At 39.1% G+C, this 72089-nt stretch overlaps 3 protein-coding genes across 6 annotated transcripts; 1 reads left to right on the top strand and 2 right to left on the bottom strand.

The window, feature by feature from the left end:
* Positions 1-41663: 41663 nt before the first annotated feature.
* On the bottom strand, positions 41664-46042 carry LOC122025746 (serine/threonine-protein kinase SAPK10). The gene is made up of 9 exons (XM_042584615.1): positions 45517-46042; positions 43461-43535; positions 43273-43374; positions 43135-43188; positions 42967-43059; positions 42806-42898; positions 42557-42661; positions 42392-42490; positions 41664-42213 (listed from the first exon to the last, which is right to left on the bottom strand). Exons 1-9 carry the CDS (start codon positions 45691-45693, stop codon positions 41920-41922), a joined length of 1092 nt encoding a protein of 363 aa, XP_042440549.1. The 5' UTR covers positions 45694-46042; the 3' UTR covers positions 41664-41919.
* A 1028-nt stretch (positions 46043-47070) lies between these two features.
* LOC122025743 (two-component response regulator-like APRR2) lies at positions 47071-49935 on the top strand. Of its 4 annotated transcripts, none has more exons than XM_042584612.1 (10): positions 47076-47441; positions 47547-47626; positions 47704-47770; positions 47926-47972; positions 48042-48119; positions 48213-48755; positions 48820-49209; positions 49283-49351; positions 49433-49510; positions 49582-49935. In XM_042584612.1, the coding sequence occupies exons 1-10, from the start codon at positions 47312-47314 to the stop codon at positions 49738-49740; spliced, it is 1641 nt and encodes a 546-aa protein (XP_042440546.1). In that variant the 5' UTR covers positions 47076-47311; the 3' UTR covers positions 49741-49935. The 4 variants fall into 4 exon arrangements, with proteins under 4 accessions (XP_042440545.1, XP_042440546.1, XP_042440547.1 ...); XM_042584613.1 differs by having other exon boundaries at positions 47077-47441; positions 49585-49935; XM_042584611.1 differs by having other exon boundaries at positions 47071-47441; positions 49283-49510.
* A 519-nt stretch (positions 49936-50454) lies between these two features.
* On the bottom strand, positions 50455-52982 carry LOC122025742 (protein NRT1/ PTR FAMILY 7.3-like). The gene is made up of 5 exons (XM_042584610.1): positions 52643-52982; positions 52396-52522; positions 52090-52307; positions 50982-52007; positions 50455-50896 (listed from the first exon to the last, which is right to left on the bottom strand). The coding sequence occupies exons 1-5, from the start codon at positions 52679-52681 to the stop codon at positions 50528-50530; spliced, it is 1779 nt and encodes a 592-aa protein (XP_042440544.1). The 5' UTR covers positions 52682-52982; the 3' UTR covers positions 50455-50527.
* Between the last annotated feature and the right edge of the window lie 19107 nt (positions 52983-72089).

Raw genomic sequence — 72089 nt, 5'->3', positions numbered from 1 at the left:
CCACGTATGCAAATAAGAAAATTATCTAAAGATATATTGTAATTATATATATCAAATGGCTCAATTAAGTGATATGTAATTCTCATTTTAATTCTTCTGTCAATATCCCCTCTGTAGACATGATTTCCTAGACATCCGAATAATATTTTGAAGTAATTTGATTAAAAATAAATATACGATCATTTTTCTCCTTCCCTCTGTCAACTCGTGTATGCTTGGGTGTTGTTCGTAATTCTTCGATTGCAGCTCCAATTTTGTGGTGAAATTGTCCCAGTAGTGAAACCCTACGTATTGTCTTCGTGTCTCTCTCAAGCGACATCAAGCATATAGATCTAAAATTCCACAGCGTTCGTGAGGCTCCGATGAAAGATTTTAGGGTTTTTGTCAATAATCTCCTTTCATAATAACACAAAGTAGTGGATCGGGCGTATCATCCTCTCCACTTCAATTATCTGTAAAGATATCACCTTAGAAACTCTTTGATTTTAAAACTCTGTGATTTTGAAAAGGTCAACGAGTATGAATAAAAAATTTTAAATTTTCTAAATTGCAGGGTTCAATTGATGTTGGACATAAATTGCATCGGAACAATATTTTAGGTCACTTTAAAAGTTTTTTTCAAGCATCCACAAAGAAAGAAAGACATCATGGATCTGTTATTTTACATAACCGACACATAGCATTGATCAAACAGTCACCCTTTAGTATTTTTGGACATACAAGATATGTAACATATCCGTAGTATATTGGTCAATATATTTCCAAATTGGGATTCAAGTACTCAAACCTTTAGATTCTCAAGTACAATTTATAATTTTGTAATTTAATCACGAAGTAGTTGTATAATAAAATAAAATATTTTACAAAGGTGAATAATTTAGTCAGCTAATGACACTAATAGTAGGGTAGGCCTGATACGATATCATATCAGGTCTAACGTGGGTCTAATACGATATCATATCAGGCCCATGGTGTGCCCAATATTTATGTATATGTTTGTAGATGTCAACTAATCATTTAACTTGGTTAGGTGTTCCAGTTGCCTTCACAAGAAGAGATGTTTCATTGTTGCTTGGTATTGCAGACCGAGGAGCTTCGATTCCGATCAATTCAAATAAAGCATTCGGTGAACTCTTTCTAACATACTTCTCAAACAAAAAAGAAGCTACTAGATCAAGAATTGAGGAATTGTTTAAATTTTATGTCAATCGCGTTGAAGGAGAAGATGATGCTTTATTATTTTACAAATTCTATATTTTGTATATATTTGTTTGTGTCTTATTTTCTTCTGGTACATATAAGGTCTCATTATGTCTTATAGATATAGTAGATGATTTTGAGAATCTTGCTAGATTTAATTGAGTTGAAGCTATCCATGAATTTATGGCTCCACAATTACCTAAGATTGGAGACATATTTTCATCAAATCGGACATTACATTCTAACACCAACCACCCTTACCTAAAGGATTTTGCTAGTCTTTTGGCAGTAAGTTCATAAATGATATTAAATTTAACAATAATTTGCGGACATGTATGAATAGTTAACACTTGTGATGGTGAATCAGGCATGATTTTTGGAGCATGTTCCAATCCAAAAATCATACAAAATAGAAGGAGCAAAAATAAATAAGTGGAGGAATATTCATTCACATATTAATAAGGTGTGAGATTTGTTCGATCGAGTCTCATCTGAAGAGGTAAATTTTCATTACTGTGACTTTAGTTAGGTTAAAAATCCTTTTTTAACATGTGTTATAATAATTTGACAGGTTATGATTGACCTAATCCCTACCTAATATGAGAAATCATTGGTTGAGAACCTTGTTGGCGTTGATGACATTCCATGTGCAATGGAGACATCACAATTTGAAGTAAATGAAGAAGGAAGCCAAAGTAATAAGGAATGTTGTAATTGCATTATTCAAGCAAACAGAATTAAGGAGCTAACAATGGAGAACATGTATTTGAATGATAGGGTGAAAGAATTACTTAAAATATTAGAAAATAAAGGCATACAATCTCAATATAGCGAGTCTGTAGACGATCCTCAATGTGAACCAGTAGCTTTTGCAACAAGAAGGAGGAGAGGGCGTGATAGAAGTTGTTATGATTACAGGGATACTCCAATTGATATTCCATTGTGGCTCCAAATTTTACCTAAGAGGCAGCGGAGAAATATACAAATATGTGAGCCTGCGGAGAATATTTCAAGACAAGAAGAGGGGGAAAAAGTTTAAAAGAAACTGATGTTCTGGAGAAGGGGAAAGGAAAAATTAATGTGGATGATATGGAAAAAGAAATAGACATTATACAATTGAAGGAAGACAAATCTGAAGAAGAGGCAGAGAAGGATGTAGATAGGATTGCCAAACATAACAAAATGAGGAAACAAGCCATTGATGTGAGTAGATATTTGCAAATTTTATAGTAATATGTTTGATTGAATTCATTATTTAAATTCCTTTTATGTTGATGGGCATAGTTTGTGAAGAAGCAATTTAAGACTTTGAAGAAAAAAAACAAGATGAAGATGTGACATACTTGTTAAAAGTATTGGAGAAACTAAAGTATGTGAGTTACATAGGTGATTTAATTAATTTATAAGTCAAGACAATTATATGCTTTTTAATTTAGATAATTATATGATTCTCTAATTAACTTTTATGACTTATAATCATTGATTTACTTTGTAAGTTTACAAATGATTTAGTTTAGGAGGAACCACCCTTTGCTTTAAATGTGTATTTTCTCTTATCCGGTGTGAATGGAGAGATGATGACAAATGGGGAGGTGATTAACATGTATTGTAAAATTCTATCTATGAGAGCATCTTTGTCTAGTAGGACATACAACAAGTCTATTTATTGTTCAACCTTCTTCACAGTAAGGAATCAATTTGAGAATAGTAAAAATTTGAATACATTTTGTTATTTGGTTATGTATGACTTTGCATATTTGTAGTCATTAATAAAATTCTCAAGCAAGGTTGTCTTCCAACAACTGATAAAGGCATATACAGAAGATGGAGAGGTTAGGTATATTTTTATACCTTTGTGCAGTGATAATGTACACTTCCACTTGTTGATGGTGGACACCAAATCAATGACATTCAATCATTACAATTCTCTAGCAAGTGGAAGAAAATACAAATATGAATTTGGTGCAGCGGTGAACATCCAATATTCATGTATATGTTTGTATTGTTGTATAAATGCTACTTGATGTAAAATTTAAATTTGCTCTTCAATCTTACAGGCATCAGATTTAAAACTCTATAGTCGTAAGCACCTTGCTACTATTGATCCAAAATTTGAAAGGCATCACCCTTTCGATCAATGGATGTCTCGCACAATAGAATGCCCACAATAAGAAGCCAGGTAAGTCGAGCAAATAGTGTCAATAGAAAATATTGATATAAAATATTGAACATTAAATTGGTGATATTATTTACAACCTTGATTGTAACTTCTTTGTGATCCAATACATTCGATGTCTTCTATACAATATGAAGATGGACTTCAAACAAGGAGACATGAAAAAAATTAGAATTGATGTAATTGTATCAATTTTGAGGGATAAGTTCTGTAAAACATTGGATTAAATATCCATAGTGTTGTATGACAAAAAGTTGGTAGGGAATGTAAAGGTACAATTACGTAGTGTTTGTAGTTTTATATCTTTTATGTAGTCTATGTTGTTTAAAACATAGACTTAGGACTTTCTAATGGACTTAGATGTGATTCCTGGTTTGCCCAAAATCATCACAATTTATTGTGATAATAGCGGTGCAGTTGCAAACTCGAAGGAACCACGAGCCCATAAGGCAAGTAAACATATAGAGCGCAAGTACCACCTGATACGTGATATCGTGAAGCAAGGAGAAGTTGTCATCGTCAAGATTGCATCAGCAGATAACCTGGCAGATCCTTTCACTAAGGCCCTTCCGGCAAAAGCTTTCGATCGGCATGTGGAGGGAATGGGAACCAGATGTATGGCAGAAGATATGGCAGCTTAGTCATTAGTATAAGTGGGAGATTGTTAGAGTGTATACTGAAAGCCTAAGCTTTTGTAAACATTTATTTTGAATAAAGAATCACATTTGGTCAAATCATCTACATTTGTTGTAGTTGTTCAATTAATTTATATTGTAGATAACATAGTATGTGGTGTCACATACAGAAGATGATGTTATCAGTACCTTATAAATTATAAACAGTAGCTCACGACCAAAATGGAAAAGAAACAAGCCATTGGAAGGTCGTAGTGTAATTAGGTATTAGTTTATCTTAACTATATAATTACACTAGTACACTTAGAGTGTATTGAGTAGGACCATCAGAGGTCATTTTCTTTTATACTGACTTTATAAAGGAACAAAGACCTCAGTTATTATGAAAGTGTGTGCTCTTAATCCTAATATAATAACATGCACATATATTTGATATTTATTTCTTTAATTTATCAATGGGTGAGATTTAGTTCGATGAATCAATAAGCCCGATGAGTTGGGAAATGATATCACTTATAGTGTGTGTTGTTGATTATAGAAGGAAACTGTGTCCTAGTAATCTAGGTTGATAATGTCCCCAAGATGAGCTCATAAAGATTGTCATGTTAAACCCTGCAGGTGGACTTAGTCCGACATGACGATAAGGTTGAGTGGTACTATTCTTGGATTAAGATATTGATTAAATGAGTTGTCAGTAACTCACTTAATTAGTGGACATTTGACATCTTAAACACAGGGAGACTAACACACTCATAATAAGAAGGAGCCCAAAAATGTAATTTGGGATTGGTGCGGTAGTTCAATAATAGTTCTTTAGTGGAATGAATTATTATTGATAAAATTAAGTTGTGTGTTCGGGGCGAACACGGGATGCTTAATTTTATCGGGAGACCAAAACCAATTCCTCCTCTCCATCCCTATCGTAGCCTCTTATTTATAGAGTACTATACCCACCTATACCCACCTAAAGGGGGCCGGCCAAGCTAGCTTGGGAATCAAGCTAGGGCCGGCCTAAGCTTGGTTTATGGGTGGCCGGCCCTAGCTTGAACCCAAGCTAGAGGGGGCCGGCCATAATAAAATTTAAAAAAATTTTAATTTTAATTTTTATTATGTGGAAGATATAATTTATTAAAGAAAATTAAAATTAAAATATCTCTCTTAAAAAAATCTACAAAAGATTAAAGAAAGAGATTAGATCTCTTTCCTTATTTGTAGATGGGAAAGATATTTTATTTTCTCTTTGAAAATTATTCACATGTTGAAAAATTAAAATTATAGAAATTTCTTTTTATCAACCATGAAGGGATTTTTGAAGAGAAATTTTATTTTTTAAAATTTCCGGAAACAAATTAGGAAGTTTTAATTTGTTGATTGAAACTTGTCTAATTTGTCTCTCTATGATGTGGCCGGCCATTGTAAGTTTAATTGGGAAATTTTATTTTATTTTTCTCAATTAATTCATGTCAAGGAAAATTAAGGAAATTTTATTGTAATTAAATTTCCTAATTTACCAAGGCTAAGGAATATAAAAGAGGGGGTTGAGGTGCCTTCATGAGGTACAACCTTTATTATTTTTCTCCCTCTTTTATTCCTTGGGGTGGCCGGCCATCCTCTTCCTCTCTTCCTCTTTGTGGTGGCCGAAACCTCTCTCTTGGATTGGAGCTCTTGTGGTGGCCGGATACTACTTGGAGAAGAAGAAGAAGAAGGAGAGAAAGCTTGCATCCCTTGGAGCTTGGTTGGTGATTTTCTTCATCCTTGGTAAAGCTCTTGTTTTGGCCAAACCTAGCTAGGAGGAGAAGAAGGTGCTTTGGTGGTTTCTCATCTCAGAAGATCGTTGCCCACACAACGTCCGAGGTTAGAAGAGGAATACGGTAGAAGATCAAGAGGTTTTTCTAAAAGGTATAACTAGTAATTTTTCCTTTCCGCATCATACTAGTTATTTTTGGAAATAAATACCAAATACAAGAGGCTTACGATTCTAGTATTTCGAATATGTTTTTCGATGTTGTGTTCTTTTGTTTTTTCTTTTCCTTGTGATTTGATTGTTCTTTTCGGTTAACCTAAAGTTATTTTAGGAAATTAAATATTAGCTTTCCTTAAAAGGTTTTGTCTAGTCGGTGGTGGTTGCTCCCATATCCAAGAAGGTAATGTGCCTCGCCACGTCAGTACTGGGAACCAATTATGGAAATTAATATTTAATGGAATTAATAACTTAGGTGATTTGGATCGAACGTGTTAAGTTCCGCAGGAGATCCAAGTCTAAACCTAAAAGAACAAATAAATTAAGTTTTGGATCAAACGTGTTAAGTTCCGCAGGCGATCCAAAATTTAATTTAAAAGAACACATGGTAGCTAGGAAAAGGTTCAGACCTTTGTACAAAATTTTTGTACAGTGGAACCTCTAGGTTTTCCGAGTAACAACCAACAGCAAGGACTCCAACGATGTTATCCATTACTATTGTACAACTCTCTAGGGGTGGCAGCACACTTTGAAAAAAAATCAACCTCATACTAGGCCTGATATGGTACAATATCAGGCCCAATGTTGGCCTGATGTTAAAACTTAGACAAATTGATTGTTTTAAACTATAAATTGTAGGTGCAGCGGAGGCCGACATGAGGGGGTGAATTGCCTAAAAAAAAATAAAGTATACCCTCCTCGTCTTTCAACTCAAAAAGATAGCAATAATTAAAAATTAAACTTAATAGAAATAAAGAAAAAGAACTCAGCAATTTACTTAGTTACAACCAAGACGGTTGTTAATCCAAGGAAGAAGAAAAGCGCTCTGAAAAGATCTCCTTCTCTGAAGGCGGAGAAGCCTTTTACACAATGGAAAGCTCAAACAAGTTGCTAGGAATAACTACAAAGTTGAAAGAACAATTGATTAATAATTCCTAGCTCCAGGGGTCTTTTTATAGCCCCTGGAAAGTCTATCCCAAAGGTCCAAGGCACCTCTAATAGAGGTCCAAGGCGCCTCCAAGTGAGTGATCAGATAGAACTCTATCCGAATGCAAATGGTCAGTTTGATCTGGTTTAAGGCGCCTTCAACAAGGACTGAAGGCGCCTTCAAGCTGGAGGCGCCTCCAATGACTGATGGAGGCGCCTCCAAGCTAGCAGCTTTTCCAGCATGCTTCTTTGCTTCGACTTCCGAAGTTCCGTTCTTTTGGGTGATTCCGGCCAACTGAAATATGGCTCACTCGAACCCAATTTCCGGCCTTCTCCTTGAGCAGTCTTCTGTCCCGGCTTTACGTCCCTCGAACGCCGTACACGTTCTTCTCGCCCACCGGTGTACTCTTCCGCAGCTCTCTCGTCCTTCGGATGCACCGAGCCCGTCGGCTCCCTTCCCGTGCCGTTCTTCTCGCTAGCTGCGTCTTTCGCTCAACTTCCTGCGCTCCTAAGCTCCTGCACACTCAGACACAGGGATCAAACACAAAGCAGGACCTAAGCAACTTGGTTGATCACATCAAAACAACCATGGGGTCTAACATAAATGAGTTGAAACGTAGACAACATGATTGTTGTAATGTTTGAAAAATAAAATTGGATACCGGTTACCGTTCATTGAAAAAAACAGGTGCACTATTCCGTGGCAAATGACACGAAGCAAGAACTTCTTATCCAGGGTGTATAACTAAGGTTTGACACCATATATACCATCTCCCCTCTCAAAGCTTCATAGGAAACGTGATTTCAAATAAATACAAGTAGCATAGGGTCGTCAGTGAGTTTTGGTCAAAACCCACTGATGGACCTACACACCTCTGATTGAACTCATTTCAAGTCTAGTTAGATTTTAGTATTGCAAGAACTCCAACGGTGCTATTCATTACTATTGTATAGCTCTCTAGGGGTGGTAGCACGTTTTGGGAAAAAAAATTCAGCCTCATATCGGACCTGATATGGTACAATATCAGGCCTAACGTGGGCCTGATATGATACCATATCAGGCCCAATGTGGGCCTGATGTTAAAACTTAGACAAATTGATTGTTTTAAACTATAAATGAGTTGAAATGTAGACAAAATGATTGTTGTGATGCTTGAAAATTAAATTTGGACACCAGTTGTCGTTCATTGAAAAAAAATAGGTACACTGTTCTGTGCCAAATGGCACGGAGCAAGAACTTCTTATCCAGGGTGTATAACTAAGATTTGACACCATATATACCATCTCCCCTCTCAAACATTTATAGGGAACATGATTTCAAGTAAATCCAAGTAGCATAGGGTCAACAGTGGGTTTTGGTCAAAACCTACTGATGGACCTAGACACCTTTGATTGGACCCATTTCAAGTCTGGTTAGATTCTGTTATTGCAAGGATTCCAACGGTGCTATCAATTATTGTTGTACAGCTCTCTATGTGTAGCAGCATGTTTTGAAAAAAAAAATCAACCTCATATTGGGTCTGATATGGTACAATATTAGGCCAAACGTGGGCCTGATATGATACCATATCAAGCCCAACGTGGGACTGATAGGTTTCAAAAAAATTGATACTATATCTCCCTTCTATTAAACTAAAAATGTGTTACCATGGGATTTAAGTCTATATCATTAGGAGTGAAATATAGCTAATAATAGTGCAACATAGATTTAAACTCTACCTAATAATTGACTTAAAAATAAAAAGGTGGTTCTTGGTTCTCCTAACTTAAAAGGTGTTCACTAAAATCCTTAGCTCCTCTCCTTGCAAACCTTCCTATTGAATGAAAATTTGAAGAAAAACAAATACGCTTAAAAACTGAGGATTATATAGACTAAAATAAATCGATACACTATGGGCTAAAAAAATTACATTTTTGAATAACTAGAAAAAATCTAGATAATATATATATATATATATATATATATATATATATATATATATATATATATATATATATATATAAACTAATATTAAAGCTTCTCATCTCTCGGTTGTTGTCCATTGAAAAAAATAGGTGAACTGTTCCGTGCCAAATGGCATGGAGCAAGAACTTCTTATCCAGGGTGTATAACTAAGGTTTAACACCATATATACCATCTGCCCTCTCAACCCTTCATAGGGAACGTGATTTCAAGTAAATCCAAGTAGCGTAGGGCCATCAGTGGATTATGGTTAAAACCCACTGATGGACCTAGACACCTATGATTGGACCCATTTTAAGTCTGGTTAGATTCTGGTATTGCAAGGACTCCAACGGTGCTATCCATTACTATTGTACAGCTCTCTAGGGGTGGCAGCACGTTTTGGGAAAAAAATTCAGCCTCATATTGGGCCTAATATGGTAGAATATCAAGCCCAACGTGGGCCTGATATGATACCATATTAGGCCCAACGTGGGCCTGATATGATACCATATTAGGCCCAACGTGGGTCTGATGTTAAAACTTAGACAAATTGATTGTTTTAAACTATAAATGAGTTGAAACGTAGATAAAATGATTGTTGTGATGCTTGAAAAATAAAATTGGACACTGATTGTCGTTCATTGAAAAAAATAGGTGCACTATTCCATGCCAAATGACACGAAGCAAGAACTTCTTATCTAGGGTGTATAACTAAGCAAGAATAGTGCACCTATTTTTTTCAATGAACGACAACCAGCGTCCAATTTTTTTTTTCAAGCATCCCAACAATCATTTTGTCTAAGTTTTAACTTATTTATAGTTTAAAACAGATTGACATGACTTTGAAATTAACAACCCCTATCTGTTGAATTGAAATGCAGAGATGGACTAAACCTATTTTTTCCTGAGTATTCACAACTGCTAGCGCGTTTTTATTTTACAAAATGGATATATGGTGTGAAGTATTAGTTCTGCCTTGCTGGGATGGTTTACACTTCTCTTACCATAGATAACACTATATTATAAAATATATACTACAATCAAAGATATAACAGTAACATCACTTTGCACAACTGTTTTTCTTACAATTCTATGGATGTACTGCATACAAAATATACAAAATATATGGATCAACTCCTCCAATTTACAAGTAAGTCAAGACCCCAGGGCTGGCGGCATTCTACAGGTCCTCTAATTATGGCCCAGTTGTTTACATCAGCTGCATTTGATTTTTACCTTCCCGTTATGTTTCGACTCGATCTGTGCCTTCTTTCGCCTACCCGGCTACACAAGGCTACAGGGACATAGAACTATAATGTTGTTTACTCCCCTAGGACAAAATTCCTTACTTCGATAGGGGTAAATATGATCCATGTATGTTGCATTCCAATTCTGTGAATGAAAATAATGCTCACAATATGGGAGTGTATCCATGTTCTAGTGAATGATGACGGTAATTGCATGTGAGCAAGACAATCCTGAAATTTGAAACTCCCCATAGTTACAATATTTTCTCTCCAAATTAACAATGAATGAAGCACCTCATGTCTCTACTTCCATTTCAGATTGAGAGTAGGGGTGGACTTTATATCATCTAGCTTTCTCCCTCCTTGAATCCATTTCTTTGGTAGCATGAGGTGTCAAAGCAACATACCATTTCGAGACTTCCTCCCTACTGTTATAGAACCATTGAGCTACCTTTCTTCTGGTATTATCAATTAACCTGTTTATGGGAAGTTCACGTGTCTCCTTGAACAAACCATTTAAACTCTCTACACAATTGGTGGTTAGCATTGTGTACCTTCTGCCACTAAAGTGTGAATTAGCCTATCTTTTAGGGTCAATGTTTTGAAGCCACTTATGAGCATCTGGATGTTTTTCAAGCATGGACTGCATTATGATATCATATTGGAGTGTTGTGTTTGCTCGAGCTGCTGCCCAAAACAAGCCTAAACCTGACCTACTGCCAATATATATTACCATATTGCAAGACATGTGGTGGCAACAGAAAGCATGATGGGCGGTAGGGTAGACTTTCCTAACTGCTGATATAATGTCGCGATGTCTATCTGATACTATGCTCATTGACTCTACATCAACAGCAAAGAATCTCTTCGTATGATCCAAAAATCACTCTCATGCAGACCCACATTCAACTTCAGCGATTCCAAAGGCTACTGGGAGGACATTGTCATTAGCATCAATTGTTGTAGCCATCAACAACACACCCGGATATTTTCCTCTTAGATGTGTGGCATCAATTCCAATCAATTTACGTAGATAAGACCTGAATACTCTTCTACAAGCTCCAAAACTCTAAAAATAGCATTGGAACTGATTATCCCCATTCTTGTGTTGGTCCCCGTGGGTGTTTTGATGTGATCAACCAAGTTGGTTAGGTCCTGATTTGTGTTTGATCCCTGTGTCTGAGTGTGTAGGAGCTTAGGAGCGCAGGAAGTCAAGCGGAAGACGCAACTAGCGAGAAGGACGACACGGGAAGGGAGCCGACAGGCTCAGTGCGTCCGAAGGATGAGACAGCTGCGGAAGAGTACTCCGGTGGGCGAGAAGAACGTGTGCGACGTTCGAGAGACGAGAAGTGGGTTCGGGTGAGCCCTATTTCGGTTGGCCGAAATCACCCAAAAGAACGAGACTTCGAAAGACGAAGAAAAGAAGCAACCAAGCTGGAAAAGCTGCCAGCCAGCTTGGAGGCGCCTCCATCAAGCTTGGAGGCGCCTCCAGCTTGAGGGCGCCTTCAACCCCTGTGGAAGGCACCTCGGACTCGGCAGAAGTGAACGTTGAGCTGTTTGGATAAAGTTTTATCCCCTCTCTCGTTGGAGGTGCCTTGGACCTTGTTGGAGGCACCTTGGACCCTCGGGATAGACTTTCTAGGAGCTATATAATGGCCCCTGGAGCTAGGAAAGAAAAACAACTAAGGCAATCAATTCTGTAGTCTTTCTTAGCAACTTGTGAGCGTTTTAAGTGTGTAAAAGGCTTCTTCGCCTTCAGCAAAGGAGATCTTCTACTACACTTTTCTTACTGTCCTGAATTAACAACCCTCTTGGTTGTAACCAGGTTAAATTTTTGTCTCCTTTTATTTATGCTATTAATTTTATTATAGTTGCTTATCTTTGAGTTGAAAGATCCGAGGAGGGTATCGTTTTAAGTTTTCAGAAGCAATTCACCTCCCTCTTGTAGTCCTCCGCTGCACCAACAATTGGTATCAGAGCTAGACCGCCTCAGAAGGACTAACTGCTGACTAAAGCACAACGATCAAGATGATGGCCGGAGCAAATATTCCTCCCCCAAAGTTCGACGGAGACTTCGTGACGTGGAAACGCCGGATGGAGGTATTCTTTAAAACCGACTTCGATATTTTACTAACTATGAAATATGGTTTTGAAGTTCCGAAAGACAAAGAAGAGCATCAGTGGAGCAAGAAGGAGCAGGCCGAGTTTGTTGCCAAAGGAAAGGCAGAATTCCACCTGCTGAGTGTGCTGCCACCACAAGAGGTAAGTCGAGTCGGAAGCTACTCCTCCGCGAAAGACCTCTGGGAAAAATTCCTGGAGCTTCACGAAGGTACCTCGGAAGCCAAGCTAGCGAGGCGTGACATCCTCCGGACCCAATTGACGAACCTCCGGATGAACCAAGGCGAGAAGGTAGCGCAACTCCAAGCAAGGATCAAAGAGCTGATCACGCAACTAACCAATCTTGGAGAAGAAGTAACGAACCGGGATTCGATCCGATACGCGCTCAACGCCTTCCCGAGAACTCAAGAATGGGCGTCCTTAGTAGATGCGTACTACATCTCTAAGGACTTCGAGGTAAGTACTCTAGAAAATCTATTTTCAACTTTTGAACTTCACGAATCTCGAATTGCAGAGCCCATTGGAGTAGAAAAGACAAGTCAGAACATTGCTTTGAAGGCAAGAGCAAATGGTTCTGATTCCGAAGCCTCGATCGACGAAAATGAGGCTGCATTAATGGTAAGATGATTTAATAAGTTTTTTAAATCTAACAAATTTAGATCGCAGAAGCATGAGCGAAAAGGAGAATGATTCGTTGCTACAACTGCAACGAAGAAGGGCACATCAAGGAGGATTGCCCGAAATTAAAGAGCAAGCAGAAAGAAAAGGTCAAGTACAAGAAGCCAGAATCTTCCAAGCACAAGAACCTGAAGGCCACTTGGTCAGATTCGTCGTCTTCCGAATCAGACATCGAAGCCTTCTCGGGGTTAGCACTAATGGCTAACCATCAGATAGAAGAAGAGTCAAGCTCAGAGATGAGCATAGATGAAGGGGGAGGAACATCATCAGCAGAAAGTGACGATGAAGGGGGAGCGTCACCAAGTCAAGTAAGTCAGGTACGCAATCTAACCCCGACTCAGTCTTTTCGATTTATTAAGTCTCTTTCTAAAGACCTATTCAAATTAGAAAAAGAAAATGCTGAATTGAAATTGAAATTAGCAAAAGCATGTCCACTTGAGATGTACGATAATCTAAAATCAGAAAATGAAAATCTAAAATTAGAAATTTAAAATTTAAAAACTGATGCATGCTTAAATAGATTTCCAAAATCAAAAGTTAGAATTTATGGAAAATTGAATTGGTACATTAAAAATCATCAGGATCAACTTAGAAGAGTGCATAAGAACTATGTACCCCCAAAATTTTTGAATAATCCTATAGGAAGGAACCTCTATTGGGTTCTGAAATCTGTGCTAAATTAACTTATTTAATTAACAACTAACAGTAAGAAAATTAAATTTTGAATTTCTTTATGGAAGCTTTGTCTAAGAAAGTGGTTGTTGCTCCAATAACCAAGAAGGCCTAGTGCCTCGCCACGACCTGGAAGCCGAAATATCGAAATAAAAATGTTTAATTAACTTTCTGATAAAAGCATTAAAATTAGAATTAAATAATGCTTTGAAAATTTTTTAAACATTTCCTTAGAAATTCATTTTTATGTCTCTTGAAAGCTTCACTTAGAATTTTTTTTATTTTTATTCTAAAAATAAATTTTTTTTTACTTAGAAATTATTTTTAAAAACAACAAATCATTTTAGTTAGAATTCTTTTGTCACTTAGAAATTCTACTTAGAATTTTTTTAAAAAAAAAACAAAAACTTCCAAAATTTTCATTTTACTGAGAAATCTTTTTGAAATTTCTATTTTTGAAAATTCTACAAATTCAGCTTACTTAGACATTTTTTCATCTTAAATTAAAATTTTTTCTAACTTAAAAATTTATGCTAAAAGTTTTTCTGTTACCCCGTTTTTGCTGTGATCAAAGGGGGAGAGAAAAGTACAAGTTTAGAGATGTACATATTTAGGGGGAGAGAATTTTTAAAATTAAAAATATTTTTTTGGTTAACTCTTAATTTAGTAGTTGCAATTTTATTTATTGCAAACTGATGCTTAATATATTAGTTTAGTAATTTTCTTTTAAAATTACTTTTCTGTCTATTTTTACCCTAACTTGAACTTGGGTTGATGTACATCAAAAAGGGAGAGATTGTTGGTCCCCGTGAGTATTTTGATGTGATCAACCAAGTTGGTTAGGTCCTGCTTTGTGTTTGATCCCTGTGTCTGAGTGTGCAGGAGCTTAGGAGCGCAGGAAGTCGAGCGGAAGACGCAGCTAGTGAGAAGGACGGCGTCCGAAGGACGAGACAGCTGCGGAAGAGTACTCCGGTGGACGAGAAGAACGTGTGCGGCGTTCGAAGGACGAGAAGTCGGACGAAAGCCTGCTCGAGGAGAAGGCCGGAAATTGGGTTTGGGTGAGCCCTATTTCGGTTGGCCGGAATCACCCAAAAGAACGAGACTTCGGAAGATGAAGCAAAGAAGCAACCAAACTGGAAAAGTTGCTAGCCAGCTTGGAGGCGCCTCCATCAGGCTTAGAGGCAGCTCCAGCTTGAGGGCGCCTTCAACCCCTGTTGAAGGCACCTCGGACCCGGCAGAAGTGAACGTTGAGATGTTTGGATAAAGTTTTATCTCCTTTCTCGTTGGAGGCGCCTTGGACCTTGTTGGAGGCACCTTGGACCCTCGGGATAGACTTTCCAGGAGCTATATAAAGGCCCCTGGAGCTAGGAAAGAAAAACAACTGAAGCAATCAATTCTGTAGTCTTTCTTAGCAACTTGTGAGCGTTTTAAGTGTGTAAAAGGCTTCTCCGCCTTCAGCAAAGGAGATCTTCTACTACGCTTTTCTTACTGCCTTGGATTAACAACCCTCTTGGTTGTAACCAGGTTAAATTTTTGTCTCCTTTTATTTCTGCTATTAATTTTATTATAGTTGCTTATCTTTGAGTTGAAAGATCCGAGGAGGGTATCGTTTTAATTTTTCAGAAGCAATTCACCCCCTTCTTGCCGGCCTCCGCTACACCAACATCCTGTGTAGTGTCACATAGGTTTCAGGATCCCTGACTCTTAACTCACGCAGATATAGTAGAAGATCTCTATATGCTTAGTCATAATCTCCAACGACTTTCTTCATCGCTTTCTCTCAAGCTATGTATGCTTTTCTGTATGATATGGTCACTCCAAACCTAGCTTTTATATCTGATATAATTATACTTGGCTTGTACTGTTCATTAGCAAGAAATTGCTCTTCAACAAAAGATGCTACAAAGGAGGAAGAGCATGCTTGATGATCAGAAATTTCCCTAATGGTGCCACATTGGTGTTCCTTTATATATTTCGTAACAATGAACTCTACATCCCCTCGGCCAACTACTTTCCATGTACATGGTTGATTGAAGAAGATGACTTTTACTTTATTTTTTCGAGTGTCAACTGGGTTATATCTCATATGTTTAACCATGGCATATTTCACAAGTGCATTCTTGAACTCTTGTCGAGACGGAAAAATTTGTCCAACACAAAATTCATGCTCATCTGTTGCCTCTTCAATTGGCCTTTGGAGCAATCGAGAATTTAGAATATATGGACCATCAGCTATTGGGAACTTCTCCTCTAAGTCGATGTACTGTTATGGATAAATTTCATATTGTTCAATCTGTATATCATCAGCTAAGAATTCTTGTACATTTGTATTACATTGTAATTCCTCTCCAATTCGGGTATAATTGTCACGCCCCGGGGGGGTCTCTGTCAGAGGAAATTTTGGCAACACCTCCCCTGTACGGCGGACAATATGAAACATTTCTACATACAAAATATACCTCAGCCACACTCGGCTAGAATATATATACAAAATGAAATAACATAGCCACGCAGTTAATATACACAACGGAAAGAAAACAAAGGGGAAACCCACAAATTGCAAAGTTACCAAAACATCACAAATACCAAGTCCACAAACCAGTATCAAACATAGCTCTCACAACACCAAATCCAACGAATACGAAATGCAAGTAAAGAGAAATAGAACCAAAATCAATTTTCGAATATGACGCGGGACCCAGGACTGGCAGCCGACATCTCTCCAAGCATCCATGACTCATCTACCTGTTACCTGGCGAAAGAAAACCATTGTGCGGGGTGGTGAGTATTGGAACTCAGCGGGTAAAGAAAAGATAGTGCATGAACATAATCAACCAATAAGGAATACCCAACAGGAATACAGTCTCATAAGAGAATAGCAGATACAAAAAAAATAAAACCATGATAAAGGTTCATACCTGGAACGATATCCTAGGCTAGATATAGAAAGTCAGAAATAGTACTAATCTGCTACAGTACTGCTCATAACTACAGAGGTAATGGGTAAGGTATATAAACATTTCAAATTACTAAACTAAGGTTTAACCACCTACTACGGGAGCATATCTTAACATAAGACAACATATCAGCATAAGTGAACAACAGCAAGAAGCAACGGCAACATAAATATACCACAGCAGCATAAGTAAGCAATAACAACATAAGTAAACAGCAGCAGCCAAAGCAGGCATAATAACAGCGTATGCACGAATGGTCACCTCGCCCACCTCTCTGCACCATGACCCCTGTATGGTCGAGAGGTCGGATCAATGACAACTGTACCACCCAAAGGTCGTCACTCCCACGAGTGACCGGATGGACAGGTGCTGAGTAGCTAACTAGCTACACAGCGAAGGGGGTCCCTGCTGCTCGCAACTCCAGCTACCACTACCCACGCGTGGCCGAGTGCGGCACGACAGGACAAGCGGCATCAACTCCAGCTACCACTCTCTCGAGTGGCCGAGGATGCAGCATGCATGCAATGACATGATGTGAACAATGCAACAGTCATCATATATATAAGCAGAAACAGGTATGCTACATGAAGCCAACATGCTCAATATCGTACATGAATAAACAACAGTCAAAGCATACAAACAGGGTACTAGTATCTGCTACTGATCATGGACAACAACAAGAGACTGTATAGATATGGAACGAATTTCTCAAAGATTGCGTGGAAGTATCAAGCACAAGAAAAATAAGAGTGGAGTCAAGGTAAACAATACTTATCCAAAATGATTCATGCACTAAGGTCAAAATACTAAAAGAAAATAAAGCAAGAAATACCCGCCTTAAATGTAGGCCGAGCTAAACAATCTCCACGTCGAAGTGCTCGTCTCGAATTACAGCCCTGTAAATCACATAAGGTACAGTTTAACTAATTGCGTAAACCACAACTATCTAAACCCAAACCTAATTTAATAATAGCACCACAAGTGCACATCATTACTAGTCATTCGTATTGGGTAGGCATGACTCCATTCATGAACCCAAGGACATCAAGGAAAAGCAGAACATCATAACCATTCCCAAATCTATAGCTAACTCTAAAGAAATTCGCAAATCAGCACCTAAAATCGAACAACAGGAATCATACCAACTTTTAGATCTGAATTTCTAGCAGCAGCATAAGGAAATAAGGTCAACCACAATCCGTGGACAATATCAGACAGCAGAATAACATTCCAAGCAATTTCACAAAAGTTTCGAACCAAACCTCATGGAAATCACGAATTCAACCCGATGATATCACTAAAACCTCAAACCAAAATTTAGAACCTCTTAGAAAGAAACCTAAATTGCAACACGATCCACCAATCGACATCTCTAACAAGCATTTAAACAAGCAAGTCTTACACAGAAACACGACACATCAATTCTCATGAAAGAAAAACAATTCGAGCTCATCCGTAGCCAATTGATCACCACAAAACCACGAGGAAACCCCCAAAGAAAATCGAACTCCCTCCTACTGTACGCACTAGCAAAATTTCACCACCAAGCGAACCAAGATTTGATTCCTCAAGCACTCGAATAGAAAGCAAAATCAATTACCATCAGACCGAAAATCGGGAGATGATAACACGAGCTGGAGTCAGAATTTTGCGAAGAACAACACAGAAAACCCTAAATCGGACAAGAACATCTCGGAAAGGAACAATCGGGCTCATATAAGGCATACCAACATCTCCTAGGTTCCAATCCTCTACTTCACAGATCTCGCAGTTGCATAAGGTAAGGTACTGACCAGATCAATTAGGGCACAGCGCGAAGGGAGGAGGCCGGCGGCTGGGGGCTCGTCGTGACCGGCGCTGGTGCGGCGTCTCGGGTGCTGGCGTGAGGAGGTGCCGGTTGCTGTGATCCCTGGCTGTCTGGCTCGCGTGAGGGAGAATCGCGGCTATGGTTCGGCAGCTGTGGCGCCCATGTGAGGAGAAGAGGTCGGCGGTGGATTGGGGACGAAGGGTTCTGTGTGAGGAGAAGAGAGCGGCGGGTTTGGGGAGAAGAGGTCCGACGAAGAGGGGAGGCGGCAGAGAGAGGTAAGGGCACGGGGAAGATGAGTTTCGGCGGATCAGGAAGCGAGGGCACGGGAGATGTTTTTATAATATAAACTTAGGTTTAGATAAATTAAAACCTAAGTTTATTCCTCAATCAACTGCCATATTTGGGTATTCCAAACGGACCTTTTCCAAACCTATAATTTTATCCCCTCAAATTACGTCATACGAGTTCCGATTAAATCCCAGAAAATTTCTAAAAATTCCTAAAAATTCCAATAAGATTATTTGTCCATTAATCTTATTATTTAATTATTATCTGGTTCGATATTTTACAATAATACCCTTCCTCATCACTCCAAGTAGGCTCAAAGTAATCACCAAGTTTTGTACAAGGATTCAGAACCTCATCTTCTTGAATACTTGCTTCTTCATTTAGATCAAATGTGAAATTACTGCTTGTATTTCGATTCGTGTTAGGCACACCACTATACTCCGAAGACGATGGAATATTTCTTCTGGCTAATTCCCCTACATTAGCTCCATGTCCAATGCTAGAATTTGTATCAAGCGTATTCCATATTTCAGAGAGAATTTATTCAGTTATATGATCGCCCTTGATAAATAAATTACAAACTAATTTAGTAAATTTGTAACTACATAATCAAATATTGTTGTACATACAAATTTATCAAAGACCAAGTATATGATGTACATATTAGATTTTCATAATTTATCAGTGGTTGTGACATAATCCGACTGATATGGGCCTAGGGGTTTTGTAATTTTGCATATTTCCAACCGCTAGGAAGGGTTTAGCGAGGAAAAAATCTATATGATGTAAAAGCAAAGTTTTAACGAAAGATCATGTTGGACCTGATATGATCACTTATCAGGCCAAAGCTAGGCCTGATATCATCCCATATCAGGCCCAGCGTGGCCTTGATATCATCCAATATCAAGCCCAACATGAGCCTGATATCATCCAATATCACGCCTGTATTGAAGCAAAAAATTCTTGTAAACTTGGACCACCACTGAGATAATGAGAGACCTAAATTAAAAATGGTTAGCACAATTTAACTCCTTACAACCACAGAAACTAACAATACGTTAAATGAGTGTAATCAAACAAGTTTAGGTCCATAAGTGGCTTTTTGTCAACACACATTGATGGAACAAGGGTAATTAGATTTATGCAAACTCTCAATCACTATGAAGGGTTGAGCGAGGAGAGAAGGTAGATATGGTATCAAACAAAACTTTTGATCAAGGCAGAAAGTGAGCCTGATATGATCGCATATCAAGCTCAACGTCCTGATAACACCATATTAACCTAACATGCATGAGCAAGGTTTAGCTGAAATCTAGCATCATACTGGAGCACCTTGCAAATCGATTAAGTATTGGATTACATCATATTGCATGTGTTGTTGAATATTTATTTCCCACATATCCAATGAATCCATAAACACGATTTTTGTCATCATCCTTTATAACCAAACTGTAATTTTTTTTACATCACTACCCTATTTACAGTAATAAATCTATACATACATCACTAAGTCTTTAACTGTATTCTTCTACTAATTTCACTCTTGCTAGAAGTTTGTCCTTGAACGTTGACGTTTTTAACTGATGTTGTCCTTTGGACTCCTCTTGAAACTCTTACGCCAATATCCCTAAACCCTAATTGGTCTTTTGCAAACCCGCCAACCAGCACGAGAAGGAATGGCAAGTGAAGGAGGTTCATATTTCTTTCGTGTTTATAAGACTAGGCTAGAGGGATGGAGGGAGAGAGACGGTGAGAGGACGTGTATCCGAACCACAAAATAATTTTCAATTCAATTTGTGGCTTGGATGCTTGGAAAATGGTGATTGAAAAGAGGAGGTTGGAAGGTTGCCAGAGGGGCAATCTGGGAAATGAATTTTTTTATCTGCGCCATTTGGTATAAACAAAAGTACCCTATGCCTTTTGATAAATACAATATACAGCGTACCCCTTTTGGTAAATTGTCGAAATATAAGGCAGTAGCTAGTTGTAGAGGACGGAAAACTGAGGTGTCCATTGCACTATTATTTTTGGTCATCTATCATTGAACACAAGAATGAGGCTCTAGTTTTTCTTTTACGGTCAGTGAAACAGTTGCAAGGCAATGCGTCAGTATGACTCCTCACTCTACCTATAAATCATAAGTGTTCGTATTTATTTATTTATTTATTATTATTATTATTATTATTATTATTATTATTATTATTATTATTATTATTATTATTCTTATTAGTAGTAGTAGTAGTAGTAGTTAGCATCACTTATCCAAACTTTCTATTAATTTGGATAACCAATTCGATCTTATATAAGCTTTCTATTAGACACTGGAGTAAATTAGGGCATTTGTGGAAGTCCATCCTAATAGTCAATGTTCTCGAATTCACAACCAATTGGGGAGAAAAATCTCCCACAATGCGTCGAAGCTAGGTCCCACGTAGTTTTCTACTAGTCATTAAGATAAATCGGGAAGTGTTCATGGAGGTTCATCCTAAAAACTAACATTCTCGGATTCGCTATCCATTAGAGAAAAAAATTCTTCACAATACGTTGCAGCTGAATTTCAAACTTCAAATGTTTGTTCTATTGTTGGAGGGGCTAATCACGACATCATTGCCTCAGGGGCCTCTGTGTGTATATGTGTATACACAAACACGATTTTGATATGTTGCTCGACTCTCGTGTGCGACTGAATATGTGAGGCGCGTGAAAGTGATCTAGATCTATATATATATATATATATATATATATATATATATATATATATATATACACATCTAGATCATTTTCGTGCGCCTCACATATTCAGTCGCGCACGAGAGTCGAGCAACATATCTTGTTCTGCTGCAAAACAAGTGTTGTGGATCCTACTGCTATATATATATACATCTAGACCACTTTCGTGTGCCTCACATATTCAGTCGCGCACGAGAGTCGAGCAACATATCTTGTTCTGCTGCAAAACAAGTGTTGTGGATCCTACTGCCCTCGTGGTAGGGTCCACATCATTTTTTTTGCTACACAAAATCTTTCGCCATGTTAAACGCTCGAGTCCCTGCTAGCCCGAAGCCCTAACTCTTGATTCTCTCTCGTCGAGGCTGGTGATTCTTCTCGCCGCAGCTGTCCTCACTCACGATTCTCCTCGTTGCGCCCTCCCTCACTGCAATAAGCTCTCACGGGTTGTATCCCTCGGCGAGACAAAGCTAGGGTTCCACCCGCCCGTTGAATCTTTGTCCCTCTCTTGTCACAAAATCTCACAGCCAACCTCATGGCAGGCCCTCCCTTGTCGTGCCTCCCTCATCACGCTCGAAGCTCCTTGCAACAAAGCTCCCCACGTATCATAGGCCCTCACCGCAACCTCCCTCGCCCTCCCTCACTCATCCCCCCCCCCCCCAAACGAATCTAGGGTTTCCAACGCCTCCCTCACTTGTCGCGACAAAGCTAGCTTGACCCTCGCCGTGCCGAAGCTAGGGTTTTCCTCGATGCAACGAACTTTATTGTAGGTAAAAGCTCTTTTTTAGAAATTGTATTGTTTATGTTGCTTTTTCTGTTGTTATTTGAAACTATTGCTTTTTTTGTTGTTATTTGAAATTGTTGTTTTCCTTTTGTGCAATACCAACGGTTGTTTTGCTTCTATGTAATACCGTTAGATACGATGTTCTATTGCAATATGAATCTATCTCAATTTTCTGAACATGCACAGTAGTAGGATTTTGGAATTTGATTTGGATATTATACAATATATAGATGAATCAAAATTGAAGTTGTAATAATTTCTTTTATAGGTAGAAAATGAATCGTATTTTGTTCAATGCTACTTCAATGGTCCTATTTTTAATTATTGGTGTTAGTGTGGTAATTATGTATATTAAAAATTAGGTAATTTTATTAGTGATTACTAAAAAAGTAATTAATAGTGTTAGATTCCTAATATCATTTATTTCTTCGATCATTTTCTTTTGCAGGAAATTTCAAAAAAGCGTTTCATTTTATCAAAGAATGATAAATTATTTCATTTTAAGTTCTAATATTTTATTTATATAAAATTTTGAATGTTGTTTTAATATAAGGAAAAACATATTGTTGGGACTTTGATGTCCGCTAGAGGGGGTAAATAACGTCTTACCCAAATCGTCGCTTCCTACGCTTGTTAGTGTACAGCGAACATACAAAACAAATCTAACAAATAGAAAGCTAAACCTAGAGGCAATAACCAAGACAATCAAACCTCTAACACGTTTATGAAACATGGTTCGAAGATCACTTACTCCTACTCCACGACTGTCTGTAAGGTGGACGATCCCGATCCGTCGATGGATGACTCCCCGGGAAACCTCTGGCTAGCTCGAGTAGCTCCTTGTGGGTAGAGAAACCTCGTCACAAACTCGTACAAGCTCTTGATCACTCAAGAAGACCTTGGAGACTCTAATAGGGGTTAACCACCTCTATTTTTGTCAACCTTAACCAAGCTTCCAATGCTTGGTTATATAGGCCACGAGTTGGAAAACTCCGCCTGCCAATCGATTGCCAAAACCATCAGTCGACTGCCCTCTATGGAGATTCGACCGTTACAACTCAACGGCTCAATACCAGTCGACTGATACTTTCATCAGTCGACTGCTCCATACTAACTGAACGAACAGAAGCATTATATTCACTCCCAGTCGACTGTCCGGTCGACCGCACCAGTCGACTGATGAAAACACCAGTCGACTGCTACATTACTACTACAGTAAACCCTAATCCTAAGATTTAGCCCCCGAGTACATTCACTCAACACTTGTCCTCGCCCGACCAACCTAGACCTAGCTTTCTAGCCTCCTCCATCAGCCTTGCATCCCTCGGATGCCTCCCCATCCTTTACGTCTTGCCTTCTGGAGCTTCCATCGGCCTTGTCATTATTGTTGGGTCTTCCTTTGCCAAGAGGTTGTGCCTCTGGAACTTCATCAATTGTCAAGTCACACTTGGACTTATGTTGCCAAGACTACATGCTTGGACTTACCTCCTTTGCCAAGATCACCCTTGGACTTTTCTTGTTGTACCTGTATCCTACACACTCACAATGCATATCAAATACAATAATAAATCTAACTTAAACCTTTGTCAAACATCAAAACCTAGGGTGTATCCAAATTGCTCCAACACATATGTTGTATTTGTTAGACATAATCTAGGTATTTATGACACGTGAATAGAAGCATCAAGACAAGTTATTGGCCTTAAGGGTGCCATAAATCACTCATTTAAAAGTAGAGAGGAGGCACAAAATGTTTTTCAAGCACACTTAGATAAAAAAATTTGCACCAACTTCCATTTCATCCTGTGCAACTTCAACTTTGAGATCAAATTGAAATTTAAACAGAAAACTTTCAAAGACTGAAAATAAACTAAGTTAAAGGATACATTGAAAAAGATAGAGCAACTTTTTGATTCTTTAGAAATTAGTGATAGTGATTAGGTATGTTATGTTGTTTCAAGTTGTTGTTTGAGTTGAAATTCGAACACAAATGTTATCTGAGTTTAAGTTGAAACAATAGCGTTGCAAATGGTGTATCGAATTTGAAATATATGTTATCTTAATATGTTTTTGTTATGTTTGCAATTGGATTGTCTTGTTAATGTGGTGTTTCTGATATCTTTTAATTTCCACCGCATGTTTTCCCTGCTTTAGTGACTGCACATAAGGCACTTCTATCTAAATTTGTGGACAAATATGAGAAATGGTACTCTATTTGCCTCCCGCTGCCGAACAATTTGCCACGGCGAGAGAAGCAGGCACTGGTAGATAGTACCAATGCTACCTTGAGATACTCCTGAGAAGAGTCAGCATTGCTCTTAAGATACTCATGAGACCTTGATTGCTCTTCCTCGATGAGCCTTAAGCGATCTTGACAGGTAACCACAAAAGTTTGTGGGGGTACATTTTCTTTTTTTTTTCTTTTCTAAGAGGGGAAGATGTGAGTTTATGACTGATGGGGCGGAGAGTGAGGCATGTATCTGATAGCCCGTCGAGGGAGCTATAGATGTACAATCAATTGGGATAACCTAATGGCATTGTTCATGAGGTTATACACTAGAGATCCGGGAGAGCTACGACTAAAGGTGATCTTAATAGGAATTTTGTCCTTTAACTTACTGAAGGATATCTCATTTGTTTATCATTAGCTTATACATCGCAGTTAGATTCAAGCTGGATCATTTGAGTTTAGATTGGCCAAATGGGAGGATAATCTACCCATATTTTCTTTCTTTTACTATTCACTCTCTTAACCTCAACTTGAGCTTCATTCAGTGTCATTGAAATATAAAAAATTAATGGAAAATTCAATAATCATTCATCAGTTCTACCAATGATAATCAAGAAACAAGCCATCGTTATCTCTATTCTAAAATAGATTATGTAGCACGATGGAAATAAAGAGCAGCGAACTTCATTAAAAGGAACACTACCAACACATCAAATTAGTATACTTGTTCTAGAGTTCAAAGTCTTAATCAAGAGAAACAAATACGCCATGAAGTCATCAGCATGAAGCTACAAGCTCCACACAAACATGACATGAAAGTAAAGATACAATGGAAACTAAAATAAGATCAAGCTTATCGCTTCTTAGAGACACCAACAGTTTTTCCCTCCTTCCAGTATGAAAAATATGAAAGTATGTAGGGAGGAAAGCTATATTAATTCTGTATATCTAAAACAATAGTCAATTACAAGAATATATACAACTTATTAATACATAAAATAAGGAAATTAAGACCTAATTTAATATGAATTAATTATATAGAATATATTTAGGAAACCACATTTAATTAAATTGATTTCGTCAATCAATTAGAATCATTTCTTTAATACTCCCCCTTAAGTTGGAGCGTGGATGTCAAGAATGCCCAGCTTGAGAACAACTGTGCGAAATGGAGATTCACCCAATGCCTTGGTGAATATGTCTGTGATCTGGTTTTCACTTGGCACATAAGCAGTCTTAATTTCTCCTTTTTCGATTCGCTTGCAGACAATGTGATAGTCTATCTCAATGTGTTTTGTCCTTTCATGAAAAACTGGATTGGCAGTGATGTACATAGCTACTTGATTATCACAATATAAAAGTACTGGTTGTTGATAATTAATGCCCAAATCTCGTAATAAGTACCTTAGCCAAGTTACTTCACAAGTAGTGGAAGCCATGGATCTATATTCTGCCTTAGCTGAAGACTTAGACACAGTGGTTTGTTTCTTACTTTTCCATGAGATAAGAGCTTTTCCAAAAAAAAACACAATAACCAGTGATTGATCGTCATGTAGAAATGTCTCTGCCCTAGTCTGCATCGCAGAACTCGACCAAACTTAAATCACCTTTAAAAGGAAAAAATAATCCTTGTCCTGGTGTACCTTTTAAATATCGAAGTAATCGATGAACTGCATCAAGGTGAGATTGTCTAGGTTCTTCTATAAATTGACTAAGAGTATTGACTGGAAATGAAATTTCTGGTCTTGTGATGGTTAAGTAGATCAACTTTCCTATCAATCGTTGATAATGCATCGGATCTTTGAGTAAATTGTCATTATTTGAGATGAGCTTCAAGGATTGTTCCATGGGAAACTTAGCACGTTTTGCACCAAGCAATCTTGCTTCTTGAAGAAGATCGAGTGTGTATTTACGTTGGTTGATGGAAATGCCCATTTTAGAATGAGCTACTTCAATTCCAAGGAAATATTTTAACATTCCAAGGTCCTTTAATTTAAATCAAGTTGCAAGAAAAGCCTTCACATTGTTGATGGCCTTTTGATCATTCCCTTCTATAATCATATCATCAACATATAGTAAGATGATTGTAAAGGAATTTCCATACACCTGTGTGAAGAGTGAGTAATCATCCTGTGATTGATGGAAACCAAACTTGGTAATGGCAGAAAGAAACTTTTGAACCATAATCTTGAAGCATGTTTTAATCCGTAAAGGGATTTATGAAGTCGACATACAAGTGACCCCCCCCCCCCTGTCGATGAAAACCAGGGGTGGTTGCATATAGACTTCTTCTGCAAGGTCGCCATGTAAAATTACATTTTGAACATCCATTTGGTGAAGGGCCCAACCACGAACAGATGCGATAGCTAGTATGCATCGAAGAGTGGTGAGTTTTGCAACTGAGGCAAATGTTTCATTGTAATCAATACCTTCTCATTGGGTGTATCCTTTGGCAACTAGACGGGCTTTATATCTTTCAACAGTACTATTAGAGTTGTACTTGATCTTGTATACCCATTTGCATCCAATGGGGTGATGTCCTGTGGGAAGAGGAACAAGGGACCAATCTTATTTGCTTCCAGTGCAGAAATTTCAGCATTAATCGCTTCAATCCATTTTTGGTATTTACATGCCTGCTCATATGTTTCTGGCTTGACCAAGTGAGAAACATTATAGATGAAAGTACGGTGTGAAGGAGAAAGATTACAATATGACACACACCTTGATAATGGGTGTTGAGTGATGGATTTAACCAGAAGAGACAAGGTAGTGGCTGGCAGAGTATGGTTGACTTGATAATCTCGAAGGTGGGATGGTGTGCGACTAGGTCTAGTAAATCTCTAGAGTAGTGATTCTGGTTGTAGAAAAATTTCATTTGGTTGATGTGGTTGTTCTTGTGTGTTCAGGTTGTGTGTAGGCATGATATTGGGTTGGAGGCCAATGTGGCTATAAGTAGGATTATTGACATCTTGTGTAGGTTGAGTCATTAAAGGTATCTCTATGTCGTTATCGACAGGCTTTGGCAAAACTGGCATATCATCTTAGTCATTATATGACGTGGTTGAGTATGGAAAAATATTTTCATAAAATATGACATCTTGAGAAGTAATCATTTTTCTGTCAACCAAATCATAGAGAAGATATCCTTTTTGCCCTGGTGGATACCCAAGAAAAATACAACGTCGTGCACGAGCATCGAATTTATGAGTGGGTTGTAGATTTGTGGCAAAACAAAGACAACCATAGATTCGTAAGTGGGAATAAGAGGGAATTTTATTATGCAATTTTTCATATGGTGTTTTATTTGATAAAAGTGGTGTGGGTAAATGATTAACAAGATAACATGCTGCTTTAATGTGTTCCCCCCAAAATTTCAAAGGAAGATTGGCTTGAAAGTGAATGGCACGGGCTACATTTAAGAGATGACGATGTTTACGTTCAACTACCCCATTTTGTTGGGGTGTGCAGGTACAGGATCGATGCAAATTGGTGCCATTGCCATCAAAGAAAGTTTGCAAAGAAAGAAATTCTAGCCTATTACCATATCTTAATGTTTTGACTTGGCGATTATGTTGTGTTTTGACCCAAGAGAAAAAAATCTTGATGATTGATTGAACTTCAGACTTTTGACGCATGAGATGAACTCAGGTATAATGAGAATAATCATCAACAATTGTCAAAAAATATTTTGCTCCATAATAGGAGTGGATTCTATGGGGTCCCCAAATATCACAATGTATTATATCAAAAGGTTCATGACTGGAAATATTACTAATGGAAAAAGGTAAACGAGATTGTTTTGTTAAATGACAAATATCACAAACATTGCTTGATTCTAAAGAAATATCTGGAATAGTTTTAGATAATGACCAGAGTGGATGAATGGAGGGATGCCCAAGATGTTTATGCCAGAGGTTGGATGTATGGTTGATGGTGCTGCAAAGGTGAGGGGTTGACTTCACTGTAAGGTAATACAAGTGATCCGGTGTTAAGAAGAGGGGGCCCCGCTTTAAGGAGGGTCCTTGGTCAAGGTCAATCCAAAGGTAAGCTGATCGGTTAACGGCCTGGTTGACCCGACCGGCTTGTCCGAGCGGAACCAAAGATAACCCGGCCAGGGGCTCGGGTTTCCTACGCAAGGAATTAAGTGGCCGAGCGGATGGACCGCTCGGCCGGGACATAGGGAAAGGAGGCAGAGGCCGAGCGATTAGACCGCCTGGCCGTTCCACAGGGAAACAGGGGAAAAGGTGTTCAAGCACTAGAGGTCTTCTAAGCCGAGCTGGCTTAGATGTCCGGTCGGGAGAAGGGCTTCAGCTGAACGGGTGAGCGCTCGGCTCGGGAGGAAGAAGCCCACATGCTCAAGGGCTAGGCATTATTTAGATTCATGAGGAGAAAGGTTTAACCGTCCCATCGAAGGGATGGTCTAAACTATAGGAGTATGGCCTCAGATATGCTCCCCTGACAGGACCATACCGCGATATGCTCCCCTGACAAGACCATACCGCGATATGACACAGGGCATGCAGGCCTCCCTATGTAGTTGCCTGGTGTTCCTTGAGTGCTCTATATAAGACCTCTCATTTCTTCATCGGAGGTACGACAGTCTTCATCCTGCAGCCACCTTCTTCATCTGTTCCCCTGCTTGACTTGAGCGTCGGAGGGTCGTCGCCGGGAATCTCCCCGGCCCGACTTCTGTGCAGGTTCGCCGGAGATTCGTGCGACCAGGAGGAGGCATACGCCATCGACTAGGAGAGCGCCACGTGCCCAGCGTCCCTTGGTTCGGCGATTCGGACAGGATCAACAAGCCATTACTCTATTTGCCCAACCCAATCGTCTTCTTTGTAGTTAAATTCTGCATTACACAAGAATCAAGGTAAAATGTCACTTTGCAACCTAGAGCCTATGTAAGTTTGCTAATCGAAAGCAAGTTTAACTTGAATTTTGGAACATAGAGTACATTCTCAACAGTCATATTGTTGCTTGATTTCTTGGACCCGATGGATTTTATCTCTGCATGTCCTCCAATTGGTAGTTGCACAACAGCATGTTTAGAGAAAAATTTAATTGTAGTAGGTGGAGTATTACATACGTGATTAGTAGCGCCACTATCCAAAATCCATGTACTATTTGCATAAATAGAATCAATACTTGAGGTATTGATAAGAGATTCAGTGTTACCGATGTCTTTACGAAGGAGGGCCATAATCCGGTCATATTCTTTTGTCGTCAACTGCTTGGTTTCACTCCTCTCCATATTGGGAACAACAGAGGAATTTATAGATTTTTTGCCTTTCGGTTTAATGTCTTTGTCATGATATCTGTGCCCGGAGGAAAACCATGAATATAGAAGCAACGATTGATAGTATGCCCATCCATTTCACAGTTGGTACAGTAGAGCCTTTTGCTGCCCGTCAAGTGGTGAGATTCTGCCTCGGTGACCCCTTGAGAACCAATCCGATTTTGTGTCTTGGGTTGTGAAAAATTCACAACATGTCCAGAATTATTTCTATTGGACGCCACGTCACTTTGTCTCTCATGTTGTAAAATAAGTGCATGGACCTTCCGGGTGTCGAGAAGAGGATTCATTCAAAGTATGAATCCTCGAATAATGGAAAAAGAATCATTCAATCCCATAAGGAATTGCATGACTCGTTCTTTTTCTTCTCTTTCAGCGAAGCCCTTGAGACCACCACAAGTGCAAGTGATTGGGTCGTGATATGAAGATAGTTCATCCCAAAGTGATTTCATCTTGGTATAGTAGATTGACATAGATTGGTGTCCTTGTCGAAGTTTCATAATTTCTTGACGAATTTAAAAAATCCGAGTGTCGTTCCCTTGCGAGAATCTATCTTGTAAATCATTCCATACATCAGTTGCAGATTCTGTATAGATAATACTATTTGCAATGTTAGAATCAACAGAGTTAAGAATCCATGAAAGTACCATGTGATTACAACGCTCCCATGTTTGAAATGTATCATGATTTTCTTCGGCCTCTTGATTGTCTCGTTGATGAAACCAATTTTGTTCTTTGCACTTAAGGCAATGCGCATCGCGCGACTCCATTGCCCATAATTATTTCCTTCGAGTGATTTGGAGACGAGAATTAGATTGGGGTGGTCGGAATGATGCAAAGAGAAAGGATCCGATTGGTTGGCTCCTTTCTCCTTCGAGCTTTCTCCCATTACTGTAGCGGAAGTGTATTGTTTTCAGAAACTTTGCTATGATACCATGAAAAATATGAAAGCATGTAGGGAGGAAAGTTATATTAATTCTGTATATCTAAAACACTAGTCAATTACAAGAATATATACAACTTCTTAATACATAAAATAAGGAAACTAAGACATATTTAATATGAATTAATTGCATAGAATATATTTAGGAAACCACATTTAATTAAATTTATTTCGTCAATCAATTAAAATCATTTCTTTAATACAGTAGTTTTTGTGTGTTGACCGTTAACTCGGAGGCCCCAATAGTGTTGAAGTCCTCTGTGATTTCCACAAAAAAGATTTCCACACGATGAAAAACTAAAACAAGGTGCTGAGATTGAGTTGCAGTTGACGATGGTACTAATGATATAAAAAATATATACTCAGATTTTTTTTGAAGTTTACACTAAAAAGTAGAGAAGCAATGGCAATCAACAATGATTTCAAGATTATTTGATTATTCTCATAATTGATTAAGAAAACATTGTCTCATGTGGCAATAAATTAGATGAGGTGGATTAAACATTGTTAACTAAATCAAATTTGAATCAATCAACACCACCTTACACTTCCATAAATTTAATACTACAAAATAAGACTTATTCTTTCTCAAAATTTCAAACTCACACTAAAAAGTCAATCTACAATTATATAAAGACTCAAACCTAGATTTCTAGTGACACTAAATCACATGTAGATTAAGAACTGTTCACTAAATCAAATTTGTATCAACGAGCACCACATCCGACTCAAAGTTACTAGCCCTAATTTTTCGAACAAATCAAAAGGCATGCCCTATGAGTTAAAGTAGTATTAAACTTAAACATGACTACCACATGAAATCAAAATTTTCACCAAATAACAAGAAGCATGCCGTATACAACCACCTCAATACAATAAATGCACTAAACCAATCAAACATTCAAACAAAGGAAATAGATGAATACCAATCATATATAATTACAAGCATTCTAGCGTATGTTGTTAGAATCTGTAACAATAAAGATAATTATTAACTTCACTTTCTCAACTAACCACTATAATTGAATATATTAAAACTTTGATAGTACCAGCTATAGATGTAAAATCTTGTTCATATGTATCATCAACATTATTATAATTATTATCTTCAATTGATCTGATAATTGACACATTGTCATATTTACAAAATGTATTTAAAAAAATTTATATTTGCAAGTAAAATTATAATAAAAATACAGAATTAATTGACACATACTCTTATCGCAAATTTGGACAATTACGCTTCTCATGTGACACTCCTCGATGTCCGCATCCATGACATAGCCTGAAATTTGAGGTTGATTTATCCTTTAATGATTTCAATCTCTTCCCATATCATTTTGTTCTTACTGAAGAATGATCAATAATACCAAAGCCCTCATCCATGGATTTCTTCCTTTGACTTCTACCACTGCATGTTCTACTAAAGTTCATCTCTTGAATTTTATTATAGATACAATCGAATTTTTCATCCAAGAAGGTTATCCGCTCATTAGTCAAAGATGCATCGTCAATTAATACTGAAACTTTATAGGATAACCTCGAGTGTCTCAACATCAAAAACATTTCTGGATCATCAATGAAATTTTACTCTCCCAAACCATATATTGCTCTAACTTTTGCATCTCTTGTCCATCATTTGAGTATATATGTATCAGGCAAATGAAACACTTGGTTTATATGAAAAAAAGCTAACATATGCCTGCATGGAATGCCTCAAACTCAAATTTTGTGCAACTACACGATATGTACTCTCTTTATTTGTCATGCATGAGCACTCTGATAACTAGCATTTTTATGTAATATTTTAACTCTCATTCTTAGCATTTTTATCCTCTTATTCATTTAAATCTTGCTTAATATTATAATTCATGAGTTAGGATATATTTGTGAGCTTTTTATACTCTTTCCATAATTTTGCTATTATTTCATAATTTTTGTAGGGAATTAAAGAGGAGCCATAGATATGAGTTGAGTCAAATTAATTGGACCCCATGCTAAGTTGAGTATGAGCTAATTTGAAGAGCTTGATTCATTTCACTCCAATTTGGATCAAGCAATAAGAGTCCAATCCAATTACAATAATCCACTTATCTAAAAGCCCAACCCATGAAAGAAGTCACTTCTCTAATTGGATCCAGATCTTTTCCCTTAACCCAAATCCTCAACTCCACATCCCAATCCACTAAGAAAACTAACCTCCTCTCATTTCACACGGATGACACAGTGCCCAAGCCAATCCTCTTTGTTCACGTTTTCTTCCTCGTAGGCTAGGGCTCGCGACTCCTCCCACACAACTAGGGATGACAATGGGTCGGGTTCGGGTCGGATTCTATATCCTCCGTCCCCATACCCATCGGGTATAGGATCTCCAATGGGTATACCCATACTCATTAAAGGATCGGATATCTTCTATAGTTTTAATTTTTCTTCTTTCTATCCAAACACTTTACATGAACTATCTTTATGTTTTGGCACAAATTGGAGTTTGGCAAGCAAATTTTGCAATTACACCCGAAAAATTTTGCAATCGCCCCTACTGTAATTGCATAGTTCATGTAAAGTATTAAAATTTTCTTTAATATATGTATATATATTATCTAATCGGGTATTCGGGTCGGGTATCGGGTATTGATAGTCCCTCCATACCCTCCTCCATTCGGGTCGGGTATCGGATCCTCCATCGGGTTCGGGTGGAATTGCCATCCCTACACACAACTCTTCTTCTTCTTCTCTTCTTCCTCACCATCGGCCAGCGACCACTCTTCTCTTCCCTTGCCGTCGACCGACCAACCCTTTCTACATTCTCTTCTTGATTCTAGTGGCGACGACAGAAGCACACTAGGCAGGCGGCAAGCTTCGACATCAGACTCCAACCATCTTCACCTCACCGGAGGGGTTCTCCGATGAGATCCTCCACCTTCCGGCTTCCTTTTTGCAGCTTCACTACTTGGGATTCAGGCGGCAGAGCAAGGAGGTGAGCGGCGGTGGTTCCATCTGCATTTCCGGTCAACTTTCATCCGAGGGGGTTCTTCGGTAGAAGATTCGTATCATCCTCATCGTTGTCGAAGAGTGCAACAAGTCCGACAGTGAGCTACTGTCCACCGGCTTTGGGGGTTCCGGAGCCGGGTCTTTCGTGTGATGGCGAAGGGTAGTCCTTGGTAATTAGAAGTTGAGGGTGAATTGTGGTTGCAACACTTAGTTTAATTCTGTTCATGTTTGTTAATTTAGATTGAATGCTTGTATTGAGTTTAATTCCATATTTGAATTGCACTAATTTTGCTTAATTTGTTTCATGCATAGTAGGTGTTCGGTTAAATGTCTCTTTAAATAGTTAGATTCAATTTGATGTGTTCTATTTTATTTAATTCTTGCTTGTCTTGTTCTTCCAATTTCTTTAAGTTCTAGTTCTTCATTTGAATGCAATTAGGATAGATTAGCTTAGGTTTCATTTCATGTTTTATGTTTCGTTTTATGTTTTACTTCATGTTGTCTTTTATTTTCTACAATTGTAGTGAGGTTAGGTTTAACTTTGTTGCTTGCATTGTCTTTCATTTATTAGATTAAGTTTCATTTAATGTTATTTTCTTCATTAGTTTAATTGTGTTGATGGTTAAACCATAACGTAGAGTGACAATGCGTTGTGGATTAATTGTTGACACTTAGTTAGATTTCATTCCAGCATTAGACTAGTTTACTACTTGCTTCGCTTTTCATTTGTTAGCTTTAGAATTAAAATCCAAAACTCTCATTTTCATATTAAAAAGCCCAAAAATAGGAATAGCATACAATCCTAGATTACCATCCTATCGTTGATTTCGTTGGGAGACGACCTGAGTCATTTCTATACTGCATTAGTGTAGTTAGAGGGGGTTCAGAACTTAAAATTCTTTTGATATTGTTTCATGGCGATATCACACCCTTGGTTTGGAGGAAAAAGAACTTTGAAATTTCATTACATGGTAAACCACTGAGTCAACTTTTGTAAATACTTGTTGCACGTAATAACCATAACTCTCGCTCATTTCACTTTGAAACTCCAACCATTTTTTGTGTGTGTTGTAATGTATACTAAAAGCCTAGCTTTTGTATAAACATTTATTTAGAAATAAGAATCACATTGGTCAAATGTCTACATTTATGCTAAGTGTAGTTGTCTATTTAATTTATATTGTAGATAACATGGTGTGAGAAGACACACAGAAGATCATGTTATCAGATCCTTATAAATTATAAATAGTAGTTTACAACCAAGATGGAATGGACAAACCATTGGGGTGGTTGTAGTGTAATTTGGTATTAGTTTATCTAGACTATAAAATTACACTAGTACACTATGAGTGAATTGAGCAGGACTATTTAAGGTAGTTTCTTTTTATACTGACTATATAAGAGAACAAAACCTCTGTTATTATGGAAGTGTGTGCTCTTAATCATGATATAATAACAAGCACGTATATTTAATATTTATTTCTTTAATTTATCAAAGGGTACGATTTAGCTTGTTAAATCAATAGGTCCGATAAGTTGAGAAATGATATTATTTATATGGTGTGTTGTTGATTATAGAATGAAACTGTGTCCTAGTAATCTAGGTTGATGATGTCCCCTTGAGGAGCTCATAAGGATTGTCATGTAAACCCTGCAGGTGGACCTAGTCCGGCATGACAATAAAGTTGAGTGGTACTACTCTTGGAGCTAGATATTAATTAAGTGAGCTGTAAGTGACTCATTTAATTAGTGGACATTCAATATCTTAAACACAGGGAGATTAATGCACTCATAATAAGAAGGAGTCCATAATGTAATTTGGGATTGGTATGGTAGTTCAATAATAACTTTTTAGTGGTATGAGTTATTATTGATGAACTTGAGTTGGGTGTTCAGGGCGAACACAGGAAGCTCAAGCTCATCGGGAGACAAACCAATTTCTCCTCTCGATCCCTGTTGTAGCCTCTATAAAACCTTGTATCTACTAAGTCCACTTCTTATCCAAGTAATGGGTCGGACACAACCTTGCTTGGAGCAAGGGGGTCGGCCAAGTATAGGCTTGGAGCCCAAGTAGTGGCCGGCCAAATCATGCTTTGTGTCCAAGCATGAGGATTGAAGGAGATTTTAATTTTTGTTAAAAAATTTCCTTTTATAGTCATTCATGAAAGGGATTTAAAAAATAAATTTTATTTTTAAAATTTCCTTTTATAGTCATCCTCATGGTTTTAAAAAGAGAGTTTTAGATTTTAAAATTTTTCCTTTTATAGCTATCTACAAAAAATTAAAGAGAGATTTTAATTTTATTAAAATCTTTCCTTATTTGTAGTTATCTATAATGTTTAAAAGAAATATTTTAATTTTTGATAAAACTTTTCTTTTATGTAACCATGATTTAAAAAGAGAAGTTTTAATTAATCTTTCCTTTTTTGTAGTTGTCTACATGTTTTAAAAGAGAGATTAATTTTTAAAACTTTCCTTTATTGCCATGTACAATAGTAAATTTAAAAAGAGAGATTTTAATTGTTATTAAAATTTCCTCTTTGAGAGGGAGGCAATAAATAAAGAAGTTTTAATTATGTTTAAAACTTTCCCTTTTGTAAACATCATGGTTTAAAAGGAAGCTTTAATTTTTTTTGTAAATTTTTTCCCTTTTTAGTATACCATGATGTGGCCGGCCATAAGAAGATTAAAAGTAAGTTTTAATTAAACTTTTCTTTTTTACTAAGACCAAGGATTATAAAAGAAGGGAAGAGAGTGCCTCATAGATTGACAACCTATTCTTATTCCCTCTCTATTTCCTTGGTGGCCGGCTATGCTCCTTTCTTCTTTCTTGTGGCCGGCGGCACCACCTTCATCTTGTCACCTCTTTTGCTTCCTTAGGACCGGCGACATCAAGGGTTGCTATATCCTTGTGGCCGGTTGCTTGGAGAGGAAGAAGAAAAAGAGGAGAAGCACTTGGTGGCCGATTGCTTGAAGGAAAAGAAGAAGAAGGAAATTTCCTATTTTGGCATCCCTTGATGGCTCAAGAGTCTTGGAGAAGAAGAAGTGGTCCCGGTGGAATTCATCTCGGTAGATCATTGCCCACACGACGTCCAAGAGGAGGTGAGGAATACAACAAAAGATCAAGAGGTCTTAAGCTACAAAGAAAGGTATAACTAGTTGTCTTATTCCGCATCATACTAGTTTTCTTTGTATGGATCTTGAAATACCAAACACAAGAGGCTATCGATTTTAGGCAATCGAATTTAGGCAATCGAATTTATGTTTCAATTTTGTTTTTCGATCTTGTGATTCAATTGTTCTTAGTGGTTAAACCTAGGGTTACTATAAGGAGATTAAATATTTCGTTGAAAGACTTTGTCTAGGAAGTGGTGGATGATCTCATACCCAAGAAGGCCTAGTGTCTCGCCATGTTTAACCTGGAAGCCGATCTTTGAAATAAATATTTAATCAACTTTGTAACATGGGTGGATTTGGATTAATAATGTTAAGCATCGTTTGCGATCCAAGTCTAAACCTCTAAGAACAGATAAGTTGAATTTGGAATCAATAATGTTAAGTTCTGTTTGCGGTTCCAAGTTTAATTTCTAAAGAACACAATAGGTTGTTAGGAAAGGTTCAACACTTGTACAAAATTTTTGTACAGTGGAACCAGTACGATATTCCGAGTAGCAACCAACAGTGTGCATCTTAACCATTTGAATTTCCATTAGTCAAGTTGTATTAAGCTTGGGATGCTCATTCATATCAATATAGTACACGACTAACTCATTGTTTCTTTGGTGTCTCAGTGCTCTATTAAAATAGGTGATAAAATTCATCAATAAGTTATTATTTGACACATATCTCTTGAAAAATATATGTGAGCCTTCAGATCTTTGACTACTTGACATTCCAGCACAAAATACATGGCTAAAATATACTAGCACTCATTTGTGTCGTAATTCATACATCAAAAACAACCAATCATTATTCTCTAAGCTAGTACACTTGATAGTCTCTTTCCATGACTTTTCAAAATTATCAGGTATTGTAGAATTTACAATGACATTCTTTATGTTTTGATAGTGGTTTCAAAAAGTCAAATGGTTTAATTTTTCTAAAAATTTATTCAATATGTGCCATAAATAATATTGATGTATTATTTGAGGGAAAACTTATGCAATGACTTTTGTCATAGTAGAATCCTGATCAATGATGATAATGTTTGGTGGACCTTTAAGCATAACTTCTATGAATTTCTTAAACAACCAAACAAAAAACTCAGTTTTCTTATTACTTAGAAATCCGCAACTAAAAATAATTATCTGATGATGATGATTGACTCTTACAAAAGGTGTTAAAATCAAGCTATATTTATTGGTGTTATATGTCGTATTAAATACAATTACATCACCAAATACACTGTATACCCTCCTAAATACATGATTAGCCCAAAAATACCTACTAAATCTGTTATTTGAATCAGTCTCATAATCAAAGAAAAAAAAGTCGAATTCTCTTGCTCATATGTAAATAACTCGATCAATGTTTCATCATCAATACCCTTTCGTTCATCCCTTAAATTTCTCTCAAAGTTTCTAATATATCTTTCTGTGCAACATACCCCCTCAATCCCTCCATACTCTTTCTCCAATAATCACATTTGTTGACAAATTGGTACATTGGCCTTTGAAAATTATTTTGTCAATGTTTTCTTTGTTGTTGGAACATTACAATGCGAGCATAGTAAATGCACCTTTGATTGAGTCGAGAGTGGATGATTATGAGTTTCTATAAGGTTACTGACAACCTAATTATATCCAGTTTATTTCTTGACAAATGTAATATTTGACTTGCAACTCGTTCTAACTACGCCACGTGCTCTTACCCTTATCAGTTAATCAGCTTCTGCATGTTTATTCCACCGTATTAGATCTGTATGCCCTTCTTTAAAGCATATAATTTGTTTCTACGTTACTTCATTTGTCATCTTAATTTTCTTACTCGTTTGCATCCTTAAACTAAATCCGGCTTCTCATGTATATTAGTTATATAATGAATATGCATCTTCTAGTGATGAGAAATTCATTCTAATTTTGACGTTCAATCATCTACAAATCGGGGAATGTATTTCTGATCATCAACCTATTTTCTTCCATTTCTAGGCGCCCTCACATTATAATTGACAGTAGATAATTAGATAAATAAATAAAAACTACAACTTATTTCTTATAAACCCAAAACTGCAAGTAACTTTATTGATACAAAATAATGCTCAAATCAAACTGCACATGTTCCAAAAACTGAGATCCATTCATATTGCAATAGAGCATCATAGCTAACGGTATAACACAGAAGCAAAACAACATTCGCAAATCATGTTTTGAAAATTTGCAACAGAAATAATACAATCTCATTATAAACAATATGATGAAATCTGTCAATATTATACAGAAGCAAAACAACTGTCGGTATTACACAGAAGCAAAACAATAGTTTTAAATAACAATAGAAAAAGCAACAGTTTCATATAACAATAGAAAAAGTAACCGAAACAATATAATTTCTAAAAAAGAGCTTTTACCTATAATAAAGTTCATCGCGTCAAGAAAAACCCTAGCTTCGACGTCGCGAAGGTCAAGTTAGCTTCGTCGTGGCGAGTGAGGGAGGCTGAAAGGAGGTTGCGGGTGTTAGGACCTTCGGATGCGGCTAGAGGGGGGGTGTGAATAGCCGACCCCAAATTCGCGTTTCTTTCTACAAATCAAGTTAGCGCAGTGGAAAAATAACAACAGAAACGTAAATGGAGAATTCAAACCTCAAGCACAGCGATGTAACGAGGTTCGGAGATAAAACTCCTACTCCTCGGCGTGTCCGTAAGGTGGACGAAGCCTATCAATCCGTCGGTGGATGAGACCCCGAAAAACCGGCTAATATGAACTCCTTATGGGTGGAGAAACCTCGCCACAATAACTCTTGCAACAGCAAGATAGAAGTACACAAAATACAAAGAAGCACAAGACAATATGAATGTAAAACAAACAAGCTTGCCTTCTCGTCTGGAGTCCGTTGATGAAGCAGCAGCTCCACGGATGCCAGCAGCAGGGAAGCTCACGCGAAGCTTCAAGAAGTATGAGCTCAGCAAAGCTCGCAGAAGGAACCAGGAAGAACTTGCAGAAGCAAGAAGAAGAAGAAGGTCCTGTAGAGTCGCTCGACTCTTTATATAGCTGAACCTGCAAACCTGTGAAGGCAGAAGAAGACACAGAAGACCGAGATCTAGCCGTTGTCACTCACAACGGCTAGGCCTGGACCGATCAGGCACACTCCTGATCAGTCCAGGAGTGTTCTGATCGGTCTTGGGACCGATCAGCCAACTCTCACAGAGAGTTGGCCTCGTCTCTGATCGATCTGTGGACCGATCAGGACTCAGGTGGATCGGTCCACAGACCGATCCTCCCTTTTTCTTCTCCCGATCTTCTTCGCTTCTGATCGTTTCCTGATCGGTCTGGTGACCGATCAGATTGCTTACAGTGAGCCACTGTTTGGTTACTGATCGGTCACCAGACCGATCAGAAAACCCATAGTATCACTGGATCGGTCTGCTGACCGATCCAGGTTTAGAGCTCCCAGCCCTAAACCCTACCTAGTCCGGAGAACGAGCTACCGAGCCCTCTCCGACTTCGTCCGGTTCGGAGAACAAGCTACCGAGCCCTCTCTAACCTAGTCCGGAGAACGAGCTACCGAGCCCTCTCCGACTCCATCCGGTCCAGAGAACGAGCTACCGAGCCCTCTCCTACTCCATCCGGTCCAGAGAACGAGCTACCGAGCCCTCTCTGACCTAGTCTGGAGAACGAGCTACCGAGCCCTCTCCGACTTCCACGTCCGGTCCAGAGAACGAGCTCCCGAGCCCTCTCTGACCTAGTTCGGAGAACGAGCTACCAAGCCCTCTCCGACTTCCCATGCCAAGTTTCCATACTTGGACTTTTCCCGTGCCAAGCTCCCTGCTTGGACTTTTCCGTGCCAAGTCTCCATACTTGGACTTTTCCCATGCCAAGTCTTCATACTTGGACTTTTCCATGCCAAGTCTCCATACTTGGACTTTTCCGTGCCAAGTCTCCATACTTGGACTTTTCACCAGATGTCTGGTCAACCTTGACCTATCTGGATTTCCCTTGCCTGGCTTCACTCACCAGGACTTTCCAACTGCCTGGCTTCACTCACCAGGACTTTCCCTTGCCTGGCTTCACTCACCAGGACTTTCACCTGGCTTCACTCACCAGGATTTCCCGAATCAGATCGACTCACCTCGGGTCAACCTTGACCAAAGATTGCACCCACAATCTCCCAAGTTTGTATTCTGTCAAACATCAGAATACAACTTTTCTACTCTCGTCAAACATCAGAATAGAACTTTTCTATTCTCGTCAAACATCAAAATAGAACTTTTCTATTCTCGTCAAACATCAAAATACAACTCGAGTCAGGTCAACTCGAGTCAGGTCAACCAGGTCAACCTTGACCTAAGGTTACACCAACAGCGGGGAGGACCTATGATATGCGGGGAGCTTCGTTGAAGGGAGCTTCGGGTGCGACGAGAGAAGCATGACAAGGGAGGGCTTGCCACGAGGATGGCTGCAAGATTCTGCGGCAAGTAGGGCTGTAAACAAGCTGAGTCGAGTCAATCTTTGGGGTGTTCAAGTTTGTTTGATAAGGTAACCAAGTCAAGCCGAGCCAAGCTTAAAATGAACCAAACTTTTGAAATGAGTGTTCAAGCTTTGCTTGGTTTATTTTTTATAAGCTTGAACTTGTTTGAAAAAAAGGTAGATCCGCTACCTTAGTGGCCCCCCTAGTGCCGGTCCCACGGATATGGAGGGAAGTTCATACAGGTACACAGGTCATAGGCGCATGATAACTTGAGCTTGTTATATGAAACTGTTACTTTTTCTATTGTTATTTAAAACTATTGTTATATGAAACTGTTGCTTTTTCATATGGCAGCTTGAGCTTGTTATTGAAGCTTGAATTATTGAAAGTTGAGAGGTTGCAGAAATGCGGATAGAAGAATAACTTTAGCTGATTTTTCTTAAATATTAGTGTAGAAAACAATTCACAACAGCATAAAGCATAATAATATTAGTGTAGAAAACAATTCAACAGCATATAGTATCCACATACAAAGTGTGACCTTGTTTGACTGCTCATGAGGTGCAAAGCATTAAGCACACATTGTATCGAATAAAGTAGACATACTTTAATAAACACCCCTACGATTAGAGCAACATAACAAGCATTCGACACCAATATAAACGAAAGGAAAGGAGCAAAAGATGGGCTTCATCTCAGTATGTTGATTCAAATGCTCTCATATGGCATACACCATCTCCCCGCTGCTTTCAATGTCTAGATCGAGATCAGAGTCCAAATCTTCCATGTCATCATCATCAATATCGAGACTATCTGTCAAGTACTGATTGAGCCTGCGAGTGCCGGCCGCAGGGATGGTCGCCTCAGCTAAGATTTGCATTATCTCATCAATGCTTTGCATGGGTTGGTCAGGCTCCTCGTATTGGTTGCTCGCCATGTTATCATCCACCAGATCAGCAGGGAGGTTCTTCAGGAACCACTTGTGGTTGCGTATTTCAGGAATTGTTATCCTCTATGAAATCAAACAATTAACGAAATAGCAAAGATCAATTGATATTGGAAAAATTCATCCATTTGTAATATTTTGTGTTCTGTTGTTTGAAAATGACAGATGAAGTGTATGATCTAATCCATCAATCTATAAAAAAAATTTGTCTTTGTGCAAAAGATGTAATTAGCAAGGTACTTACAGCAGCAGGGTTAGCAACAAAAATCCTTGAAATTAGGTGATGACAGTCTGGAGAAATGTGAATGTAGTCTGGAATTGAATATTGCACGCTCAATATACGCTGCGACGTAAATTAGAAAGGTTAGATGAGGTAAAAGGCAAATGATAATATATCAATGAAGTTTACTTGTATTGTCTTTCGGAAATTCTTAGGCTCTTCAGGATCTTCAAAAGGATACGCGCCTACTAACATCACATATAAAGTAACACCACAAGACCACACATCTGCAATCTACACAAGCCATTCAAATATTAAGAATATTAATCATCAAAGTGTATATATATATGAACAAAACATGGTAAAATGAGATATATACAAATATATCATATGAAGTTTGAATTCAGTAAAGGACCGCTATTGAAGAAAAAATGTCACCTTGCCATCATATTCCTTCTTGAGTAACACTTCAGGAGCAATGTATGCAGGAGTTCCAACAGTTGATTTTGGTTGTGAATGCAGGACCGACGACTGAAAATATGTTAGTTCGATCAAGTACTACAAATTTATGAGAACTGAAATTGGTATCTATGCCCCACCTTGGAATACCCAAAATCACATATCTTCAAACGAGGTGCAGTACTTCCATCTAATAAGGTATTCTCCAGCTTCAAATCTCGGTGACATACTTGCTTGAGAAGAAAGAAAGCCACCTTAAGATAGGCCTAAAGAAAAGAAAAATAAACTAATAGAGCATATAAACACACCATCGAGTGGCAGTAGCTAACTCCCGATATAAGTTGCTGGAAGAAGAACCTTGCCTTCAGGAAAATTAACATAAGATTGGGACCAGTTAGTAACTAAATAAGTCACGATTTTGAAGCAAATTTGAGGTGAACTAGAACCTCATCCTCGCTAAAACGTCCAGCATTGCAAATACGTTCAAAAAGTTCTCCACCAGAGGCATACTCCATCACAATGGCGAGATGGGTTGGAGTTAAAATAACCTAATAGACTTGCAACTACATGATTAGATGAAGGTAAAACCATATCTTTCCTGACAAGTAAAAGATTAATTTGGCTAAAATCTTACCTCCTTGAACCTTATAATATTTGGATGCCTTAGTGATCTATGGTTTATTATCTCTCTTTTTACATTTTCATCTATCTGCATAAACCAAGAAGGTGATTTAGATATACTACATATGCATGATAAATATGCCTGATAACTATAAGAGTAATAATACCATAATATTTTTCCAATGAGATGGAGAGCAAAAAGATATGAAAAAGAAGCAAATCCTTTGTTATTTGACAAATAATCATACTCAAATTATTTATTTGCTCACATATTCAACGAGGTGACACAATCAGTAATTCTATATTTAATATCTAAATACAATGCACCAAGTAAAACAACATAATTTTTTAGTATATAATATATTTTACAGCTTAATGGATTTTCATAACTAGTCCAGGTGTTTGGGAACAACAGTTGTTTGGTACAACAATGATTGCTTAGCCATTTAAAAAAATGCAGACACATGGCAACAAGCCTCAATTATTCTAACCATAGAGGTTAGCATTCATCGTCACTGTCGTTCATCATCATCAAATCTAGAGATACATGGATCTTATACCTCCATTGTCAGATCTTGGTCATTTCAAAAAATACAGATGCATGGCAACACAAGTACAACAAGTCTCAATTAATCTAATCATTGAATCCATAAAAATGTGATTTCGCTCACCCCATGCGCCCAGTATTGCCGGCCCCACGGCAAGATAGTAAATCCTAGGTGGGAGGGCACGCTCCAAGGTGATGAAATCCCTAGGAATCGACCCATGCCTAATCCAACAAGTTTGCCACGAGTACCAACTGCACTACATCCGTAGGGGCAAAAAAAATGAAAAATTTAACCATTGAAGTTATTATTCATGCTGTAGTTCGTCGTCATCAAATTTACAGACACATGGATCTTATACCTCCATTGACAGAGAGATACATATTAAAGCGCAATAAACACTCTTACTGCAAGCAAACGTCATAAAGCATTAAGAACAAAGTATCATTTGGTTCTTTGAAAAAAGGAATACTAAGTAGGAACCGATAAGTTTTAAAAATGACTATCTCCAAGGATATGTATTTTCCAACTTAAAAACACCTGGAAGATGAAATGCTCATCAAAGACCATGGCTGAAATGCAAATTATAACACATGAAAAGTGGTTAAAAAAATGGAACCATGACACCTTTTGAGGTAAAACTGACCATGATGATCTGAGTGAAGCAACCTAATATGATTTCAGAAAAACAGATGAAGGGGGGCGCTAACACCAACATGTATGATTCAAAATATAAGAGATTAGAAGAAACTCGAAGCAGATTAGCAGAACCTGGGTATTCCAAAGTTATAGAAGAATCCCCATTTAAGCTTTGTTTAGGAACCAAACTATACTCAAAAAACAGAAACAAAGAAGTAACCTGATCACATGACAAAAGAGAACAGTCACCTTGAGTATTCTACTGCATAATTCTTTCTAAATAAAGACACCATTTATACACTTTGTCAAGAATCAGAAAGATTCATGGATAAAACAAGTAGCATCAGTACTAGTTAGATTCTACCAAAGACAGCATTTGCATTAAACTTAATAAACCTCAATTTTTTGGAGTTGAAGGAGGTAAGCATTGATAAGAACAGAACAAATATATAAGCAGAATCTAAACAATCAGTAGCTTCATTGAACAACAAAGACCAGAAATCAGCAACATTTAATGGCCAAAAGCATAATTTTAACCAAAAGGGATGCGCTCTTTTAGACACAAGGAAAACTTACTAGCTATATTCTACCAAATACAACCTTAGCGTTAAAATTAAGCAACCGCCATTTATTGATGCAAAAGGAGGCAAACATTGAGGACATCTGAATGACCATTGAAGTGGAATCCAAAAAATCACTAGGTTCATTGAACACTGAAGACGAGAAACCAACAACATTCATGGCTAAAATTAGACTTTTGAACAAAAGGGATGACTCTTTACGCACATGGAGACCCAATTCGCTGCAGTCAACGAATCGAATAAAAATAGATACGATGAGTCACGACAAGATAAACGGACCCTAGAAATCAGGCGAGCAACGTACTTTCTCTCCCCTCTCGATGTACTTGACGGCGACGAGCTCTTTGGTCTGCTTATCCCTCATCAGTTTGGCAATCCCAAAGTTTCCCGATCCGATGTCCTTCACCAGCTCGTACCTGTCGCTATCGTGCACTATCGGAAGATCCATGGCCGGACCGACTGTCATCGCCACCCGATCCATGGCGCAGTGCGCTCACATCCACCTTCTCCCCCGTTCGACCGATCAAATACTCCTCCTCCAACGCTTCCAGGGACAGATACCCCCTCCGATCGTGGCGAGACGAGGACCTTTCGAGTGGCCGGAAAAGGACAGCTAACGAGACAGAAGAGCGCGGCCTCCCCCGTGACCGGGAAAGTCCGTGGAGTCAGCAACCGATCGCCTTTCGGATCACTCTCTCTACTATCGCGAGGATCTCGGGATCGAGGGGGACGGTTCGAGCGGCGGCGATAGCTGCCTCGTGCCCTCTTCTTCTTCTGTTTTTTTTCTTCCCTTGTCCACTGCGACTGCATGCGATCGCTGGTAAAACAGGTACTGGCATTTAATGGGCCGTCATTATAGGCAACTAATGGGCCGTACTAATTTGCATGTTACATTAATTCTGATAAAGTGAGCGGTTACAGTCAACGAGAACGGGAGATGCTCTGTCTTCTTCAGTTGCACGTAAAGATGAATGGCCACAAATATGAATATCTAGTGAAATCAATCCTTCACGCCCATTCTCTGCTGCTGCCACTAGTCGTCCTCTTCTCTCCGAAAGAAAGCATAGCAACCAAGACTACTTCACTTTCAAAACAGAGGAGAGTCTGTCCCTCGATCTCTAGACTGAAAACACAGTCTTGGTGGATGGGCCACCGAATTGAAAAGGATGAGCAGCAAACATCTCGTGGCTCTGGACAAAAGGGAGGCATGCGTTGCAGCTTCATGTGTTTATCATAATTACTGATGAGGGTGGGTGTAGATAGACTTAATTAATTAAAGCACGCAGAATGACTTGGAGGGCAGGCAGGATGCGTAATAGCTGTGGGTCATCGTCACCACCTCAAAATGTTGGTGGTGTGCCTCATCCAATTCCTATTTTCCTTATAGATCAACTTACTTTGTATTTTTTTAATGTAAAAAAATAAAGTAAATGGTATACAAATGGGATAAGTCAATAATAAGAGGTCACAATTGAACACGTCGGACCGGGACCCACCAACTTCTCTTCGCTACGTGGCACACTCTACGCCCCGCATTATCTCCGTCTGCTGACAGATCGAGCGAATACTTCTTTTCATCAAGAGTCTCGTACCATTTAAAAGCCATCAAAAAATTTATTAATACAGCAAAATTTAGCCCTCGGTTTGGGAGGAAATTTGGAGTATTTGACGGCAGAGAGGAATAGTGGTCCTGTGCATTATCAGTTTACAAGTGCTCAATAATGTCTAGCTTTATGTCGCCGATGTATACCGACGGTTGAATCCTCGATTCTTCTAACAACAATCCATCCATGTGAACAAGTTTATTTCTTGAAAATTTGGATAAATAATGCTAGTCCAGCCTTTATAATGCAGAGGAAGAAAAGATGTGGCTCAAAACATCAGACAGCAGCTGGTCGTAAACCACTGTTTGTCCACGTAGACACTCTCTCTCTCTCTCTCTCTCTCTCTCTGTCTGAAGTGAGAGAGAAGGAAAGTCAATCCTTGGTATTGTTTGTTCATTTGGCAGATGCGGACACTGCTTTTGCTGGTGCTTCGATGGAAGTAGCAGTATCCTGGAGAAACTCGAGAGAGGGTTGAGGAATGTTGAGTGATTAGAAATGGTTCGCTCGGCTGAAGATTTTTTGGCCTGGAAGGATTTTCCCAAGGGACTTAAGGTTATGCTCTTGGAGAAAGATGAATCCTCTGCTTTAGAAACCAAATCCAAGCTCGAGGCGATGGATTACGAAGGTACTATCTTCTTGTTCTATAATCTAGCTATTCAGGTGTGATTTTAAAGTGTCTGCTAGTTGGGTTGGTGAATTACTCTGAAGAAATTTTATTTGTGTGAATTAGTTTCGCTGTTTCATAACGAGGAGGATGCGACGGAAGCAGCTTCAAAGCGAGTCGAGAGTTTCCACGTTGCCATTGTGGAAGTAGGGATGAGGGCCCATCTTTCTACATAATTTTTCAGGCGAAGCTAATTTGTGTTCATGAAATCGAACTTTTGCAGGTGACAGATGGTGATCATTGTAGGAATTTTAAGTTCCTTGAGATGGTTAAAGACCTTCCCATCATTGGTTAGTACAGTTACAATAATTTTAATTTCTTTGCCTAAGATTCCATTTGATAATTTCTCAGGCATGAAATTATTTCATTATTTTCTTTCCATTATTTCTTAAGTTGAGGGTCTACAGAGCATTTAATTTTTTAAAAGACCTTTTTTCTATTGCAGTTATTTCTAATGTTCACTGCCTCAGCACCATGATGAAATGCATAGCGGTGAGTGAGTCCATCAAAATTCTTGGCATGTGAAAATTTGATGTGATTTCATCTTCTTCAATTCTGCAGCTTGGTGCGACAGAGTTTCTTCAGAAACCAATCTCTGAAGAGAAGCTCAGGAACATATGGCAACACGTAGTACACAAGGTGCATTTCGTGTTGAACTTTCTATTACCACAGCATTAATTCGACTGTTGGAGAAGAACAATAGTTTCTAAGTTGATTAGTCTTGAACAACAGGCCTTCAATGCAGGGAGCAGCATGCTTTCCAAATCCTTGAAGCCCATCAAAGATACCGTGGCTTTGATGCTTCAAACCGAGAAATCTGAAGAAAAAGATGAGCAGGAAGGGGCAAGTACAAGCGGCAGGTTATCAGGACCTACAACTCCCCAGCTGGAACAAGCAGGAAGGTTTCAGCCTTATGCAGAATTACAGGAAACAACAAACTGCTCGAGTGCTAATGAATTGCTAAGCCGTAGGAAGTGCAGTAATTCAGTCTCAAAGTCCGTCGACAATACATGCGATAATTCCATTTGTGTCGCTGCTGCCTTGCCTTCTAAAGCTGAAGACATTGACGTTGCTGCTGAAGAAGATGTCAACTCTGCGGATGGATCAAAAACGGACGAGTGGAGCGGCGTCAAAGAAGGCTCTGTACCTTGTAATTCTTCCCGTTTACATTGCTTAGATAAGGGGGAGTTAAATGCGGATGGGCAAGTGAAGAAACAATTGCTTCTTAATTCTTCATCCTTAAATGGTGGCAGAAATAACAGGAAGAAAACAAAGGTACTGACCGATTCATAGAGTGATTAGAATAGAACTGGTAATGTTAAATTTCCCTGTTTTGCAGGTCGATTGGACTCCAGAACTACACAGAAGATTTGTGCAGGCAGTAGAACAGCTGGGAGTAGAGCAGGCTATTCCTTCAAAGATTTTACAGCTAATGAAGGTGGACGGCTTAACGAGGCACAATGTAGCAAGTCACTTGCAGAAGTATCGAATGCAAAAAAGACACATATTGCCGAAAGATGAAGACCGGAATCATAATCACGATCAAAAGGGTTCCATGCCGAGGCCGATCATGGCCTACCCTACATTGCATCCACACTCAACTCAGATGTATCCGGCCGTTTGGGGTCATCCAAGCTACCATGGATATCAAGTTTGGGGCACTCATCCAAGAGGCTACACAACGTGGCAGCCACCTACTCAAACTTGGCCCTGGAAATCATATCCTCTGGTATTGTATATACCATCATCTCATAACTAAAACTACAGAAATGGTACAATCTTTATAATCAAATGTGTTTTAGGTTCACGCTGACGCATGGGGTTGTCCTGTTAATGTAACACAGTACGAGCAGTATCCCGTTGCTTCACCAGTGAGCTCCCATCGACCTCTCTTTAATCTAACAAGAACAATCCTCGGATTATTCTCAAGTAGTACTGAAACTGAACTGCAGAGGTCCGTGATGGGTAGTGATTTCCAAGTGGGCGGAGGGAGGAACGAGATGCTTGGAGATGCTTGTGACCTCGATCAGGTATAACAATGACACTGAAAGATTCCTCAGTTCGATCATGCATCAAAGGTCATGAACGGTATATCATATAGCAGATGGAGGAGGTGATCGACCGTGCCTTGAAAGAGGCAATCTGCAAGCCGTGGCTGCCCCTCCCCCTGGGTCTCAAGCCGCCATCCACAGAAGCCGTGCTGGCGGAGCTCCACTCTAAGGAGATCACCGGAACGCCGTCGGCTGACTGCCGACGGTGAGGGTACCTCAGGGACGAACAGAGTGGGAGAGCGGCTGTGGCTGTGGCTGTGGCTGTGGCACAATCTACGTGGCCGGATTTAACGTCTCACGCGAGCAGGTGCGGTTGTGGTTGTAAATGAAAGGCTGCAGTGGTTGCTGGGCCATCGTTACGTTTGATTTTGATGAGATTAGTGGTGGAGCTGTCTTTTTGTTTACTTTTTTTCCCTCCTTGGGTGGAAATTATATATATATATATATATATATATATATATATATATATATATATATATATCTTGTCATTAGATTCTATCTTTAGTATGTATATATGATTCCTAAACCGATTAGTAATGGGATTGCCAAATATGACAGACAGATAGCTGAATCCTAACAAGATTAGGAATCAGATTGCCAAGTATCTAGCTTTCCCCTGTCTTTATATACCATGGCAAAGCCCGTCGCATATTGTTAAACAGTGTGGAATATTGAACTGCCTCTATTATTTAACTGTTCTCGAACTGTATTTACCTTGTAAAAATATCTTTAAGAGTTTTAAAATGGTTAAAATACCTTCTCAATAGTTGTGATTTGAATTTTTCCAGAAAAGAATTTTAAACGGTAATTACGAGTACTTATTTGTCTCCTGATGCTTATCAAGTCGACTATTTAACTGAAGTAAAATCGAGATGAAATTGTTCCAGAAATCCTACTTTTTATTGGATACTGCATAAATTTGATCATCTGCTTCTCGAGTTTTCTTTCGTCATCGTCTACTCTGTAATATGTTGATGCTTTATATAATAATACAACTCAGACATGGAGATTTCCACTGCCTTTGCCACACTTCCCTTCCACCTCGATTCCCTTGTACCAATTTGCGCAAGCCACGTAGATCACCAGATCGATGCCGCTCAGAACCGCCAACAAGAAGAAGAAGCGGTCCAAGTTCCCCTCGTTCAGGTTCGCCGGAATCCACCCAGGCCGGCGGCCGCCACTCGACGTTACTCCTACGACCGCGGTCACGATCAGGTCGCTGACGAAGTTACCGAAGGCCATGGAGGTCATGCAGAGGGCGCTTCCGAAGCTCTTCAGCCCGTCGGGCGCCTGCCCATTGAAGAACTCGAGTTGGCCGACGTACATGAACACCTCCGACGCACCGATCAACGCATACTGCGGCATCTGCGTGGATGCCAAAACCAGAAAAGATTGATTTTTTTTTTACAAATTTTCAGACGTCGAATTCATTGATTGATCGACTCTGTACCTGCCACGCGATGTGCAGAGAGCTGGCGTTCCCGTTGTCGGAGGCGTTCCTCAAGCGGAAGCGCTCGACTAGGCCGGCGGCGATCATTGCGGCCGCCCCGACGACAAGGCCGATGCCCATCCGCCGGAGCTCCGTGAGGGCGGCGAAGCGGCGAAGGACGCGCTTGTAGAGGAAGATGAAGGCGACGACGCTGAGTATGTCCACGGCGGACATGGTGGAGGGCGGGATGGCGAATCCGCCGACGGTGCGGCGCATTGCCGCGCCCTGGACGACGAACAGCGACGCCATCTGGGTGAACACGACGGAGTAGGGGATGGTGCAGAGCCAGATGGGGAGGAGGCGGAGGATGCACTTGACCTCCTCCACTTGCGTCACGGTGCACAGCCGCCACGGATTGCCGGAGGATAACTCGCCCGAATATTCGTCGATGAACGCGGCTCGGTCCAAAAACCTGAATCCCTCGGTGTGGAGGATCCTTCTTCTCCACCCTTTGACTTCCACTTCCACAAGCTCCTTCCCGTCCACCTCGTACAGATTCTCTCCACGAGGCAGCATCCTAACCCTCCATTTCCTCGCCGCCGCCACCACCACCTGGCAGAATCTAGAGATCGGATTCCCAACCGGAGGCCGGTGCCGGTAGTTACGCGTCCCGGCGACGAAGACGGCCAACGCGACGAAGGCCGACACGCTGGAGGCCCAAAAACCGAGGGCCCACATGCCATGGTCCTCCACGTAGCTCAAGCAGGTGTTGGAAAAGAGAGATCCCAAGTTGAGTGCGAGGTAGAAGTATCCGAAGAAGGAGATCTTGGAGTGGGCTTCCACAGGGTCTTCCTCGTCGAACTGGTCCGCCCCAAAGGAAGCAATATTTGGCTGGTAGCCGCCATTGCCCAAGGCCACCATGTAGATGGCCAAGTAGAACAGCTTCACCTCAAAGCCGGTGTGTGCTCCACAGGGGGTATGCTGATCGCCACAGCCTGTGGGTCTGATCAGGAACAGATTGGAGAACAAGGATAGCAAAGCCAGCCCCTGACAATTACCACGATCAAGTTTCAGTGTGCTAGCTTTTGAATAAATTGCTGTGTGATTAAGTTTCGATCGGTGCACTCACCAATAGGAAGACTAGTTGGAAGACGACACAGGTCTTGTATCTGCCCCAGTAGGAATCACTGAGGAATGCACCGACGAGGGAGAAGATGTAGACAGATCCCGTCCATTTGCTGACGTTGTTTGCGGCATCCGCATTGCTCTGTTGCAGCACTCGTGTCAGAAACAGCACCAGGTTGACGTTCACCCCAAAGAATGCTAATGTGGCCAGCCCTTGATTCACTGCAGGCAATTCCCATCAGGATACGTATATATGTACAGGTGAATTAGTTATGTACAAATACGTACAGATATCAAAAGAATTAATTACCAAGCAGAAGATTGCCAGCCAGCCAGCCACCTGCCCTTCTTCCTGCTGCTGCTGGTGGTTTACCACTCGCAACGACTCCTAATTTCATATCAACTCCCACTTCTTTGGAGTGTTGCTCTGCCTTGCTCTGTAGTTGCACAAATTCCAAAGTATTTCTTTCTTTTAATTTCTTGATATGACCATAGGCCTTCATTATAATTAATTAAGAAGGTGAAGTTGAAGGTGAAGATATATATATGATACTGACCATTTCAGCTACTCTTGAATTGGACTTGACATGCACCATCTGTACTGAACTTGGAAATATGGGAGGCAGGAGGTGATGGTGGGTGGTGTATGTAGGAGGCAAATGCTTGCGAATTTATACAAGCGAGGAGAGGTCAATGGATGGTCATGATACCAGAGACAAGAATCGCAGATAAGATGCCATCTGATATGCCAAATGGATGATCAAAAGGACAGATATGTGGGAGAAGAAATAGGTAATTGAGAACTAGTTGGCTGGAGATGGTTTTTTGTAATGAGTACATGAGCAGTGAGCTAGAGATATTCTTCAGGAAACAGTGCATTGTATTAATTATATATTCCTAGAGTACTTAGCATCGGATGCAGATTATGATCCTTTATACCCAAAGCATTATATTCATAGCTAGAATTAATTCTTATCGCCTCAGCTAGCTAGTTGTTTTCCATTCCATGAATGAAGCTGATGTCAAAAGTTGCACTAACGATGCAATTAATTAAACTGGTTCATTAATTGTTCAAGAGCTTGAAATTAAATTGTTGAAAGTCTGAAAACAATATTTGATTCGTATCCCTTTGAGCCACACTTTGCACGTTTTATTGTTTATTCATCAGCGAGTTAATTCGAGGTACGAGATGGAGTCCAGTGGATTTGAGAGAAGCCAATTCGAAATTCCTGACTCTATAATACAAACACTTTTCTTATCCCTGCGGCAATAATTTTTGAGGCCATTGTATATATCCTTTGGAGTAGATGAATTAATCAGGAACCTGATGCTAACTTGCTCTTGTTGTCATTAATGGAGGAACCTTATTTTTTTCGCTGTGGATTTGAGAACAATCCGAAGAATCATTTTGGTCGTTTCCAGGAACGTAGAATGATCTCGATGTATCACAAGTCTGAAAGAAATCAGACAGGAATAATGTTTACATTGGAGAAAGATTTGCAACTTTGTTTCATGTTAGGTGTTTGGAAATTTTTTTTCTTTCTTGCGTGTTAAACAAAAAAGGTGATCATCCATGAAAGCGATCAACACGGTGAGCTGGAAATCAAGTTATGTTGTTAACTAGAGGAAGACTTCTAGTGGTCTTGTAATTGCAATGAGCATTAGTGTCGGATCAGGGAAGAGGTTTTTGACGTTGATCCTCCGACGTTCAAGTTAGTACACGAGTTTGGAGGAGAAAAGAGTAGAAGAATAATGCAGCAATGAGCGTATCGAAATATGGAGCATCGCATATATACCTCCATCTGTAGATATGAAGATTCTCATTTATAGTATCACTATTGTACTTATGCACACATCTTAAGGCATATACACGCTTTCTTAAGCATATGCACGTATTCTAAAGTATTCCTAAGAAAGGACATACTCTTTAACACATTTCTTTAAATGAACGCATAAATTTATGTGATATGATAGGTTAGAAACTTTTAAATTGTAATTTACCTGTGGTATATTCTCTGTCCTTTGTAACACAAATTTTCAAAAGAGTATGACGTGGTAAGTATGTGGGGCTCATGTTAGGCCGGTCGGGCGTTGTTTGGGGGATGACCGCCCATTTGGCCTCAATCCCACCTTTAATGATTCAGCATTCACTCGGCCCTATATTTTATTGAGCAGAAATAATAAGTCGGATCGACACTTATGTCCGATCGGATAGGGTGGCGAGCCGGATAATACTTAGCTTCAAATCTTGTGTGCAAGTTGCCAAGAACGGCTGATCGACCATCCTCCCTGCTCGACTGAGACAGTCGATCGTGTTACTTGATACTTGAGTCAAAGATAGGAGGTTTGCCCGAGCAAGAGGCCTGGGCAGGCACTCACGTCGGACCGGCCATATGGTAAGCTTGGACTCACCCCTAATATTGTTAATATCTTTGACTTCTTCTTGACTTTGACTGTCACCTCAGCCGATCTTCTCCATTTTGACCCGTTCTTGGGGTCCACCTTTATCGTCGTATCAAAAGGCATCTAAGTGTGTGTGTGTATGATATGGTAATGAAGAAGGGGCCCACTAAAGATGAGTTAAAGTAAGGAAGATCGGCTGACGTAAAGGTTAAAAGCAGCGAGGTCGAATAGGCCACTTACGGTCGAATGGGTTGATTATGGCTGAGCGGACACCTCATGTCCGACCGACAAAGCGAGGTCGAGCAGATAACATAGATCTAAGAGAGACAAATGAAAAGTTGAGCTCCCGACCACTATATCGTCCGAGCGGGTGGCTTGTCTATTCGGGAGAGAGGCAGCCTTCCAACTATTGAAAAGTTTAGTGAAGGAGGATGGTACTGTTCAGCATGACCGAGCGGAAGCGTCATAGTCGAGCGGACACCGGTCGACTTATAACGGAATCCACTCGCATATCTCCTCATATTCTTTTGAAGGTTTGTGTCATTGACAACAAGGCATGTTCCGTTGGCAAATCGTATTTTAGCTAGAAACTTTAAGTCTGTCGCATTAGAGATATGCGTGCTCACTTAAAAAAAAAAAATGTTAGGGACACTTTCTAGCTTGTCTTTTTATAGGACGCTTGGAAAAAATGTATATGTTTTGAGATGCGTGCACAAACACTACAATGATATTATAAAAGGAGTTCCCATCTATCAGCGAAAGTATGCGTAACTTTATTATTCTATACACTTTTGCTATAATTTTATGTTATTTTAAATATCGCTGGAAAATAATTTGAACGTCGGAGGGCCGACACTGACGCATTTGTATTACAGGACTACGTGGAGTCTTCTCTTCGTCAATCTTACGGTCACATCCCCAACTCGTCATCTTCTCTATTTTTGGATAGGAGTTATATATATATATATATAATCGGAGAGCTTTGGGGAAAAAAGTGTTAATTAGCAGATGTGAAAAATGTTACTAATTAAAGGATATTTTATTGAAAAAGAAAAGAACAAGAGATATTGAACATTTTCCTCCACAAACGGCCGGGCAAGAACAAGAGAAAACAATCATTTTTTATTTTATTTTTCCTGTAAAGTTTTCTTTGAGAATTTTGCACTAACCGATCGACACAAGTGCGGTCCAGGCTGACAGATAAACATCCATAAAAAGTGAAGAACATATTCAGAAAATCCTAGCTATATATCTTTGGAACACGATGTTTCTTCATTAGCTGCGACAATTAACAACATTTCACTTCATTAACTTTAAACTTTTCTGTTTTACCAAGCACGCAGCACGTTAAAATGATCCACAAATTTTCTTGAAATCATAAGAGAATCTGCATATATAAGATCCAAACACCTGCTGCCAACGCAAGCAGCATTTGAGTCTTTTGCATGACACATGCATATGTAATTAAGTAGTGAAACATGATTGAGCTAGGTAATTCTAAGATATATATATATATATATATATATATATATCCGAGAAAAAAAGGAAGAAATGTTGATGGACTGTAAGTGGAGGACAATATCACCCATTTTCTTCACTGAAGCAGCTTATCAATCCCCTTCTTCTTCATCCTTCCCAGTTGCATGCACCACTCATTTACAATATCACATGGTCTGTGGTCCACTTTCTACGGTAGCTAGTGATCTATCCACCAACCTCGGGTTTTCTTAGGATTAATTAATTAACATATTAATGGTACTTATATCGCATGTTTAGATCTTTACACGACGAATGAAGGCTAGAGATAGAAGGGGATATGCATCATTCACACGCTACTTAGGATATTCTAATGGAGTGTTAAATGAATATTATAATATATATTTAATATCTTTTCTTTATGAGTAGATATTATAATATTTATTCTAAAAAAAAAAAAAAGAAAGAAAGAGGAGTGTTAAAAGGGATCATGTATGAACACCCTCTCTCTTTTTTTCCTTTTTTAAATGATAAAAAATATATTAAAAATTTTAATATTATTTTTTTAAAACAGTAAGATTATTTTTTAAAAAAAAATAAGATTATTATTAAAAGTAATAATAATAATTTAAATATTTAAAAATATATTTAAATTATATTTATTTAATATATATTAATTTTAAAATAATTGAGTCAATCGTGAAATTCATTCATTAATATTAAAAGGAATATATATAAAAAGGATGTGTTATTTTAATAAATATATGATGGATCATATAATTTATTTTTTTTCTAAGATGATGGATATGATAATAGATTATAATATCATGGAGACGTTTAATTGTGTCTCCTTTTCAGGGTCGGATCCGTCCCACTAATGTATACAAAGGGATCATCTTCTGGACTGTAAAAAGTGGTCTAGATGATCTGTTCTCTCTTCGAGGCCGGATCATTTTTTACGGTCCAGAGGATGATTCCTTCGCATGTATTGGTGGGGATAAAATGGTCCTCACCTATTTTATAAGTGGGGGTCATTCATCCCACCAATGCATGTAAAGGGATCATCCTCTGGACCACAAAAAACGGTCCAGAGGATCTGCTCTCTCTTCAGGGATGGATCCTCTGGATCGTCTTTTGCGATCTAGGGGATGGTCTCTTTGCATGTATTGGTGGGGATGAATGATCCCCACCTATTTTATAAGTGGGTGGGAGGTCATTCATCCCACTAATGCATGTAAAGGGATCATCCTCTGGACCGCAAAAAGCGATCCAGAGGATCTGCTCTCTTCGGGGTCGAATCCTCTGGATAATTTTTTATGGTCCAGGGGGATGGCCCCTTTGCATGCATTGGTGGGGTGAATGACCCCTACCTATTTTATAAGTGGGGGTCGTTCATCCCACCAATGCATGTAAAAAGATCATCCCCTGGACCGTAACAAAACGATCCAGAGGATCTGTTCTCTCTTCAGGGCAGGATCCTCTGGATCGTTTTTTACGGTCTAGGGGATGGTCCCTTTGCATGCATTGATGAGGATGAATGATCCCCACCTATTTTATAAGTGAGGGTTATCCATCATACCAATGCATATAAAGAGACCATCCTCTGGACCGTAAAAAGCGGTCCAGAGGATCTGCTCTCTCTTTGGGACTGGATCTTCTAGATTGTTTTTTATGGTACAAGGGATAATCCCTTTGCATGTATTAGTGGAGATGAATGATCCCTACCTATTTTATAAGTGGGGGTCATCCATCCCACCAATCAATGTAAAGGGAATATCCTTTAGACCATAAAAAACGGTCCAGAGAATTTACTCTCTCTCTTCAGGGCCGGATTCTCTAGATCATTTTTTTATCCCTTTATATTTATTGATGAAGATAAATGATTCCTATCTATTTTATAAATAGAAATAATTGATACTATCAATATCAATATCAATATCAATATCAATATCAATACATGTAAAAAGAATCTTATGAACTGTAAAAAAAAAAAAAAAAAATCCAGCCAATCTGCTCTCTCTTCTCTTCGTCGTCCTTTCTTCGTCGTCCTTGGTTGCCGTTTCTGCTGCGTTGAAGCCTGCATAGTGACTCTCTGACACTGACACTGCCATAAACTTTAGGCGAATATGAATTGATGTCCAGTTAAGTGACATGCAGTGAACGGTGTTGTTATCATAGGAGGACGACCTTATTGCGGCCATGCAACTGTGACTTGGATCCAATTCCATTGCCTAGTGCTGCTACCAGATGCCTTGTCTTTTAGGTCAAAGGCTACTTTTATTTATTTATTTATTTATTCCAAGTTTTAATCTATTTAAATGTTTAATCGAAGGGTATACATATGAAATTAATATAGGTTATATTTATATTCGATACTTTTTTTTGGGTATAATTCTGTATATATACTTGTATTAATTAAATGTGATGTAGGCCGAGCCCAATTAGTAAACTGTTTGGGCCGTTGCCCTCTTTTCCCTCCCCAAGCAATCTATAAGGGTCTGAAATGGTCCTGGTCCTTAATTTGCCACCTGCTTGGCTACAATGATCACTGAACGATAATGATACACTCCCAAGCAGACTCTCTTTGGCTCAACCTCCGACATTCTTTGACGTGGTACCGATCCTAGCGAGAGCCTAAGCTACTGATGACACCCGATTAACGGCGTGATAGGGTCAGAGGTACGGCCCAACAACTGTTATCTTCCTACATGCGGCCGCTCTACGAGTGGTGTTTCACTCATGCGGTTGCTTATCCCTCTCATTGGTTAAGATAAGATTTCTTTTAAGCAGATATATTTTTCTCTCCAATGGCGGAGGTAGTTTGGATGATCTATCCAGACTAATCCCTCGCTGTGGACTATCAGCATCGACGTCGACGCTGTCACCCTCGGGCCGCACTCCCATTTGTTTTCTCTCTTTTTACATGGTAAATTTGATCTTATCCTTTTCTAAACTCCCTTGAGCTCCCGAGCTACCCTTCGGTAGCCTTGAATATGGCTCCGCCATTGCTTCTCTCTCAAAGCACTCTCTTCCGTACACATGAATTTCCTCTCTCTCAACTCGTAATTGATCCAATTGTCAGAGGGAGCACGTCGGTAACACCGGCCCTTGGTTACATATTTTCTACTAGATTCAAAAGGATACAAAATTACAAGTAACTAATGAGAGATTTTGTAAATTTGTTTGGGGTAAAAAATAATTCATCTTTATCAAAAGTTTTATGCATAAAAAATAATTTTTACTTTTTTAGCTACACATATTTTACTTTAAATTAATATCATATGTTATTTGAGCTTTTAATATTTTATACTCTCTTGTAATATAAATAATTAAAAAAATCATGCAAGTTGCCAAAATACAAATGAAAAAAAAAAATTGGATGCATTAAAGATACGTCATTTTGCAAAGTTGGAGATGTCCATGGAAAAACAGATCAAGAAGCTTGCTCAATATTGGCATTATCGCTCCCTATTCTTTAGACGCTGAGCTAATACGCCATCATTAGTGATTTCATAGAGATGACGCGCTGAGTGGTGGATTAATGGTTGACTGAGAAAAAAAATTTTATTCCTCAGAGAAATTTTTTTTCGATCTTGCTCATGTGAAGATGAGTCAATAAAAATCCTCTGATACTCAAATCAATATCTCTTGAATGGATGAATAAAGAAATACGTATGAGAATAAGTATAGATATTTAGAGAACGTATATTTTCCAATAGAGAGGACCTCTTTATATACTATCTCTCATAACTTCCACAATCATGAGATGGCTAATGATATTAGAATTTGTTAGGGTGATGAAGAGATACAACTTGAGCAATGTGTAATAATTATCTAAAGAATCTTTCATTTACTATATGTATACCTCTTTTGTTATTTATAACTTATATCATTGCCGAGGTTGCTGATGAAAGAATACACGATTATAAATGGCCTGCTGATGAGAAACATAATAATCATTGAAAAAAGTTCCAGAAGAATATTCTCGGACATGTGGTTGTTATTCTAACAAGTTGTTAGAATTTTCTGCTCATGTTGTCAGCCGAGTATATCTCGGTTGACTCATAAGGTCGGCCGTCTCTATTAAGCTGCTCGGTTATTGTCTGTATAGTCTGCTCAGTTATGTATTATGTTGCGTGTATCTCGACCAGCCTATAAGGTCGACCACCTTTATATTTGTCCTTTTATTGAACTACTTAATTATGTTCTACACAGTAGTAGTGATTCGTTTAATCCAAACATACAAGGGAAGTTATCCCTAGAAGTATATCTTTGAAAAGACTAATGTGACTGACGCTTCAAAGAAGCCTAAGAAAATTACCAAGAAGGTCACAAGGGAGGTTATCCTTATAATTGACCTAGAGGAGTCGAGCATGACCAAGGCTTCTAGGAAGCCTAGGAAGGTCATTAGAAAGGTAACTAGGGAAGTTATCCCTAGCAAATACCTAGAACATCCAAGGAGAACCAATCGATTTTGGGTTCCTAGGAGTATATTCTCTACACCCTATATGGGTTTAGAAAGTGTCAACTCTAGTTAAAAGGGTAGTTAACCCAACATTGATGAAGTTAACACTTGGAAAACATTTTCAAGGTAGTTGTACTCCTTGAAAATGAGAAAGTTTAAGTGTTTACTCTTTGGAAGAGTAAAATGTACCAAAAAAAAATTGAAGAATTGGACTTAATTTAAATTGCCACAAATAAGAAAAAGGTAAAAGAAATGATGAGTTGGGTTTTGGTATTTTCTTAGAAAGAAAAGGGGGTAATCTAGGATTAATCTTAAGTCAGTAAATTTTTAGAGATACTTAGATAGATAATCTAAGTATATTTATTTATACTAAATTGCCATGATTGCTTGCCCATCACATGTCATAACGTCATATTTTGCATACATATTTATTATAAAAAATAAAATATAAAAATATCATATCATGTCGTACATACATCATGTAGCTAAAAGAGTTTTTCTTTTGAAAAATATCCATTTTAATGTATGCCATAAATCATTATGTATTATTTTAAATTCTTTATAATTAAGGATAATGACATTTATCAATAAGTGACATCCTAGTTGGATGATCAATTTAACAATGCGTAGATAGATATACATGATCCTTTATATGTTAGGACCAAAAGTAGCTAGAGGGGGGGTGAATAGCTCATCGCTCGCTCGTTGCTCGATGTTGCTTGTTTCTTCTAAGATGTGCAGCGGAAAATACAGAAACAAATCACACAACGCTAACACGGTTGGTTTACTTGGTATCCACCTCACAAGAGGTGACTAGTCCAAGGATCCACACCACGCACGCACCCTCCACTATGAAAACACTCATTTTCGGTAACTACGGAGGGCGGAGAAGCCCTACAAGACTCTCAGTACAAGAAGAAAGGAAAGGGAAACAAAATACAAGCGCAAAGCTTACAATGAGTACAGAAAACCCTAACCCTAGCTTCTCTTCTTGCCTTTGATCCGCCTCTTGACTTGGAAAGCTTCCAAGATCCTTCAAGAACTGGCGATCTGATCTTTGAGAGCGCTGTGGAGGAGTTGGCGAGAGATCTGGAGTGAATCGGTGAAGAGATGCCGAAGGAAATGAACGCCTGCGGCTTAAATCGACGCTAACGGTCGAATCCCGATCGATTGGAATGCTCCCAATCGATCGGGGAGGCTATGGATCGATCCACGGATCGATCCAGAGCGCCTCTGTGCTCTGGAAAAACTTCTGGATCGATCCACGGATCGATCCAGCGCTTATCGCGCGAAGCAGCAGCGTCCCAATCGATCCACTGATCGATTGGGACCTCTGGATCGATCCACGGATCGATCCAAAGGGGTTCTGTTCGCGGGGACTCACCGGATCGATCGGTGGATCGATCCAGATCTGCTGGATCAATCCACAAATCAATCCAAACCTGCTGGATCAATCGGCTGATCAATCCAGATCTTGGATTTTGCCCAAAACCACGCCCAAAGCCCCCTAAACCAACATCTAGTCAACCATGACTTGTTGGTACATAAGACCTAGCATCCGGTCACCCTTGACCAGCTAGGACTCTCTCACCAAGTGTCTGGTCAATCCCTTTGACCCACTTGGACTTTTCTCTTCTTGCCAAGTATTCGGTCACTCCCTAAGACCTACTTGGACTTTTCTTCCTCGTGCCAAGTATCCGGTCAATCCCTTTGACCTACTTGGACTCTCACCAGATGTCTGATCAACCTTGACCCATCTGAATTTCTCTTGCCTGGCTTCACTCACCAGGACTTTCCCAATTGCCTAGCTTCACTCACTAGGTCTTTCACCTGGCTTCACTCACCAGGATTTTTCTCCTGCCTAGCTTCACTCACTAGGACTTCCCAATTGCCTAGCTTCACTCACTAGGTCTTTCACCTGGCTTCACTCACCAGGATTTTCCTCCTGCCTAACATCCCAGTTAGGACTTCCCAGTCAAGTATCCGGTCATCCTTGACCTACTTGACTCTTCTTCAATCAACCTTGCATTGTCAAACATCGAAATCCAAACCAAGACTCAAGCTTGGTCAACCAGGTCAACCTTGACCTGAGGAATGTTGCACCAACAATCTCCTCCTTTTGATGTTTGACAATACAACAATAACACATGTAAGTTAGGCTAATCCCATAGCCTCATTCTTCATGCCACTAGGTAATGAAAGCAGAAATTAAGCTCTTCATTCTCCCCCTAAGAGGGCAAACTCCCTCTTAGGTAATGAAAGCCTAACTTACTCCCTTTCACAAGTCCTTTCATTCTCCCCCTATTGGCACACATCAACCCAGCCTTGAGCACACATCAACCCATGTCTCAATATTGGGCACACATCAACAAATCCATTGTTGAAAGACTCTCCCCCTGAAGAGTTGCTCATCGTAATCACAACTTCACTTATTGTGATCAACACGATAATGAAGGTCCCATACTCTTCATTTTCCCTACATTCTCCCTCAATGTAGACAAAGGCCCAACCTTGAGCCTTTTTCAATCACTCGAAAAATCACTTGAAAATATGAGGATATCCACTCCCCATTTCAAGTTCAAATGCTCATTCATGAGCATTTTCTCTACAGAAGGTTAACCACCTTCCAAGGTTCATGAAAAATAATTTTCATGTCTTTAAAGAGTCCCTCCCCCTAAAGACATAGTAGTAACTTCTGTCATTGCACCAACAATGACTTGGAATCCCTAAAACTTTAGGAAACCCAATTTTAGAAGTTTTGAGGTTCAAATATTCAAAATTTGAAACAAACCTCAACCTAAACTTCAACTTAGCCTTCCTTAACCAATCCATCCTTGTTTTCCACACGAAAACACCCTTTTTATGTATACAAATGTATTTTCAGGGGTTAGGAATGGTTACCTAGACTAAAATAGGTTCAAGGATGCTGAAATCAGGCTTTCCCAGCCAAAATCAGCAACTTGGATCGATTGGAGTTGGGTTCCAATCGATTGAACCTTTCTGAATCGATCCACGGATCGATTCAGACTTCTGGATCGATCGGCTGATCGATCCAACGAGCTTCTGCTCGCGGGAGAATTGCCTTCTGAATCGATCCACGGATCGATTCAGGCACTCCAATCGATCCATGGATCGATCGGAGCTCTGATAGTTGCTGAAATTCCATTTCAGTCAACTTCAGAGACCCCTAGAAAATTCTACAAAAATCTAAAAATTATGAAATTTCGTGTAGACATTATTTAGGGTATATACTATCAAGGAAAAATAGTTTTCTATGAAAATACTTCATATTTTCAAAGATTGACACAAACTTGAAAGTTTACAAAAACTTTAGCGTTTTCTTCAAGTTTGTGTCTAACTATTTAATGGTGATTACTATCAAAAGATAGCCTTCACCAAGGTTTTCCAAAATCACTTTGAAAACATTTTCAAAACCAATATCCCACCATGTTCCTTGGGCTTAATGCACATGACTTGTACATTAGCTTTCCCAATGATGAGAAAACACATAACTATGTGTTTTGATGAACTTAAAACTCAAAAGAATGCACTAAATCAACATCTTGAGTTTTGTTCATCATCCTAACATCTCACTTGTATCTGATGTGCACTAAAACACATACAAGTCATCTTATAGTCCTCATGAGATGTATATTTTGGTTTTGCCCTAATCTAGGGTTCATGCATATTTATCTAGGCATTTTGAGTGGTAAACATCCAACAAGGATGTTACTTGTTGATTCACTTGTTAAACAAATGCCACTTGTTTATTCCACTTGTTGTAAACAAATGCCACTTGTTGAACTAATGTCATATGTTCTTAATTTTAAGGAAATAAACATAATGCATGATAATGTTATGGCATACATCAAAATGAAATAGCTTTCAAAAGAAAGTTCCTATTACTACATGATGTATGTATGACATGGCATGGTATTTTTGTATTTTTCATGATAAGTCATGAATGCAAAATACAAATAAAATATGATGTCATGGCATGTTATGGGCAAACAATCATGGCAAAATTTAGCATGAATAAAAATACACTTAGATTACCTATCTAAGTATCCTTAATCACTTAGCTAACTCAAAATATACTACTTGTTTTTAACTTAAAAATGTTAAGCCTAGATTGCCCTAAATGCTCCAAAGAAATGCCAAAACCTAAATTGACATTTCCATTTCTCTTGATTTGTTTATGCCACTTAAAAATTAAGCAAGTCCTCAATTGTGGGCATATTCCATTTTTCTTCAAGAGTAATCTAATAAATCAAGGCCCGGATTGCCTTAAATTTCCAAGAGAATACCAAAATCCCAACTTGGTATTTCTCAAGGTTTTCCTAATTTGTGCCATTTTAAGATAAAATCAATTTTTCACCACTAGGCACATTTTACTCTTTCAAGGAGTAAATAATAATTCCATTCCATTTTCAAAGGTTAACAAAAACCTTGAAAATGCTCCTTGAGTGTCAATTTCCTCAAAGTTGGGTTAACTACCCTTCTAATCAGAGTTGACACTCTCTAACCCATCTATGGGGTAGAGAAGATGCTCCTAGGAACCCAACACCTATTGGTGCTCCTTGGATGCTCTAGGTATTCACTAGGGATTACTTCCCTAAATACCTTCCTAGTGACTTTGTTGGGCTTCTTAAAAGCCTTGGTCACATTTTCTAGGTCAACTCTAGGGATAGCCTCCCTTGTGACCTTGTTGGTGACTTTCTTAGACTTCTTAGAAGCCTTAGTCACTTTTATTGCAAAAACACTCTTAGGGATGACCTCCCTAGTATTTTTGACTTGACCACTAGACCTAGGGTTTGTTCCATAACAGTATGGAACTCTATGGTAAGAGGGAGCATCCTTCTTAACCTTTGGTTTGTATCCCAAACCTCTATGGCCATTGGATGACCTTTGTGCTCCTAGCCCTAGGTATTGCTCATTTTGCCATTTTAGGATATTTTCCATCCTTTTTAGGGTCTTTTCCATTTTATCAAGTCTTGACCTCAAGACTTGATTTTCTATCATTAGATCCTTAGGTTTTGGTCCATGAGCATTTTTGATCTTGGGCATGTATCTATTTTCCTTAGTGTTCCCGCCCAAGTGTCTATCTACCTTCCTAACCTTAGGTTGGGTAGTTTTGGCATGTAGGGCCACATGCTTTTCCTTAAAGCCCTCATGCTTTCTATTCTTATGGTAAATTGCATTAAAATGATAAAAATTAGAACTATCATGCTTTTTACCATAATGTAAAGGGGTAGGCTCAATAAAAAATACCTTCTTCTTTACCTTGGAGGCTCCCCCTTGACTAGTGCCTCCTTGAGCCTTGACCACCTTCTTCCCCTTGGGGCATTGACTTCGGTAATGCCCCTTTTGATTGCAAGAGAAGCATATAATATGCTTCTTGCTCTTCTTTGTGTTGGGAATGATCTCCTTGGGCTTCACCTTGCCCTTTTGTGCCACTTGGCCCTTCTTCTTGGCCAATTTAGGACACTTGCTCTTGTAGTGCCCATGTTCCCTACATTCAAAGCATATAATATGATTTTTATTATTAATTGAAATATTTATACCTTTGCTTGTAGGGGTGGCATCTTTTCTTTTGGATCCGGAGGTAGAAACTTCCTCTTGATCGGACTTTGATTCTCCTCCATTTGATTTTTCTTGACTTGTGGAGGTAGAATCTTCTTCCTCCTCTTCGTCTCTTGACCCGGATGTAGAAGCTTCTCCTTCTTCTTGATCCGGCGTCACCAAGGATTGCTCCCCCTCAATCCTAGAGGTGGAGGCTTCATCATCTTGAATATGAAACAAGGAGTATGCTCCCTCCTTGTTCCCTTCGTTGCATTCCCTTGAGGATGAAGCTTCTTGGATTTCCTCTTCTTCGGAGGTTGAGCATCTCTCAACCTCGGAGTCCTCCTCTTGGTCTTGCTCCAAAGAGTCACCCTCTCTGGATACTTCTTGCTCTTGTACAGTGGAGGGGATCTCATCATGAAGCTTGGCTAATTTGCTCCATAATTTCTTTGCATCTTCAAATTCTCCAATTTTGCAAAGGATGGTGCTTGGCAATAAATTTACCAAAAGCTTGGTCACTTTGTCATTGGCCTCGTACCTTTGGACTTGCTCTTGGCTCCACTTGCTCCTCTTGAGAACTTTGCCCTTTGAGTTTGTTGGAGTCTTGAAGCCTTCCATAAGAGCAAACCATTGCTCTATCTCCATCATAAGAAAATTTTCGATTCTTGATTTCCAAGAATCGAAGCTCGTGGAAGTGTATGGTGGAGCCACTCTTGTGTCGAATCCGAGCCCATCTCGGAATTCCATTGTAGAAGTTGAGCTTTTGAATTTCTTTGACTTTGACAATTTTGCTTCAACTTTTTCACCCTCTAGCTCTTCTTGTTATGCTTGACCCTTCCGGCGATGATTCCGGTGAAAAGCGACCTCGCTCTGATACCACTTGTTAGGACCAAAAGTAGCTAGAGGGGGGTGAATAGCTCGTCGCTCGCTCGTTGCTCGATGTTGCTTGTTTCTTCTAAGATGTGCAGCGGAAAATACAGAAACAAATCACACAACGCTAACACGGTTGGTTTACTTGGTATCCACCTCACAAGAGGTGACTAGTCCAAGGATCCACACCACGCACGCACCCTCCACTATGAAAACACTCCTTTTCGGTAACTACCGAGGGCGGAGAAGCCCTACAAGACTCTCAGTACAAGAAGAAAGGAAAGGGAAACAAAATACAAGCGCAAAGCTTACAATGAGTACAGAAAACCCTAACCCTAGCTTCTCTTCTTGCCTTTGATCCGCCTCTTGACTTGGAAAGCTTCCAAGATCCTTCAAGAACTGGCGATCTGATCTTTGAGAGCGCTGTGGAGGAGTTGGCGAGAGATCTGGAGTGAATCGGTGAAGAGATGCTGAAGGAAATGAACGCCTGCGGCTTAAATCGACGCTAACGGTCGAATCCCGATCGATTGGAATGCTCCCAATCGATCGGGGAGGCTTTGGATCGATCCACGGATCGATCCAGAGTGCCTCTGTGCTCTGGAAAAACTTCTGGATCGATCCACGGATCGATCCAGCGCTTATCGCGCGAAGCAGCAGCGTCCCAATCGATCCACTGATCGATTGGGACCTCTGGATCGATCCACGGATCGATCCAAAGGGGTTCTGTTCGCGGGGACTCACCGGATCGATCGGTGGATCGATCCAGATCTGCTGGATCGATCCACGGATCGATCCAAACCTGCTGGATCAATCCACGGATCAATCCAAACCTGCTGGATCAATCCACGGATCAATCCAAACCTGCTGGATCAATCGGCTGATCAATCCAGATCTTGGTTTTTGCCCAAAACCACGCCCAAAGCCCCCTAAACCAACATCTAGTCAACCATGACTTGTTGGTACATAAGACCTAGCATCCGGTCACCCTTGACCAGCTAGGACTCTCTCACCAAGTGTCTGGTCAATCCCTTTGACCCACTTGGACTTTTCTCTTCTTGCCAAGTATCCAGTCACTCCCTAAGACCTACTTGGACTTTTCTTCCTCGTGCCAAGTATCCGGTCAATCCCTTTGACCTACTTGGACTCTCACCAGATGTCTGATCAACCTTGACCCATCTGAATTTCTCTTGCATGGCTTCACTCACCAGGACTTTCCCAATTGCCTAGCTTCACTCACTAGGTCTTTCACCTGGCTTCACTCACCAGGATTTTTCTCCTGCCTAGCTTCACTCACTAGGACTTCCCAATTGCCTAGCTTCACTTACTAGGTCTTTCACCTGGCTTCACTCACCAGGATTTTCCTCCTGCCTAACATCCCAGTTAGGACTTCCCAGTCAAGTATCCGGTCATCCTTGACCTACTTGACTCTTCTTCAATCAACCTTGCATTGTCAAACATCGAAATCCAAACCAAGACTCAAGCTTGGTCAACCAGGTCAACCTTGACCTGAGGAATGTTGCACCAACATTATATTAGGACAAAAATAAAATATACATCTCACAAAGACCATAAGGTGACTTGTATATATTTTAGTACATATTAGATACAAGTGAGATGTTAGGATGATGAACAAGACTCAAGATGTTGATTTAGTTCATCTATTTGAGTTTTAGCTTCATCAAAACACATAGTTATGTGTTATTCAATCATTGAAAAAGTTAATATACAAGTCATGTACACTTATCCCAAGGAACACAGTTGGAAATTGATTTTAAAAATAATTTCAAAATACTTTTGGAAAACCTTGATGAAGACTATTTGTTGATAGTAATAACTATTGAAAAGTTAGACATAAACTTGGAAGAAACATTGAAGTTTTTAAGAGTTTCCAATTTTGTGTCAGACTTTGAAAATAAGATGTATTTTCTTAGAAAATTATTTTTTTCATGATAGCATATTCCTTTCGGCTGAAATTGATTTCAGAAATTAGAAATGGTAATCGACTAAGTTAGTCGATTACCCATCTTAATCGATTATGGCAATCGATTAGGGTGCAATTCTGTGAGCACAAAGGCTCACGAAATCGATCACTATGATCGATTAAGAGTCTTAATCGATTATAGTAATCAATTAACACTCGGGAATCGATTAAATCTCAACTTTAATCGATTACGGTTGGTCTTAAGTGATTAAGAGCTTTGTTTAAGCGCTTAAGATCCTGATTTTAGTTTAACTAAGTTTATTTAAGTTGAGTAAGCCGTGTTAACCATTTCTAATCCTAGGAAGTGCTTAGATAAGCATTTAAGGATAGTTTTATCGTTGAAACAAGAAAGGATTGGTTAAAGAAGACTAAGTTGGAGTTTAGGATGATGTTTAGCTTTAAAATTGAATGTTGAACCTCATAACCTAAAATTTTAGGTTTTCTAAATGTTTAGAATTTTCAAGTCATTGTTGGTGCAATAACAGAAGTTTAGAGCATGTTTTGAGGGGAAGCTACTCCTTAGAGACATGTATTTATTTTTCACAAAACTATGGAAGGTTGGAAACCTTCATTGTGATGAACGCTCAAGAGTGAGAATTGAGAAATAATGGAAGATTGGAAATCTTCATTGTTGGAGTGTAAATGCTCTAGGATGAGCATTGAATAATGAGTTAATGCTCAAGGGTGAGCATGAGACACAATGAAGGGTATGAGACTTTCATTGTGGGGTTGTGAATAACAAGTAAGGTTGTAAATAACGTATGAATAACACTTTAGGGGGAGAGTTTTGATGTGTGCCAAAGGGAAAGAATATTAATATAGGGTTTAAGTTAGACTTTCTTAACCAAAAAAGGGAAGTTTGTCCTCTTAGTAAGGGGAGGAAGGAAGAAAATCCTCATTCGTGCTTTGGTATGAAGAAGAAGTTAAAGTTATGAGATTAGCCTAATTTAAACGTATTGTTAAACATCAAAAAGGGGGAGATTGTTGGTGCAATTATCCTGGGTCAAGGTTGACTAGGTTAACTAAGCTTGAGTTGGCTCAAGTTTGAGTCTTGATATTTGGGTTTCGATGTTTGACAATATATGAAGATTACGGTTACAATTGTCCGTGTGTGGAGATTGGCCAAGTAGTTCAAGGTTGACCGAATACTTGATTGAAAAGTCCTAATTGGAGGTTAAGCAAGGGAAAGTTCAACGGGAATGTTGGCAGAAGATGAAAATCCAGATGGGTCAATGTTGTCCGGACACTTGGTGTTGGAAGTCTTAGTGAGTGAAGCCAAGCAGATGAAAAATCCTAGTAAGTGAAGGAAAGTCTTAGTGAGTGAAGCCAGGTGAAAGCTCTAGTGAGTAAAACTAGGCAGAAGGAAAGTCCTAGTGAGTGAAGCTAGGCAGAAAGAAAGTCCTGGTGAGTGAAACCAAGCATGTGGAGGTCCAGGTGGGTCAAAGTTGACCGAACATCTGGCGTCGGGAAGTCCAAGTGGGTCAAGGTTGACCGAACACTTGGCATGAGATAAAAAGTCCAAGTGGGTCAAAGTTGACCAGACACTTGGCTTGAGATGGTAAGTCCAAGTAGGTCAACGTTGACCGAAGATTTTGCGCAAGGAGAAAAGTCTAAGTGGGTCAAAGGATTGTCCAGACATTTAGTGAAGAAGTCTCAGCAGGTCAAGGCTGACCAGATGCTAGGCAATGAGAAGTCCCAACAGGTCAAGGTTGACCAGATGTTGGGTAAGAAAACCCTAGACTTTGTTGGGAAGTTAGGACTTGGTAATCGACTAAGTTAGTTGATTACCATAGCTTAATCGATTAAACTTGGAAATGCGAGAGAGGCTCTCTAATCGATTGGTGTAATCAATTAGGACACCATAAGCGATTAGGGTAATTTCTTACGGTGCTTTTTGCGTCGAATAGAATGTTTCTGTTCGAAGCTTAAGTGATCATGTTGATAGCTTAAGCTGGTTTTCGCGGAAGGTACAAAGAGGTTGGTAAGTGATTACACAGAGAAGCTTAATTGCTTACGGACTGTTCTTGTGCAAATAGAAAGGTTCTTAATCGATTTGGCTAATCGATTAAGAACACTTAAGCGACTAGAGTAATCGCTTAAGGTTGAAAATATAACCGTTATCAGCCCGATATAAGACGTTCATGTGGACAGTCTTCGAATATCTCCTTCCACTCTCTTGTGATTCTTCTCAGGTGATCACCGTCAGTTCTTGAGGTTTCTTGGAGCAAAGTGTTTCTGCATTTCCAAGGTCCAAAGGCGTTCCAAAACAAGAAAAAGTAAGAAGCTAGGGTTTCAATTGTTGTAATCTTGTAAGAGTTCATATTATATTAGCTTCTTTTGTTCTTCTTCTTATATGTTTGTATTGAGAGTTTTGTACGAGGCTTCTCCGCTTTCGGAGTGTTTCCGAGAAGGAGTGTATTTATAGTGGATGTGTGAGTGAGGGTCGGATATTTGAATTAGTCACCTCTTCTTGAGATGGATTCCAAGTAAATCCTTGGCGTTAGCATAGAAGTTTGCTTCGAGTCTATTCCACTACAAATTATCATCATCAAAGCGTGACAAGCTATTCACCCCTCTCGCCCCCCCCCCCCCCCCCCCTCTAGCTCCGAAGTGTCCCAACATGTTCTACTTTATGCTCGGGTAATATACTGACTTGAGTATCAAAAGGCCTTCGCTAGAGATCTCTTCCTTGGTTATTGAGGCCGATATTCTGTTGGCTTGTTCAAGCATGTGCAAGGAATTTATCGCATAAGCTCATAATTTTTTTTTATTTAATTCAGAGGTTTTCGCCCCATCAACATTACAACCACTTACCCAACACCCCTTCTCCAGCTTTCAGAAAAGAACAATATCCATAAAGAATCCCTAGCTACTAATATATATTTGGCATGTGAAGGGCTCTATATGATAAGTTAAACTACCCTTAAAGAATTGATACTATATCATGCCTACTTAATTCTAGAGCTAAAGCACTAATACGTAAACGAATAATATAATTAATGGGGCACTTCAACACTAGGCAGTAATACTAGCTAGATGTGCATTAATATATAGTTCTAAAGAGGCAAACAGACGAGATGAGGCTCATAATCTCCTTAGCTCATGTAAATACAAGCTAATTAATTAATAAAAATTGTCAAGATTGTGGAGAAAAAAACGAAAGGTCTAGGATCCAACAAGCTACTGTCTCATCCATATAAAAATTAAAAACTTGCTAAGTAACCTAAGAAGATGGATAGAGAACAAG

Source organism: Zingiber officinale, chromosome 9B, assembly GCF_018446385.1.
Source record: "Zingiber officinale cultivar Zhangliang chromosome 9B, Zo_v1.1, whole genome shotgun sequence".
NCBI classification, from domain to species: Eukaryota; Viridiplantae; Streptophyta; class Magnoliopsida; order Zingiberales; family Zingiberaceae; genus Zingiber; species Zingiber officinale.
This window is presented reverse-complemented; position numbering and strand designations above follow the sequence as displayed.

Coding starts and splice junctions, on each gene's coding strand:
- LOC122025746 (XM_042584615.1), bottom strand. CDS start 45,693: ATGGATCGGGTGGCGATGACAGTCGGTCCGGCCATGGATCTTCCGATA. Junction 43,536..45,516: donor ACATCGAGAGGGGAGAGAAA/GTACGTTGCTCG, acceptor TGGTTTATGCAG/ATAGATGAAAATGTAAAAAG. Junction 42,899..42,966: donor GTGATTTTGGGTATTCCAAG/GTGGGGCATAGA, acceptor ACATATTTTCAG/TCGTCGGTCCTGCATTCACA.
- LOC122025743 (XM_042584611.1), top strand. CDS start 47,312: ATGGTTCGCTCGGCTGAAGATTTTTTGGCCTGGAAGGATTTTCCCAAG. Junction 47,627..47,703: donor TCCACGTTGCCATTGTGGAA/GTAGGGATGAGG, acceptor GAACTTTTGCAG/GTGACAGATGGTGATCATTG. Junction 47,771..47,925: donor TAAAGACCTTCCCATCATTG/GTTAGTACAGTT, acceptor TTTCTATTGCAG/TTATTTCTAATGTTCACTGC.
- LOC122025742 (XM_042584610.1), bottom strand. CDS start 52,681: ATGGTGCATGTCAAGTCCAATTCAAGAGTAGCTGAAATG. Junction 52,308..52,395: donor GGCTGGCAATCTTCTGCTTG/GTAATTAATTCT, acceptor AATTGCCTGCAG/TGAATCAAGGGCTGGCCACA. Junction 52,008..52,089: donor TCCAACTAGTCTTCCTATTG/GTGAGTGCACCG, acceptor GGTAATTGTCAG/GGGCTGGCTTTGCTATCCTT.